The sequence below is a fragment of the Trachurus japonicus genome, chromosome 18 (genome assembly GCF_045865225.1).
Source record: "Trachurus japonicus isolate A0001 chromosome 18, Traja_1.0".
Taxonomy (NCBI): Eukaryota; Metazoa; Chordata; class Actinopteri; order Carangiformes; family Carangidae; genus Trachurus; species Trachurus japonicus.
This window is the reverse complement of record NC_140924.1, coordinates 19642563-19714651: the sequence shown is the minus strand read 5'-3', so window position 1 is coordinate 19714651 and position 72089 is coordinate 19642563. Positions and strand designations below refer to the sequence as shown.

The window sequence follows — 72089 nt, the reverse complement described above, 5'->3', positions numbered from 1 at the left end:
GAGTCCAACGCAGCAGTTTTGGTTGAAATCGGGCCGGTGGTTTTGGAGAAAATGACCAAAAACCACACAGGCCATTTTTGAAAAAAACGTCCACCTTTTGGCCATTTTGGCCAAAAATGAAAAGTTTCTTCAAATTTCTCCAAACTCGGATATATCATCTGGTGGTCCGAGGGGAGTCCAACGCAGCAGGTTCGTTAGCACCTTTTGTCTCTGTTTTCTTCTGATATCCATAGATAGTCTGTCACATTACCATAGTTGGTAACTTTTTTTTTTTTGTAACCGAGAACTACCATCGTTGGTATTACATCTGCCACTGTTGCCACTTTTATGTTTTATTTATTACCACTTTATTTATTACTATCAAAACTGTGAATAATAATGCTGCTATGAGCACTTTTGCGCTTTGTCCACCACACATAGTGTATGACGGTCAACATCGCTGCTATAAGCACTTTGCACTTTGCCTACCTCATACATGTTGTTGTCTAAATGTTGTCCATTGTCAATCCGTATCTGTTTATGCCTCATCTTTGTATAATAGCTTGTATTCTGTGTATTTTATTACTTTTATGTTGTATGTAGGGACTACAGATGGAAATTAGCTGGAAGCTAAATCTGGTGCAACCATCTTTTCATTTTTTTCTTTAAATGATTAATGTAATTGCACATTGTCCCTTAATAAACTAATAAACTAAACTAATAAACTAAGGTCTGGTTGAAATCAGGCCGGTGGTTTTGGAGAAAATGACCAAAAACCACACAGGCCATTTTTGAGAAAAACGTCCACCTTTTGGCCAATTGTGGTAGTGGTGGACCGTTGATGCTGGATGCCAACCCGCTCTATAATAACACTAGGCTATATATGTTAATTGATAAACAGAGCGGATTGTGGATTTTGCTTTTTTGATTAGGCTATGTGTGACGTCCGACAAGGATCAAACCATCCAAGTTTAAAATCACACCGGCAGCAGCGCACACTGATCTGGCAGCCTAGACTGTTATTATTCTGTCACCTGAGTTAACGAGGTGCACGTGAGTTTGGAGCTGACGAGAGAATAAAGAGCGAGACAACGTGGCCCTGAGGAGGAACTGTGAAGGACTCAGCTGTAATGGAAAATGACCTAAACCGAGTCCAGTAGAGCTGTAACTGTGTAGTGGAAAGGCGTGCAAAGCAATGGTAACTATCGTCCTGCTTCCTACATTGTTTTAACAACACGTAAAAAAAAAAAAAAAAAAGATTTTCTGGGATAAAGCGGCAGATTACATAAGATTCTTCTTCTTTCTGCTCCCTTTTGTTGAGATTTGGGAGGTTTTTGTTTTTATTGTAGCTTATTAAAATGCAAGATCATTTTTCTGACTGATTTATTGCCCGATATCGCCGTGTATCTGCTTTCGGAGAAGCGGAGAAGTCCCGCTCTTTCCCCCGTCCTCCGCCGTTGTCTCCGTTGTCACTTTGTTGTCACTTTGTAGCCGCTCCACAGAGCGCACATGGCTAATTAAATATGCACGTGCTGACCATATATAGTTGTATATAGGCGTTCCGGGGGCGGAGTAAGAGGTGTGTTCACGTGTGCACCATTCTTGGGTCCGGTGTGATTTATTGCGGAGAGTTGTGCGTACGCACAGTTTGATTGATCTGAAAAAGGTGTAAATATTTTGGGTGTACGCCATTTTCGTCTTTTCGGCGTATGCAAAAATTTAGTAGCAGTTTTACACCCTCTTTGATAAATGAGGCCCCAGGTTTGGTTGAAATCGGGCCGGTGGTTTTGGAGAAAATGACCAAAAACCACACCCACAAATGACGTCAGGATTGAAACTGTGTGTGTTCGCCCCAAGAGTGTGTTCGCCACCTACCAAGCAGTAACAATATAAGGCAGTAGATTTAAAGATATGGGCTGTTTTAACCAGGAATGCTGCCTGTCCTAATAATGCGACTTTGGCGCAAGTACCATAACCTTCTAGGTTGAGGTATTTGAAGATGTATTTGTATGGATTTGGTACCTTCCTGATCATACCCCAGCCCCCCTCCCACCGCACGTGCCTTTATTAGCTATATGCCGCTGCTGCTGCCTAAGGGGGGCCTTATGCAGGACTGAAACATAATCCACACCCTAACAAAAAAGCTTTTCAGCTGCAACCAAGCTCTCTCATGTCCTGGTTTTTTCACCCACCTTCACCTTTACACATTTTCAAGCAATGATTTTCTTTGAATGCTCAGTTGTACTGTGGGAATTCACAGAGTAACAAAAATGGGCTGTATGTACAAATCAGTCCTGAATGGCAATTAAGTCTGTCTTACTGACATTTCAAAGGTGTCATCAGAGGTAAATGCACATTACATAAAATGATTGCCTGTTTGAAAGGAAATCCAGTGACCTTTCCTCCTCCTCCCTCTCCTCCTCCTTCTCATCATCAGCGAACTTTTAAAGCAGCATTCGTTATACAAAGCAAAAAAAAAAAAGAAGAGCATTTCAGTAAGTGTGACCACAGTGATGAATCACAATGTATGTGGGTGTGACTGACAGGACGTGAAGGCAGCCCTCCTCTCAAAAGTGTTCTTGATTTGTTGGATAAGTCTAATGTAGCAGAGGTTTCTCTAGGAGCAATTAAAGAGCAAATGGGCTGTGACATATTCTGATTATCTCTGACAATATCTTACTGATAGCTAACTCCAAACACTGACAATTTCACGGTTCTATTCATTAGCCTGCTCCCAAGTAGCAAAAAGTACAACTTTGACTGATTCCACAATCATCTGTTGAGGCTTTGATTATATCCTTACAAATGATGTTGTCAGCAGTTAAAGTAATAATCACTGGGTTTGACTTCTATAGCCTCTTTATGCCTCTGTGACGGTGACAGGCGTGGTTTGACACATTGTGTTTTCAGGTTTTTCCATGTGTCTCTCCCATTGTCCTGAATGTGATATCTCTGTAATGCCTGGTAGGAAGTTTTCCAACTTTGATTCAAAGATTCACTCTGACTCATGAAGGTCAAAAGGCCAAGACCACTTCTTTATTGTTCATACATTGTGCTAAATTTTTCTAAAAGAAGACATCAAGTCTTTATTTATTGTGTGTGTGTGTGTGTGTGTGTGTGTGTGTGTGTGTGTGTGTGTGTGTGTGTGTGTGTGTGTGTGTGTGTGTGTGTGTGTGTGTGTGGACAATGCTTGTGAACTAGAACAAACTAGAATAAACAATCTGATTCTATTTTTATCAGTGTGCTAAAGGTAATCTCAGTTAACCTTGTAATACTAAATTTTGCAGCTGTGATGTGATACAAATTATTTCACTGATTCTTAGCAGGGTTTAGGTTTCTTCATTAATTAACATAAAATTAGTATTCTGTATCTTCATTAAAATACAAGCATTTCAGAAACCTTTTGAACGTTGCCAATTAGCCTATATATTTCTGCTTTAACAAAGGCTTTCTGATTACTTTGGTTTGTCTTGTACAGTGCTTCTGACCTATTTTTTAAAGAACAGGTAGAAACTCTGTAAATTGCTTTCAAATCTTTTCTTGTGATCTTTGAACCAGGGGAAATTGAAAATCGTTTGGCAAGCGGAAACATACACACAGTATACACAGCATAAGATCACCTTTCTAATATTGACTTACAGGCCACTTTTCTTTTTCTTTTCATTTTTCACAGTTACAGTAGCTCACAGCTTCAACATCCCTCCTTTTTAAGATTTATTTCTGAGGTCCTTTAATCTTCTTCTCTTCATCTGCATCTGTTATTAAGGAGATAAGGAGATTTGATAGGAAATAAATTGCGGATCACAGTGTTGCTGGAAAAGTAATGTGTACTCTCCACTAAATCCAAACCTTGTTTTTCCATTTTGGCTCTCTGGTTGCACTAAACAACATCACAACCTAATACAGACTCCCCCACAGATCAAAGCAATGTACCTAATATACCGCAGGATCACACTTAACACTGTAAGCACTGAAAAAGAGTTCATTTCGTCGACTGACATTTCCAAACTCTCCTTTAAAGAGGGCCAATTTTCACAGCGATAAGTAGACAACTATAACCCAACATGTGGGCCCAGACTTCCTGAGCTGTAATGAGTTTAAGTCCCTTTCTGGCCCAATGTGCTGTCTTGTTGTTTGATAGCAGTGTTACCCACACTCACTTACCCTTTCTCTTAGGCACTGCTGGGCCTCAGGGACTCGGTTCATTCTGTGTGTGTTTACCAATTCCCACAATCCACCGGGACTCTTGGGGCGTCCATGGGAAATTACACCGTATAAGGTCCCCAAGACTGTTTAGTTGCCCGGGTGGTAATAATTGCAGGGCAGGAAAAATCAGAAGTCCAACTTTCCAGACACAGAATCTGTAATGTTGTTGGATGGGAGTAGCCTACATGGTATTAGACTGGACTCCCAGTTGTGTAAGAAATTGAATATTGAAATAAAACAAACATGCCTGTGTGGTCATTTGGGTTAACTGTGGGGCGGTGTGGGCAGGGCAAGACACAAAACAAAATCCAGCTAGAACCAGCTCCAAACAACTTGCTCAGGTTTAACTGGTGATCAGCTGGTTGACCAGTATTGTGTAGCAATTTGATAGGTGAGCAGCCTGGTTCGCTATGCTGGTGTAACTGGTCAGCCAACAGAAGTTGGTATCTGGAAACCAGCTAACCAGTTTAAAATGGTAGCTTGTTACCAGTTAACAATCTTAAAATGGTTGCTTGTTACCAGTTAACCAGCTTGACATGGGAATTCCTTCAAACTAATGACATTCTCGGCTGTAGCTAATTTGTGTTTATTGCTGACTAGCAATTGTAGTAAATATTACACCATATTTGCTGAACTACAGCATTGTCTGATGTTAGCAAGTAGCCAGGGCTGCTGGCAAGGCTGCTTGTTCGACTCTTAAAGTTTTAGCCCTGCTAAAACAACTAGAAACACTGGAAGTTTCTTGCTTTTTCTGCTTTTTCTTCTTTTGCAGAGCGCCTGCCTCCACAGAAACAACCTGATTCCATCACATTTGTGGGTGGCCCAGTTTAGCCTCAATCATTGCTCTTTGCCATTGGTAACTCTGAGAATTAGTGACACTGATGAGCCATAATCTGCACCAGAGGACGGCCTGCACTTCCCCCACCTCTAAACTCAGTAACTAATCTCTGGGATTCAGTACAGATGACACAAGTTTTTCACGGCCATTACTCTTGAAAGGCACTTTTCAAAAGAAGGACGAGGGTGCAATAGATCATTTTGTGTCCTGCTCAGTGTAATTTGTCTTGACCTGTCTTGTAACATTAGACGGCTACTGAGCCCTGGGCTCTTTGTGTTTTGTCATTTTCTCTGCCTCGTCTTGTTTGTGTTCTTGTACAATTACTTTATGATTACCAACATAACATTAATAACAAAGCTGCTGTACCGCAAAACAAAAATCAAAATTAAATGAACTGATAACATTTTGATTTTTCACAGCTGATTTTCCAGGGAATTTGCATCAGCATTTATAAAACCACTCTTGTAAAATATCCATTAAATAACCATGTAGCTATGAACTAAATAAGTGCAGTGAAATTATGGAAATGTTGATAGCAGGTCTGAGGTCTTAACAAGGACAAGATTATAAACTCAAATGTGCAGTGTTTATCCTTTCTTTCTCGATGTGCCCTGTCCTGTTCAATCTCAGGTTAATCTTATTGTTCTGTTTAGATGTCACGAAGTCACTTTGCACTTTAATTGTCCTGATCGTCATACAGTACTTAATGTCATTCCCAATTTCCTGCAATTTCAAAGAATTTTAGAATATTAATCCATAATAGTAATGTAAAGACTCTTACTTTGTGATTTCATTTATGTTAGTTTTGAATCTGTGTATATGCATTAATAATCCTTTTGCATTTTATGTCAAGTCACAGCTCTGAAAAAAGAGACCACTCTTTTCTTAAATCAGCATCTCTAGCCAGTGTCTGTTGAATTTCAACAGAAGCACACATCATTCTACTTAATGAGGCACTGATTAGGTGATCATTGATTACTGAACTCTTCCAAAGCTAAAAAAGCTAAAAAAGAAGAAGAAAAAAGTGTTGTGTAATGAATATGAATTTGAATTTATAGTATAAACTACTACTATACTACTGTATAGTAGTAGTTTATAGAATGAAACAAAAGTGTTCATTTTACTCAAACACATACCTTTAAATAGTGAATCAGAAAAACTGATAATTTTAAAGTGGTCTCGTAATTTTTTAGAGAGCTGCATAATCAGTTAATCAGTATGTATACTTAACAACCACTCCCGTTGCCATCTGGTATAAACATTGTTTGATAAATTTCCTTTCTATTAAAGGACAGAGACTCAGGATAACCATACCACCTTTCATTACTCGTCCTTTATAATGCTGTTTTTTTATATTTTGTGCAACTGTTTATTTTGTCCTTTGTTTAGTAGATTAATTATTTTGAAACTCTGTGAACAGGAGCCTTTTCTGAACAAAGCTTGAATAAAAACCACAAACAAAGCAGAGAGGAATGCGTGACTGGTCGGTCACAGGTTTCAGTGCTTGAAAATGATGAATAATTGTCTGTATTTAAACAAAAACTTGATATCAAATTGTATCCCTTTGTTCTTAGTCTGTTTTTCATGATTAAAATTATATCAGAAGCTGAAAAGTGTGGCAGTTTACACCTCTACAATTGTTGGTTGACTCTGCAACGGCTTCTCAAAAAAGTCAAGTCTGTTTATTTGCAAAAATCTGCCGAACTGGCAGCAGGGTCGAGTACCAGTGTTGAATATTTAATGGAGAGCAACATTTTCCTCTGCATTTTATCACAGTCCACAGTTCAGCCATTTTTGTCTGAGCCACAATACACTGCTGAGGAGATTTTGAAAAGGAGACTAGTGCTGTGAGTGGAGCAGATGCCACCAGAGAGGATGTTTTTCGTGGATAGGAGGGTTGCAGAAGCCCAGGCGGCTAACAGGGAAGAGCTGGTTTATCCCAAAGCCTCTGCAACACAATGTTTGAACTCAAGGTCGTCACTGGTGATTATCAAAGCATCAGGACAGAAATTAGATGGCATTTATAAATGCAATGTCTGCAGAACAAACTGAATAAAAGAGAGAAAGATGTGCTGTGCGACCTCTTAATAGTTGTCAGGTTTTAAATGCTGTTTGACAGTCCAGTGGTCCAAGTTATGAATTTGCCGTCTTCATGATGTGACGTGATGGCATTACATTACTTGTCTTTCATCAAACCAGCGACATGCACACACACCCCGACTCACATTTCACTGCACAGACAGAGGCGGAAAAGCAGAACTGAGTGAAATAGTCACTTCATCCGCGTAGGATGGAACAACATCATGTAGAAATGAAACCATCCACTCGACTATAGAGTTAGAGGTGTTTCACCACTTATTTAAAGGGCTCCATCTGTTCTGTAGCATTTGCAGCTGCTTCTCTGCAAATATTTTACCTGTCTGACTATCAAACCCTTTCCATGTCTTAGTGCTGGGTAAGCTGTGACAGAAAAACATTACATTTTCCATCATATATTTTATATTTTTTTCTCTGAATGTAGATATGTGAAGAAACATTAAACAGATTATGCAGGACCCCGGCAAAGTGTCTATTGCTGATCAGATCAGTTCGCCGACGTGAAGCACAGGAAGAAGTGGGATGTAAAAAATCCTCGGAGAGTCGATACATGAGCCCCTAAATTACCTCAACGGTTCTCACTTTTGAAATTGAATAGGCTTGCTGAATGATTTAAAGGCCGGCTTTATGGGAATAATGGAGAGCAAGTGCGGTAACACAGTGTTCACAGTGCAGCAAGCTCAAAACAATAAACAGACGCAGAGAAACATAATAGCAGAACTTATAAATGGATACCCATGCATAAGACATGTGAATAGACACATTAACAGGGCAATGCATTGTTCAGGCTCCCAGCAAAGCATGTGTACTAAATCTTACGAATCGATGTTCCTGCCCATATAACCTGTGTTACACATTTGTAATTTGCATTCATTTAAGGCGTATTGGTATCATGCTATGCTATCGGCCTTACAGCTGAGATTGATAGCTTCCGCTCTCTCCTCTATTGTGTCAGTGTATCCAAATCATTTCAGGTGAGCTACATTCATAATTCAAATTAAAATCACAAAAATTATCTATTTAATTTGGATTATCACCACCGAGGCATCAGCGGCCAGCACAGTGTCCAAAATCCAAAGACAGTGTTGAGAAGTTCAGAAACAAGTCAAAAGACAAAATGCCAAACACACAGGCAGTACAACTTACAGACTTATGGACAGGAAGCAGAAGCAAAAACATGAAAAGAGAGAATTGTTAGCACATGGGTCCTATCAAGCCTGGATTCTATTGTGACTTGGTATCAGAAAACAACAGGATTTACCAGGGCTAGCTGGTTAGCATGCTAATTTCGGCAGATTAGAAGAAGTGGTACAAACAGAAGCAAAATGAGAGATACTTCCCACCGCTGGATGAAGCACGATGCATAGTTCACAACAGTTCCTCTAAACTAGTGAGAAAACACATGCTAACGCTGACATTTGCTACATGGCAAAGGCAAAAAAGTACAAGTAGCTCCTTTAAGAAAAAATCTGCTGGATAAAGCAGCTGTGAGTACAAAACAGCTTTTTTGAAAGCGCTGAAAAACACCCAATTCTGTTGCCAGTGTAGCAGTAGAGTTTTGTGTTGGTTGTGTTGAAAAACTCAACATAATGGAAAATTGGAGGGATAAGACGCTGCAGCTTTTTATTTTCACAACTTTTCATTCGAAGTGAAAGGAAAAATGCAGTTCATGTTCCTGAAAGTGTTATTTCATTACAACAGCACGCCATGGCCTTTTTGGAAAAATTTCCCTCTCTGATTTTTAAGGATATTTTGGTGTTGATCTTAGGTGGTTGCTTTCACTACAAAGAAAGATGATCCGGATGTTTGGCAATTCTTGAAGCAGTACAAAGCAACTCTATACTCTCTTGACCTCTCTGTACATCGTTCCCTGTTATTAACCTGCCATTAATATAAAGACACTCAGATCCTGGACCTCTTCTTCCTTTCTATTCACCTTGTACAATTCACACTCAGCTTAAATTTTCAAATAGGCTCTTGACTCCAAAAAGGCAATTTGACATTTACAATGGTTTTCATTCATGTCTTTCTTTTCCAAAAGACCATTCTTCATCTCGTTCCTCATCATTCATTCACACCCTCTTTCCCGGCTTCACTCTTATACACCAAAACTCATAGTCTTTTTTTTTTTGTCTTTTCTTCCTTTGCACATTACTTATACTTTTCAGAAATATCACTGCTCAACCACATCAGCCCTTTAATTTTTTTCTCCTCTTGCACTTTTACTTTTTGTCTCTCCACTCGAACCTCTTTCCTCGTCTCTTTCTCTGTCTCCACTGAAGGGTACATGAATGGACCGTGTAGCAGCTGTATATTTGACAGGACTAATAACGCTGATATTTTTTACCTTGTACGAGGGCCACGGCTGCATTATGCCTACATTGATTTATAGTTGCTGTGCGAGTCAAGACACCGACACCAAACTGTGAAAGTCTTTATGTATTACTTCTGTTTCAGTGAAGATTAGAATTCACTACACATACCATTTCGTGGCTGCTTTTATCTCCTCTCGTTGCCATGTGTGCATGAAGTTTTGTCACGCTTGGCCACAGAGGGAATCAAACCACTAACCCTGCGAGTGTTACTGTCATGCTTTACCAACTGAGCCATACAGAGGGCTTTCTACTAGCATTGGATTATTCAAAAATATTCTGCAGCGTTGGGCCCAATGCTAACATGAATTCCTCAACTTCCTTACTAGTTCATGAGCTCATGAAAAGTAGAGCACTTTTCCCATTTTTCACACATCCTTCAAGAGGGCTGCAGTCTTTTTTTTCTCTTTTTTTTTTTTGGTGCAACTGGTACCCAATCACAGCAGAGTGAAAGGGAAATGCTAAACACAATGATTGGTCAGGAGTGGTGTGTGTTTGCAGTAGGAAATTTTTCACTTCACAGGCTGCAATAAAAAGTTCTGATTTGGGTTGGAGGGTGGTCATTTTCAGGTGTGCACCGTGAAAAATTCAGGTGTGCGATTGCAGACACAAAAAAAGCATACACACACACACAAAACAGGCAGCGTGAACAAAATGTAAGCTTGAATGGTAAACACTTGGTATTTGGCACAAGCTGGGATCAGAATTAGAGGGTGTCGTCTGTTCACACAACCAGAGGTATAACATATAATCACTGCTATTCAAGTGCTCAACCAAGCATTTTAAATGGGAACTTCACAAATCTTACACTTCAAGTTAAGTTTATCAGTCACAGCATCATCCGGCTTTGGCATTACAAAGTTTTACCAACAGGGATCCTGGGAGTTGGAGTGTATTATCTTTGCAGAGTAAAGCCAGGAGAAGTTTGAGTGGAAGTAACATGCTTAATTTTCATCTAAAAATATCAAGCTGCAGACATAAAGCTCATAACTTTTGAAATCTGTTCACTTAATGTGATAATTTGCACATTGAAATAAATACACAACACTCACATACTTGTAATATGTATGTATGTTGTATGGTGACAGCAGCAGAAAAAAGAAATCAAAGTATTTAAATCAAAATGCAAAACAATTAGTCAGTCAATGAAAGCTGTGTAACTTCCTTAAGCAACAGGAATCATTGCTAATACACAGGTTAACAGGTTAACAAAGCACTGGCTTTGGGACGCACAAATCAGAGACAATCCCCAGAGCCTCCAAGCGGTCTCATTCGCATACTTCAGCACAGAGTCTCGTATCCATGTTTGTACGGGTTTGTAGCATTGAGTGGTCTCAGTGTGGAGAACATGTACGGCTAAGCCCTGAAGGGAGAACACGTGTCAGTCAGACCTAATCCACTGCTGGAGAAGCTAAACATTGTCACACAGCATTCGGCTGAGCTTTCCACACTGTTTGAGATTGTGCTGCTTTTCATGTTTGACCACATATTAAAGCCTAGTAGGTGTGAGATGGTGTGAGGCTTTCATTCCTGGAGGCAGTGTAAACTAAATGTGTATCAAACTTTCAAAAACAAGTTCATTTTTTGGGTTATCAGCTTTATGTACCACATAATATCACATGAAATCTTTTTTCTTTTTTTTTGTAATGCTGAGATTACTCCTGAAAGAAAAAATGAAATGGGAATACAGAATGTGAAATGCACTTGTGGGACCTTCAACTCCTCCCATGTTGCAACTCTATGAAAGCAGCTCTTCAGTAGCATTATGGAAAATTTAGGATCCAGTGTTTTTGTAGCTTCGCCCATACCAGGGACTGAAACAGAATAATTCAACCTCTGTTGCTTCATTTCTGACCATTCTTCTACTTCTTCTTCTTCTTCTTGTGGGTAGGCCTTAAACTCTGTTTGTAGACACACTAAATGTAGATTTGATATAGCAACAACTGAATTGAGCAGTGAGCACTGAGCAGACAAGTCTTTAATTCACCATTTGTGTTGTAGCCTATCTGTCTCGAAGAATCAGTTGAAGCTTGTTTGTTTACTCCCTGTAGCACCCCTGGCACTTACGGTCAGCTAATCACTGGGATGATTTGATTTGTGCCAAATGTCTTTTTTTTTCCTTCTTTTTTTTAACACTTGATTTGATGCTGTTGTCTTAATCAGGAAGTCTGAGCAGCAAAGTTGCTCAGATGTCTACTCAAACAGCGGCTGGCAGGTATTATAAATGCTGATTATCCAGACTGTGTACCACTGCGTAGGCTATTAGTGCTCCTTTATCCTGTTGATTCAAAGGCAGCCAAGTCAAGTAAAGCAATTGCACTGTCCAAATGTAAGGTCTGATCATTTTAAAGGACGAACGAAACAGTCACAGTTTAAATATTTGACAATTGACAAACTTAGGCTGTTAATAGTCCCAATGGGAGAAATTTGGACAACGAGGACAATTTCTGAACCACATACGTTTCATGAATCTGACACAATTTCCTGGTTTGCCTGACCTTACATATAAACACAACACATCGGGAAAATATGCTTACTTCTTTCTCTGTCCAGCCCTCCTTTACCCTCTCATTCATATTCTCTCACTTTCTGACACACAAATACACATATACACTGACACACACACAGGTGGTGTGGTTATGGTAGTCAGATATGCCAGCTGTGTTGATAATGCAGTGACGGTTCAGTGTAATATGAGCCTGGAAGTCTGCATAGAGCAAGTCTGCCATCTACTGAGAAAAAGAGAGGAGGCTTGTTGTACATGTCTCCTTACAGTACAGCCTCTGTTATTTTGATGCAGATATTCATCTTCATCTTGCTTGCTGTGATTTTGAGTCATTATCTGGTGTATGTCGCCAAAGGTTAGCTAAACGGTTGCCAAGCTGTCAAATGGAGCTCAATGTTTTTGATCCCTAGCTTTGGTTGTTTAACACATTTTTTCAGTACGTCTTTAGAATTAGTTAGCATGACAAGAAGGCTGTCAGAGCTCTCCATGAACATAAAGAAGTTATTAATTTTCTGAACTCTGGATTTTTAAATGTAATTTCTTGTGAGACACATAGGATATTAGTTCATATTGATTGCATTATTCTAACATAAACCTTTACCAGCTCAGTGTTAGGGATGCTAGCTCAAAATGAGTTTGGACTGTTGATAGACTGAACAATTGTTTATTTATAGGATAATGAATGTTAACTAGAAAAGGGCATTTCCTGAAAAAAATGCATGTGAATGCTGAAGACGGCTGAACGCCTTTGCTGAAGCAATCCTAAATCAGCTGAACAACCTGCAGAAGCAATGCTGAAAAGGCTGATGCTATAGCTGAAATATGAGTTAAGCTAAAAGATAAATGGCTTTAAAAAGGCTAAAAGTAGAAAAAACGGAATAAAATGATACATGTTAAATCTAACAGTTGAAGAGTTTTTAAAGAGTCAAAGACAGCTGCAATAAAATGGAAACTAACGACTGAAGAAAATTGATTAAGCACTAACGTAGCTGAAGCAGTAGTTAAAATTCAGAGTGTGTGAGAAGGAGGTTGATTTACATTATATACTTAAAGCTTGGCTCTGTCCTTGGTGGATGAATGGTTGTTTTAGCAAAAATGAATTCAACAGATCACAGAAATGTGATTTGGTAAAAAAAAAAAAAAAAAAAAATCACTTGGGGTTGTCTGCAGTTTACTCCAAAACTACTGATGCGAATTGAACCAAACTTGGTGAAACAGCATCTAGTGGTGCATCTAAAAAATATTAAAATTTGGAGCAGATGTGAACCGGTCACTGAAAATGTTTTTTGAAAACCCTGGGGTCAAGAAATTTTTTGGCTCTATCCTCTCCCGGTTGTGGGGTTGTTGAAGCATGCTAATATGCTGAAGTTTTAGGAGGTACAATGATTCCCATGTGCACCATTTTCTTTCAGTGTACTGCTAGCATTTGCTAATTAGCAATAAGCACAGCTATACACTATTACAGTAGTTTCTCACGTGTTAACTAAACCAAAGTTGCAGGGCAAATTAAAATCTTGATCTGATTAAGATGCTAGATAAAATGTCACCACCAGAGTTTGAAATAATTAATCCTGAGAGAAATAATTCATGTGTGTAGCCTACAAAATGTCTTGGCAAATCCAATCAGAAGTTGCAGCAACATTTCACAAACACACACACAAAAACAAATCACAAATGTCAACCTCATGTTGGTGCCAGAAGAAAAGCCAGAGGATCACCAAAGTCATTGAGGTTCATCTTCTGAACCTATGAGCTATGAAATGTTTTGACAATCTACCAGCATGTTTGTTTGTTGTGGGGCCGCCAGGACAAGATCTGGAACAGGTCGGAGTCGCTGATCTTGCAAGGTTGGTTTTCGGCCATGAGACACTAGGTAGAAGGCAGAGAGCATCCATTGTCCCCATAACAAGTCATTTAACCATCACAATTACTCTGAAGCTGGTAGGTAAAAATCTTGCATAGTTCCTCTTTAACCCTGTAATGTCCAATGAAGAAAGTGAAACCAAAAAAACAACCATTTCAGAGGCCTCTGGGAGGACGAGAACATCCATGTTTTTCTTTAATGACTCCCCATCTTGTCAGGCCAGCTACAGCACCACAACACTGACAAGTGTAGAATGAAAAATCTGTTTAAATTATTCTACGTGGGTGTCCTTTTTAAATTTCTGGGCCTAAAGCTGTTAATTCCACTTCTGATTGATTACTTTAAGAAAAAAAAAAATTAATCCCATTTCAATTACTAATTTGACCCTGCAGCAGCTTCCCGCACACTTAAATATGTATGAATGTCACACATACAGTCACTAATCACAGTGAGCCTGCGAGTGAAACCCTGGATTAAAGAAGAATGTATACCTTGTGTTAACTCCCACGTGGTCGTCTTAATCCCTACATATTCAATTTTCACAATTGAAGGGATTTGCGCAAAGTTGTGTACAATGAAGAAGATGAAACTGAAGATAAACTTTTTCTTTTTATAGAAGAATCTGTCCCGATGCATCATTCATCCAAAAAAAAAAAAAAACTGATCAAAACTCCATCTACTTCATCATGTCCGTGTGTTGCACATACCTATATGTCTTCAACGTCTGTGCAGTTATCTCCTCGCAGCCCGAGCTGGAGATATACAGTAGAAACTTCATCTTTTCTGTCTCATCCTGCACAGGGGTTCCTGCACTGTGTCACCACCGAGCTCAAAGGGGGGAATCTGTGACTTGATAAGTCCGGGGTAACATCAAGGAGAAAGCGATGTTTTATTCATCGGCACAAAGCTCCTGAATTCACTCAAATCAAATTCGCCCGCCTTTGTTTGAGAGATCAAGCTTGAGGTTTGACACATATAGAAATGATTGGATTTTTTATACTTATAAAGAGAAAGAGAGAGAGAGAGAGAATAAAGCAGGATGGAGAAAGTTATGAGTGCAGGAGAAGATAGGGTGATGTTTTTTTTAGGAGTTTAATTAGGACAATTAGCTCAATAGATGGACATGTTTAATTCCTGTTCCATATATTTATCACATTTATGACAAATTTTAACTACAAATCAGTGCACAATGACTTTTACTTAGGTTTCACTTTCAGTTCTTCACACAATCTGCTCCAACTGTTTTTTTTTTCTTCTCTCTCACCACATAAGTCAGTCGCTCGCACATTCGGGTGACCTTGGCACCCTGCTGATTCACTTGTTTTGTTGCGATTCTTTCATCCTGTGTTCCTCTCTCATGCCTCTCTCCTTTCAGATTCCATTTTTCCATCCCCTCCTCTCTCTCACACACACTCTGATCTCCTGCTGTCAAATAAATTCAAATACTTTTTTTTTGTTTCTGGAGAAGCTGCACACTGAGGTCAGATGTGATTTCCAAAATTTTTTTAGGGATTTGCTTTACTTTTTAGATTGGACAATGCTGTAATTGCCATAAAGGTCTCATCTCACGATAAGTGCTGAACAAACCGGAGTCGAGTCCCGCAGGGATTTAAAACGATTAGGAGTGAATTTTTATGAAGTAGCTACGTTTGGGTTTTTATCTCATCTGTTCAAACTTTCTTTTTTTTTGTAATTTCTTTTGTTCTCGTTTTATCTTCCGTCTTGTTTCACCGTGTTTCATCAACTTAAGTAAATTAAACTTAAACCCCTAGACTCACTGCACATATCGCAGCAGTGACTTTGAGTGTCAGCTGCGTGATCCAGGTCACTGCAGCAGTGTCAGGGAGTTACAGTACTGTCTCTTTACCTAAACCCAGAGCCGTGCAACTGCTGCTCTTGCACAATACTGTACTCTGACTTCTGTCAAATTGAAGTTTTTAAAAGTTTACACTGCTGTACTTTTGGTTTCTGGTCAACATTTCTACCTCAAAAGAGATCATGTGTCATCATTTCATCATTTTAGTTTCATAACTTCAGTATTTAAGCCTCCAAATCTTAAAAAAAAGAAGAAAAGAAAAGTGAGCTGCTGATTGAGTGAAAAAAAGTTCTTCTGCAAAATATGAATTTCCTTGTTTTGTTCATAGAGTGTAAATAAATATTGATGTGGCCTCTGTGACGCCACCTACAGGTTTTTCTCAGTTTTGACATTTTGGAGCAGACTGTTCCAGTGTCGCCATCTGTCGCAGCACCTGACTCAAAACAACAAACAAAACAGAGGGGCATGTGTGGAGCCAAGACTTTAATGCATGTGCACTCACCCACCTTTCACTCAATGTGGCCTCGCCCTCAATTATGCAGAACTTTAAGAATAAGTTTTAAACAAATGAGATAGAGATACTGTACACTCATCACAAGGGAGGAAGTTAGCCTAAGAGAGAAATTGTACCAGGCTACAAACATATCTTTGCCTTCACATGTGAGTCTGGGGATGGACTCACTGTTGGAGCCAAACTCTAGTGGCTATTTGAAGTGGCCATGCAAGTCTGGTCGCTTTTTCACTGTTTTGCTTTTGGGTTGCTACTTGGTTTTAGGCTGTAGCAAGAAAATTACACATGTACATATTATTATTATTATTATTATTATTATTATTATTATTATTTTATTTTCATTTTATTTTATTTTAAAGTTAACCTTGCATACTCATATAAAAACCTGTCATACTGTCTAAATTAATAAAGGTGGGAGTTCATTCATCTACACACTGATTTGCTGCAAATATAGCTGGAGATTGAGTGACTTTTCATCTTAGAAACTGTTCATGAGCATCATGTGAAGTACATTTCTAAGCCATTCATTACACAATGTTTAACATAAGTTGCAGACCACCTACTCAGCCTGTTGGTAAGAATGAAAAGCCAAGGCATCCACTAGCATTTTCCTAAACCCACGACACAAGGCGTTTAGAGGTCTAATAGGAGCAGCAGTCTGTCAGTTGGTGGTGTGTCACATCTGTTAGACCTCAGCATGGCTCGGCACTAACTCCGTTTGGACTTCATCACGTCCTCTGACACAGCGTTGCCGATAACAACAAAGTAATTGCCTCAGAAAAGCAGCTGACACCTATTAGCAGGAAGCTCCTGCTCCCCAGTTAGTAGCTTCTTGATACTGCGTCTGTGACGTCGGTGTCAGTCATCGAGCTTGACGGCCGGGAACTATCACAGATAATTTTAGGTGCCAGACAAAAACACTACAATTAGGAACAAGCTTTCGGTGAATCATCAGTCGTGCAGTTGGTCGTGCGGGTGTGTGTGGAAGCAGGATGAGAGCAAAAAAAACATAAAAGAAGCTTCTTCCCAACCACAAAGGTTTTCAAGCCTGGTACATTTTCAAAACAGGCAACATTTAGTGATAAAAAAACCCAAAAAACATAAAACAACACGAGTCATTAACTATTATAAAAATTTCAAATCAAAGTGTGCCTTCTGTGCTCAGAATATCGCAATGCCGCCAGCTACGAGGCTGCAGAGAGAGGGAATTATTAAAATTGAAAAATACAGAATACACAAAATGAATTTGGGGGGGAAAAAATTGTGAAAGGCAATTCAATTATACCAAAAAATAAAAAATGCCACAAATCAGCTAGTAAACCAGTAATTGCTGATTTTTCTAGCTGAGGCTACAGGTGTTTTCTCTTTTGACTGGATCTTCTCCTTGCTTTCAAAACACAGAGGTTGTAAAAGAAAGATTCCTGTTTTAATACAATGAGCCTATGTGCTATATGAAAAAATATTTCTTGCTTGGTAATAATGAGAATTGTCTTGATAGAGAACAATACATCTCTTTTTGAAACAAAAAATATGATGACTCCATGAAGAACAGTTTGTTGCATGCCCCACTTAAGTAAACTAAAAGATTCATTAATAAGCAGTGATATTTTGCTTTAATTCCTCATTCGAATTAAGTTAAAACATGAAAATCAGTGTTAAGAGATGAATTTTTCTGCCCTGATCTTAATATTTTATCCTCTCGCAGGCACACTCGGGGATTCACCACTCCCAGTCAATTAAAGTGGAATTCCCCAGCATCTCAATGCTTGGTTATATTTTGCACTCATGTTCAGCTCAACAGGCAAAACATGGGTGGTGGTGGTGTGTGGTTGGAAAATTGAATCCAAGAGGAACTATGCATGTCTGGTCGCTTTTCCGCTGTTTTGCTAACCCTCCTCTCGGCCATGTGCATTTGTTTACGGAAGCCGGCGAAAAATCTATACATGGAGCGGTAGAAAACGTTGTATGATGTTACGACATGTATCTGTGTAGTCTTGTCATAAACAAAAGATTAGGGGTTATGGAGCGTGTTTGTGTCACGGTGCACAGAGAGGAGAGCTGGAAGAGCTGGGACACTGGGGCGGCGGCCAGGGCGTTGCAAGGTTGGTTTAGAGCCATGAGACGCCAGGTGGAAGGCAGAGAGCCTCCATTCTCACTCGTAACAAGTCACAATTCATGTGGTTGTAGTTGTGTTTTGTATTGTTTTGTTTTGTTTTGTTTTTATCCTCTGTGAGGCACTTTGTGTTACTGCAATGTATGAAAAGTGCCATATAAATAAAGCTGATTTGATTAGTTAACTATCACAATTACGTCAGAGCTTTTTAATTAAGTTAAAAATGTAGCATAGCCACGGGAGTAATCCTTCTTAGTTCCTCCTTAAATATGGACACACTTGTGATCCTAAAAGGTGCTTTGGAGGAAAAGTGCCCCACCTTTGTCCTGGCAGGTCCTGCAGCAGCTTCAATGCTGCATAAATCAGGCCACTTCAGAGCTGGAGCGAAGTCACACGCAGGTGGTAAATGAAAAATAACACAAAGTGGAGGTGGAGGAGGGGGGCGAGCAGCCAATGGGTGTGGTCCGACGCTCTGCTGTGATCACCTGTGCAAATCTGATTAAGCTCCGTCTAATCGTGTCGAATCAATCAATCAGAGCGGCGGTGGCGTTCGAAGCCACAAACATTGTTATGATTTGTTCATTTTTTTGTGTGTGAATAATTTGATATTAATACATTAGGCCTTTGATCAATGCTGGCTGCTTTGGGGCAGACAAATTAAACTCACAATTGCTTATTAAAAAAGATTCATGCAGCTCTTAAATGTAATAATCTTTTTTTCGAAACAGTTTTAATCAAGTCTACCTTCGCCAAGAAATTGAAGATGAAACTCAAGCTGAATATTTTTTTCATGAGGCCCCCAACTGCTGCATATTGAACGGCCTGATAAAGTGTCTTATTTGTCACTGGGACGAGGAGAAATTGTTGTATTATCTTGTAAAGCTATGAGTTTTTTTTTTTTTGTCTGTGTGTGTGGAAGCAAAGCAGTCTCCAGCTCTCAGTGCACCGAGCACAGTTGGTGCCAAAGCTGACTTTGTCTGTCCCAGTCTGGGTAAACATGGCAGCCGGCGGCGGCCTCGCCCAGCCACAGCCAGACAGTGTAGGACATCTCTGTGCTGCAAATGTGCACATCTGCACATGTTCCAGCTCCTGTCGAAAACTGGCATGGATATCATTTCCTCTTCTCCGTTGGTTAAAGATTTAGTTTCTAAAATGGTCTTTCTCTCTTTTTTTATTGCTGCCCTTTCATATCTCATTCCTGTACTGCTTCCCTTTTAAAAACATTCCACCTTTCCTTTTTATTCCTTTCTTTTGGTTTTTTCTTTCTTTCTTTTTTTTTTGGCGCATGAAAAAGGTAGACAGCAAGCCCCAGTAGGTCACAGTGCATTAACCACACTAATAAACCCATTACACTGCAATGGAATGGGATCCAAACGAGAGAGGGAGAGGGTGTTGAGTGATGGGGATAAAGAAAGGAGAGAGGCTGATTTTGGCAGAGTGGAGTGGTAGACTGAGGAGGGGGAGATGAAGCACAGTGGCAGGTTGGGTAAAAGCCTCACTGATACACACTCACGATGTGTGTGTGTGTGTGTGTGTGTATGTGTGTGCGCCTTAAGCTCTCTGTCTATTCATTATGTTTTTTGAGCAGCATTCATTAAGGAGAGGATCTGCCATCTTCTGCCGGGGCATTGCATCACTTTCTGCTCCTCTTTCGGAGCATTAGCCTCATTGTGGGGCCAATTACAACAACCGAGGAAGCCGTTCGGGGGCCATAAATATCCACAATGTGTCCCCCCAACCTGTAAAGCTCCTGCGAGGGTAAAGACAGGAAAGCAGGGGAAGTGGAAAGTAGGAAGGAAATATGGGACGAAGGAGCAGCTGAATGCAGTTTTTAAATGTACTGCTGCAGAACCAGATCACAGGGAGAGAGAGCTGGTTACAGAGTTAACGGCTGTCACTGAGATTTATAACACTGAGGTGAAGCTGGTTTAGAAAGTAAGGAACATAGAGTCTATCTATCTATCTATCTATCTATCTATCTATCTATCTATCTATCTATCTATCTATCTATCTATCTATCTATCTATCTATCTATCTATCTATCTATCTATCTATCTATCTATCTATCTATCTATCTATCTATCTAAAATACATATATACACAAATACACATACACAAGGCTACAATAGAGACACAAGGAAAAAAATGAGAAACCTTAACATGTGATTTTTAAATAGATAGATCTATCTATATAGATCATATGTTTATGATGGTTTGGTTCCAATGTATATGATCTATACATATAGATCATATCTATATCCTACTCTACTATTTATAGATCTGCGATGTCGTTACCTTTAATTAACCGTGATCTCCTGGTTTGATTGGTACTTGTTGCCTGGCAGCTACTAAAGGATGTGTGCTTCTGTATTGTGAGCGAATGTAGGAAATAGTACAGATGTAAGACTTACTGTCAATGTGAAGATTTTGAATGGCTTCATACGAACTAACAAAATGAATGCATGTTGGCACCATTTGATCATTTGCTGATTGGAGCCTTATCATGGTGCAGTAATGACGATCATTACTGCACCACATGTGTTTTTTATACGGAAGTGATATGATGTCCTGGAAAGCCGTGGACGTACGAACACACTGTGCTTGACAGTGAGAGCGAGTGTGATGTGATTGCGGTGTGTCAGTGCTGACCAAACATCTACTCACAGACTGTGTGGGTCTCTGAGTCAGGGAGTGGCTGCTGTGGTCGGTTTCCTCCGATGCTCTGCTGACACCATGTGGCCGTCACTGTAACTGCACCTGTGGGAGCGAGGAGGAGGAGGAGGGTGGTGGTGGTGGTGGGGGGCAATAAGTATGGCTGGTGTGAGAGGCAGGGATTTGTTGCTGTGTACAGTAGTGCCCAAACAGCACATTCATCACCGGCAGACGTCCCCCCCTCCTCTCCTACTGTGCCGAATTGATGAACCATCAACACAAGTTTCATCACGTTCACTTTATATTGATAAAGCAATCATGCATGCTTTTCTTCTGTGTATCACGGTTTCCCCCACTCTCAAGACAAATGGGGTGTCAGAGTGATATTTTTCCCCACACTTCTGCACTCTGCTGCGAGGAGGAGGATGTGGGCTCCAAGACGCAGGGTCGCAACTGTTCTCCACTGGAAATGAGAAGTTTTTGAGCTCAGCTGAGAAACTAATGAGTTAGATACTTAAGAAACATGCTAATCACTTTATGAGGGAAGAAATTTGTCTGTAGAAAATCATAGTTTATGTTTTAAGGCGCAGGTGAAGGACTGGACCGGCCTGAATTTAAACTATATTCTAGGTTTAGATAATTAAGCAAAAACACTAAAAATGACCACTTCTTTTCTGAGGATTGCTATTGTTTGAAATATAATAATGATGATAAAATAAATTAAGATCATCTATATTGTTTCAGCTTTTTATCAGAGGTCTGACTTTTAAGCTCTATGATGGGTCAAACCGAAAAAACACAGGCAGGTTCCTACACTTCCCATGATGCATCTTTTGTCCTTGGTCTAATTCTTTTAATGAAAAGGACAGGAGCTTCACAATGTGTGTTTTTTTTTTTTTTTTTTTTACAAAAGTAAAAGATAAAACACCTGTAAAGGAGCAGCTCTAAAATACAAAAATCTTTGTCTAGCTAGATTCTGTCTTCATCATCTTCACCCATCCTCTTGACCTTTCCCATCAAGGTCAAGCTTTAGGGTTCATTTTGAGAAATGGCTGCAAGGTCCCTCCAAAGCTGCAGAACATCCTATAAATGGAGATGTGCAAAACTCTTCACATTTAAAATGAGATGTAAAATTAGAGCAGTGTTTCTATCTCCACCTGCTCTGGATCTATTGCACTGAGCTGTCAGATATTAAATTATGAACAGAAATACTGAGCAGAACGAGCTTGCGAACCAAGATGAATATGAAGCATGACTCAGAAAACATCTCCGATGCCTCAATTTTTTTATTAATTCGTCTACAGTATACAAATATTCACACACAAAATGTTCTCAAAAAAAGCCCCTGTCTCGTAAACATTCATTTTCTCCTCGTCTCGCACTTCTGTCTTCTATTTCCTTCATTGTGTGCTGTAATGTCCACGACCTTCCAAATATATATATATATTTTATTCTCTTTTCTAAAAACTGAGGCCACTGGATCCTCACGTCATCGTGTCACCCTGTCACCCACACACACCCCGTGCATGGTGTCACCCTGACCCCTCCCCCCCTACCTAACGTTTTCGCCGCATCTCTGCCGACACAGCCGTCATGTAGTCACACGACCCGTCGTGTTGAGCAGCAGCGGTGACAGCAGCCGGGTCCAAGGATGAAGGGAAGTAAAGGCAGAAATCACAGTGTGAAGCAGGAGCTCTTGACATCAGTGCGCTCGGTTGCTGGCCCAGAGGTGAGGAACGGGACCGTATTGCATGGGTCGGCTTCGAGCTTAGTGTGGAGGAGGAGGAAGTGGTGATGGTGGTGGTGGTGATGGTGGGGGCGAGTCTTGGTGTATCAATCAGATCTGGATCAAAAAGTTCCTCATTTGAACAGAAAGTCTGTAGTGTTCACCTTCATAAAGCCTCCGACTCTTTACGTCCAACCACATTCAGAATTAATTGCAATCAATTTGACCGAAATCTGGTAGTGACACCAAGGTTTAAAAAATGGTGGACAAAGGGGTTTAAGACAAAAAAAAAAGATAACATGGAAATGGTTTGTTGTATGGCTACAGAACGCAGTTAATCAAGTAATGAGGGAGAGCTAGATTACAGGGAAAATGACTGGTGTGGGTTAAATCTGCATATTCAATAAACTCTCTTCAATAAAGATCAGTTTATAGGGACCCCCACCAATCTAAAATGTATTTTAAAAAACATCTATAAGAACAATATAATGTGAAAACAAAGTATATATAATATATATATTTATATATTTCGAGATGTGCATAAACAGTGGCATTGAAGACGCATCAGATAATTTTTGGCTCTGGCATTACGTGCTGCCTTTTCACTGCCGCTGCCCATGCGTCACTCTCATCTCTAGACCTCTGTTCAATATGTACTCGCCGCACACAGGCGGCTCTTTCCCTTAAAAAAAACAGGAAAGCAGTAGTGCAACAAACTTGTAGCAGGATTTTTTTTTTTTCTCAAAACAAAATAAAATTAAGTCAAGTACATGAGATTAGGACTCCAACACTTCACAAGATGCAATTCAGAATTTGAACTGAAGGGGGAGAGAGGGAGTAGTTCGGTAGTTCGGTAGTTCAGACACGTTGGACGAAGAAACTGTCAAAAACGCGTGTTATCAGAAATCGTGACCTTTATTTTTCTGGGGTTTTTTTGTTTGTTTTGTTTTTGTTTTTTTTCGTGTGTGTTGCTGTTGCTACTGAAAGTGAGTTTCAAATATTTTCAGTAGGAACAGCAGACGTCGATCTGAGCGAGACAACAACAGTGAAACACTAGACATTGTGTGTGTGCTTAGAAATAAACTCATGGACTGCACCTTTAAGCCCTTTTAAAACATAGTGGCTTTTTTGGTTTTTCAACGCAAAGTAACATTAATAGAAGACAGCGGACGGGTCACACGCCATCAGCCAACTATCGTGACCTCTGATTGACCTTTTCCTTTGACCTTTGCAGGTTTTCCTGTGAGGCTATGAGTGAACTAAATAAAAAGGCATTATTGAAAAATAAGGCTACCAGCCGGGAGCGTTTTTAAAGGCACCCAGACTGAGCTACATTCCATCTTTGACGACAAAAAGAGGAAAATAAGAGAGAAAATGAAATGTTTTAGCTTACAGTGATGTCCTTTCTTTTTTTTCTTTTTTTGTAGTATTACGGCTAAAACAACTCCTTTTTATTTTATTTCTCTTTCTCTCTCACTATCTCACTCTGCAAGTTTTATTTCTTCTTCTTAAATAGGCTTTTTAATTTGGAGGAGGAGCGCTTGATTTTCTCTCCATTGTCGTTGGAGTCCTGGGAGGAGGTGCTCTGGAGCTTGTACTCCCTTCCCACACTCCGGCCCTCCGAGTCCAGGGAGGTCAGAGACGGGTAACGCCCCACGTTGGGCAGCATGCTCGCCGGCAGCTGCCCGAAGCTGTAGGACTTCTCCAGGATGCCGTTGTACATGCCCTTTCCCGTCGGAGAGGTGACACCCCCCTGCGAGAAGGTCGCGCTCTGGGACTCCGGGATGATGCGAGTGAGGTCGGGCGAGCCCCTGTGTCCAAACGGGTGGTGCTCCAGAGCCGGGGAGGGCGAGGTGGAGGGCGGGCCCGAGGGGGTGGTGGCCGGGGTGGGAGGGAGAGGCGGGGGCGTGGAGTCCCTGAGACTGCCGCTGCTGCTGCTGCTGTGGGTGGCGGCAGAGGAGGCGGACGCGGGGAGCTCCGAACTTTGGCTGAACAGCAGCAGCTCCTCGCGGGAGATCTTGCGGTAGGGGGTCTCCGAGCCCGGGTTGTGCATCTGCTTGCGCCCCATGGAGGAGTTGAGAGAGTCTGTGTCGGAGCTGCCGTCCTGAGCCGGTTCCCTGAGAGGGAGAGGAGAGAGCAGACACTCGGTCACGACTCACAGACGCTGACAATGAGAGCAGAAGTTTTGCAAAAGGGAAGAAAAGGAAAGAAATTGTCTGTCTGCTGTTTGGACGTCTGGGAGGTGGAGTGAATGTGAAGCAATTCTTTGTCAAACAGTGACATCTAGTGGCCGTGTGAGAGATGGGCAGCCTTCAGTGAAAATACCAGCCACTTTATTTACTTTACCACATTTCTACTTTTTTATAAGTTAACAATGACAACAAGGATCATCATACCTTCATTATTTGGATGGATTATTTGTCGCAGTACTTTTTCTGATTCACTTAAACTCTGTTTCCCATTTATTTTCATTGTTCTATCTTCAAATCAAATTGCAGGCTTATTTTGGTGGCTTGACTGTATTTGTTTCCATGTAACTGTGGCCTGACACAACAGGTGACATGTATCATTGTTACTTCTCCCATTTAAATGCAATCAAATGTAAGGCGCAGAATGTAAGATTTCACAGCACCAATGTGCTGTTGTAAGTATTACTGCAAACACGATGTATTAAGATGTCTATTTGACTGATATGATATTGAAAATGTGATATGTTTTTTACATCTCTTTTCGATGTATGGTACTTCGGACCCCAGGAAGACTAGCTTGTGCCATTGGCATCAGCTAATGGGGATCCTTTTAAATAAATAAACAATACACCCATATTTATTTGACATGGACCTCCATTACAAAAGGAAATGTTGGCCCCAAATAATCAGAACTGGAGAACTAACAGCTGTTAGGGCCACAAAAATGTCAATAATTTTAATAATTTACACATTTAAACCTGGGGTAAGTTATTAGTCTTCTATCAAAGGAGCACTGTTAGGTTTCATATTCATATTAGCTGCACTACAACGTACACACCTACAGGTAAATCTGGTCATAGGTTACTGAGGATCGAGGATTAGTTGCTATGTTTCAAAATAAACACAGGCTTCTCATCTCTTCAAAAAAACAGAACGAAAATGTATCCTGCCAGTCTTCAAGATTACAGGTGTGGAAACATGAAATGTTTTGGCAGTTTGTTTGTTTTGCGTCACTCTGACTGAAGTCACTCTCTGAGTTTCCTCTGGGTTCAGTCTGTACTGACGTATTAGTGAAGACGAGTGGGAATAAAGAGCAGGAGAGCACATGAAATCCTGCTTGTTATATTAATGAATCATGTTAGACATGAACTAATGATGGTGGATCATCATGCTTCATCCACATGACACCCAGAGAGAGAGAGAGAAGGTTACCAGATTGAACCCCCAAGCGTAAAGCGTCAGTGTGTATATGTCTGTATAAAACACCTGTGAGTCCAAACTGTAAAACCATTCCGCGGCGTTCCGGCCACCGCTACATACCCCCTCCTATCCGAGCTGAACATGATATGTTCGTCGTCTGCCTCGGGGTGATAGGAGAGGGACGAGCTGGCCATGGACAGCAGGTCGGGGTCCGGAGACATCAGCGAGGACTGTGGGGAGCTCAGCAGGCTCCGGCGGGAACGACACAGGCTGCTGCTGCGCGTCAGCGAGGGCCGGATCATCGTAGCCGCTGGAGGGAAGACGAAAAGGGTGAATGATAAAGAAACCATTGGGAAATTTGTGTCAAGATGCATTCAGGGTTCCCACTCTTTTTCCAGGACTTTTCCAGGACATTTTCAGCTGCTACAGTCTGACAGACATGTTATCACGCCATACACTAACTCATACCTTGGAGAAGTGTTCTTTTCCACAGTTGTTCCCTATTTTGTACATTTAACCCAGTTGTGGAAACAGGCAGCTAATTACGTGATAATGTCAAGAAATAGCCAAGAAATAACTGTCAATTTCATAGTAATGTCATGTTTTTCATAAAGGCAAAAGATTACACATGTTTTTCATGCTTAGAATTTTTTGGGAAAGGCCAGAATTTTTCTCCACCAAGTCGTTGCAATTGACTGTTGTTTCTTGGCTATTTCTTGACAATATCATGTAATTAGCGGCCTGTAAATTAAAGGGTTATGACAAATTTATCATATAACAATGCAAACATGTTGTTTTTGTTTTTAAACCACACCCACTACACCTCGCTGCTGCTCATCTATCTGTCACTCAGTAGAGGAGACTGCGGGAGAGAAAACCCTCATGCTCGCGGTCCAATACTGGAAACACTCATCAACTCAAAGGGCTCGCTAGGCACTTCTTTGGAAAATAAATCCTTGGTGGGAGCTTACACACTTATTCAATTATTACATACAAGTATAAATATGTTTATATTTTAATTGTGATAAGGATGTGATGTGATGTAAATATAACACTGGTTTCTGTTGTAATGTGCCCTACCTCCTAATAAAAATATCAATAAAAGAAATCCTTGGTGGGGTCGGTAGCTGATGTGACGATATATAATTTCCCAGGACATTTGACTTTTTTTCTCATAGTCCATGTGTTGCCATCACTGGAAAATTGATCAGCCATTTTCCAGGATGCGTGGGAACCCTTGCTGGCTTTACTTACATGTGAACTGTGGAATGATGGGAGGCGTGTCCTCGTCCAGGTCATCCACTCCTCCCGCGATGGGGTAGGGAGGCACCGACACTCGCGGCATGACCACCCAGCTGTGGTCGGAGTAGAGGCTGGCCGTCAGGCTCGGCAGGCCCGAGTTGTTGACGACTGGGAAGCCGCAGAGCTTCTCGATCTGCTGCCAGCGGTGGAGCCGCTCCCTCAGGCAGGCCGTCACCTCCGACAGGGCTTTTCTGGAAAAAACGCAGGACAGGAGGGTGTCACACTTTTCATCGCAGGAGATCACAAAGCTGATTCTGATCCATTTTGGCTCATGAGGTTTGACGCTGCTGTCGTGAAGGGAGGTTTGAATTTACTCATTTATCATTTTCTTTCTGTTTTTACTTTTAAACACAAAGGTATTCAGCAGGATCAGGATGTAACAGGAGGTCTGAGTCTATTTGAAATTAAAGAGATAGTTCAACATTTTGGCAAATTGGCCCATTGCCATAATCTCTATAGTCATAGCAGTAGGTTCATTACCTTTAATTGTCGGTGTAAGCTATTTTTAGAACGGTGGAGCAGAGCCGCTGCTCAGAGCTACGCTACGGAGGCTAATGGGATTTCTTGGTTTCCCTCATCAAACTCATCAAATACACAATCCAACAACTCCAAAACGCTCTTGTGGACCTGCAGATTCACCATGCTATGAGATAATAACGGAACGTTACGAGACAGAGTTGTTTTCAAGGTAAATTCATGCAAAAACGCTGATGCGCGTTCCCGTCGGGGGAAGTTTTTCAGCAATCAGTCTCTGCATTTGCCTCGAAAACAACTCCACGGCTCTGCTCAAATTGATGCTGAAAATGATGCTAAAATGATGAAAAATGCTAGCCTAGAAATCTAGACGCACCCTAGCGGCAGCAAAAATATTTGCTCCGTAGGTGGGTCTAGAAACGAGCCATAGGAACTTTTTGAGTCTCGAACACCGATTGTGTTCACCAATCACAGCGCTCTATCTGTTTAGAGAGTCGTTGGGCGGGCTTAACGCGATGGCGACATACATTTTAATTGGCTTGTCAGGCTAACGTCATCCTGCTCTTTGCTCTGATTGGTCGTAGCCCTAGCTAGCGCTACCCTATTGCGTGCAGAGGCAGTTTGAAAGACAGCCTTCATCCCGCCCCCTGGATTGAGCCGAGGTCTACCGGTCGTTTCCAGACTATACATTTTAGTGATATAGTCTGGCTTGTCAGGCTAGAAAAATGCTTTTTTTGTTGTTGTTGTAAACGACACCAGAAGCTTCACTCACTCTTACGCAGATGCTGTAGAATAGTCTATATACGTATGTACAGTATATACACAATCTGAAGTCACACATATTGACCACTACCATCATAATGATAACATGATTCATGCAAATCAATAGGTGCAGCTAGAACAGATGCTGCTGACAAATGCGGTCAAGGACAATGAATTACTCTGGACTAGATTTTCTTGCTGCCTTTCGTTTAACGTGTACATTAGTTATAAGTGTGTGTGTGAGAGAGAGTGTGTGGTCTCACTTTGCTTCTAGTATCTTGTGGTCCACCTCATCCAGCGATGAACTGTGGGCTACGTGAAGAGTACCGAACACAGAACTTCTCTTCTTTTTTATTTTCTCTGCCTGAAATGAAAAGAAAGAGAGAAAACACATCTTTACATGTCGTTCATCGTTTCTAACAAGAATTCCCTGTGAAGCCGAGTGAATAGTTTGCAAAAGGACGGGATGGGACTGGACTGGACGGCTGCCACATCCTGCCGACAGTGAATCCACCTTGCTCATCAGTTCACCAGCCAAAAGATTACAGTCGTGATTATGCGTGTGATATTTTACATCAGTACCAACACTGCCTGCCTGCCAGGCCGCACCACGCTGCTGCTTTTAAACAATGCTGGCTGTTCACAGAGAGAGAGAGCAGACTGATGCACCGAGCTTCATCTGCAGCCTGGCACCAGCAGCGTAGTGGCAGCAGGAAACACAAAACACTACAAGTTACAACTACATGTACTGTTGCTCAAAGTGGCGAGGCGAAAAAAAACGTGGAGGTCTGATTTAAGCAGCTTTGGTTGTTTCCTGCCAGTCAACACTCAGGGCATAATTTGAAGGATGCTGCAGTGGCAGTGTGTCTTTGCGGGTTAAAACAGAACTGGGGACGACTTCAGTATGTGTTTCATTATTTTAAAATACATTAAAATGCATTGATAAATCAAAATCAGGGTTCAATATTATCGATGAAGGACTTCACGCCTTTATAGGGCGCTCATTTAAATACTTGTAAATTCAAAATTTTCAATCTTGGACCATGTTTAGAGTATTAAGATGAATTCACTGTATTACATTAAAGACGCAGAGCAGAAGAAAAATGCAAGAATGACTCTAAAAAAACAAATAAATATATAACATGCCTATTTGTATCTATAAAATAAACGATAAAAAAGATAAAGTTATTGCACAATATTTTACAGACAAGGAATAAAGCCAGGGAAGGTTATTGCAGAGTTGAACCTGATTTGAGGCCTGTTACTCACACATAACCATTTTTGTTTCTTTTTTTTTTGTGTGTCAATGATGGTAATAATTTAAAAAATATTTTAAAACACATGGATAAAGTTGTTTTTTAAAAAAAAGCAAAATTACGTATTCTGAAGTTAAGTACTCAGCTTAAACTCCAATGACTTGTTTTATCAGAAATAAGTTACCAAAAAAAATCCATCGTACTGTATGTAAAACTGATAACATTACGCTGATGCAGAAGGCTCTAAATCAGTCCCCGTGTCCTCTCCGTGACTGGTAGCTGCTCATTTAAAGCTCTGCAAGTCTGTGTTTTCAGAAGAAGAGGAAGTTACCTCGTCTTTGGCGACGCACAGCTGAAACTCTGCGCTCTGTTTCTTGATGTTGTAGTACTGAACCTCCACCTCGTGCGTGAGCTGGAGCCACTTCTGAAGAGCTTCAGGCACCGAGCGCTCTGACTGCATCTCCTTCTCCGCTCGCTTCAGAGCCTTCCGCACCTGCAACAGGGAGGAAGGCAAAACATCGGGGGTTGACTTTAGTTCAGTCGAATACACTGCGTTGTTTATTGTTGTGTTTCAGTGGAGGAGGCCGTACCTGCACCAGCTCCTCCTCGGCGTATTTGAGGCGGCTCAGCTCACACTCGGCTCCTTCCCGCAGCTCTCGGAGCCTGTGAGCTTCCTTTTTGGCCCCAGTGATCTCATCCCTCATTTTCTGCTCCAGGTTTTGCTTTTCCACCGCCACCGTCCGGTTCTCCTCCTGAGCTTTCTCCAGCCTGGAGAGGAAAAAACAGGAAACAAGTTGATGCATTTTTCACATTTGAATCCAATTCTGTTTTTGTTTTTTTCTTCTTTTCTCCGTCTTACCGGCTCTGCAGGTCTAAGAGGCTTTGCTCAGCCGTCTGCAGGCTCTCCAGGTCCTTCATCATCTGAGAGATGTGCACCTTGCTGGACTTGTTTTGCACATAAGCAAACCAGCAGCCCCCAACACCGATCACTATGGAAACCATCAGGACGAAGTCTTTCATCCAGTTGTGCTGTGGACCTGCAGAGGGAGAAAAGTTGCTTGCTTTTAAAAATACTCAACATCTTAACAACATTTCAGGCCTCCAACATATTTGACTTTAATGACTAGTGATGGTGCTGTTGATACTTACGGAGAGGAGGACCGAACAGCACTGCATCCAGCGCCTTTAGGTTTAGTTTTTGTTTATGCCGCTGGTCTAATATCTTCAGCTGCATCGACATAAACGACGGTTCATTTGCCGCTATTCTAAAACATGAAGGGAGAGAAACAACATTTAGAGTGCATCCGATTTAGGTTATTTCAGTTTCAGTGGGCATTATCATAATTATCAACATGTGCGCAACTTAATCCTCCTTAAATGACTGTAAAGTAACTGAAGTGGAAGGTAAAGTTTGAGGTCATCGTTAGGCCTTATGTGACCTCAGTACTGGTTGAGACGAGTCACTAACCACAAAACCTAATGCACTATAAATACGTCACTATACGTACAATATAAACAGTACAATATACAATATAAAAAGTCACTTTAAAATGCACTGTTGCCCATAAAGTTGGAATCATTTTGCTTTCAGACCCATTCCTCTTTTTATTCCTATTTATACACATCAATTATCACCTCTGACATACTGAGTCCCAGTTACCAGTTTTGAGCAGATACACACTTCATCAATCAAGAATAAATCACATTGTCACAATAATTTCATGAGAAGAGGTAAAAAAAAAAATCCAACTTTATGGGCAACAGTGTCATGGTAGTTAAAAAGCATGGATGGAGGTGAATGGAGAATTGTTAGTATTTTCCTGGTTGTTTCACTTTTTGAATTATTATAATTTGTGGACAATTTGACAAATTTATAGTAAATGTCCCCCGTAACCATTTCAAACTGCTCCAGAGGTGTCAAACCTGACAGAAAATAAATCCTGAGAGAAACCTGATGGATGATTGAATCTCGCCTTCCTCCGGTCTCGGTCTAAAAATATCTGTATTGATCTCAAAAGCCTCACATCACTCAAATCCTACTAAGAACTACAGGTTTGATTGAGCGCCTGTGGGTAGGATGTACACGCACAGGAACATGTATGGATCTGGCTCTGACACTGAATAATCCTCATGCCTGGCTTGACCCTACGAGTCCACCGTGTCCTCATTTTCTTTTTTTTCTTTTTTTTGATCAGGATGCCATTGCCATTTCCTGGGGGCGTGGGGGCAACATGCAGCAGCCTGTTGAAACTGTGCCCCCTTCGCTCTGACATCATTAATGAGTCAACGTCCATCAGTCGTGTGGCGTAACGTGAAACCTCTCAATAACCCCCCCTCCGGTCGACTCATGCCGTACATGCAGTCTGCAGCGGGTCACATTCCACAAGTGTCCCCCACTAACGTCTGACTTTCTCTGCTAATGTCACTTCTCACATTATGTCATTAACCATTTGATCCCGGGGCTTCTGCGCAAAGGCATTCTGGGAAGAGACTTAAATTGTCCCAAAGTCGACAACTTCACTGTGCATTCAAAAAGCACTTACGGGTTGTGATGTTGGCTGCTTTTGAGATCAAGTAACACAAAAAAATGGCCTTCAAAATGAAAACAGGCTTCAGAAATCTTTTCAAATGCAACAAGGTGAAGGATCCACCTGGTTGAGATGAGTCAGTTTTCCCCTGCGCTGCCTTTTACAACCAGCAGTGGGCAGCATTAAACAGAGCAATGAACTCTGAAGGTGCCTTTGGATGATGATCATAATATTACTGCTGCTGTTAATCACCAGCAGTAACAGGAACATCTTCATTAGAGGCAAAGATCTGACATTCAGCACCTGTACCATTTGTCATGAGGGTGGAGGACAACAACAAATCACTGCTTAAGTCCTGTAATCGATCGTAGCGAGCAGCAGCAGCATCCACTAACCGAGGTAACGTGTTCCCCGTGACCCGGAAGTCCCGGAAGTTCTTCTCGTACTGCGGCAGCTCCACCGACTCCTTCAGCCACTGCACCGTGTCGTCCATCGTCCAGTTGTGGACTGAGGGATGGAGAGAAGAGGTGGAGACATTACGTTATGTTTCAAACATTTAGATGTTGCTTCTACAAAGTTCATAAATAAACAATTGGGAGACATGTTACGATCCTTCATTTATGACTCCTTGAATGACATAAGGGTTGGACCCCCAATAATGGGTCAAGGAATAGAGAAATACTTTTGTTTTTGTATTTATACAACTTTGAACCTTAAACTTTCTATTTACACGAAACCACCTGAGAAACATCTTGAAGCGACTTTGGTGTCTCACATTCAACATTTCATTTCAACTGGTTGAACATGTAAAATATACTGTTTGTCATTTGTGTTATCTATAGCTGTTGTCCTGCAGGTAACAGAGAAATCCTGCAGGCTGCATGATAATTTTCTGCTGTGTGAGTTTATTTCAAACACTGAGGGAGCATGAGTGCATGTTTAAAAAAAAAAAAAACTTGTTCCAAAACCACTTAGCTCCACACATATTTCCAAAGTGATAAACAAACACTGATGCAAACAGGCTGAGAGAGACAGATTTGGGTGGTGATGATGGGAGTGGGGGGGGTCTGTGTTTGAAGACAAACCTCAGATTTTGTCCCTATCTGAAATTCAAATGAGGCTGAAAAATTCATCCACAGGAAAAGTTTGTGTGATCAAAATAAAAAAGTAACATCAATTGCCCTTGAGCAGCTTAATCATTAAAATAATAGCAGTAAATCACGATTAAAAACTGCTCTGAATTGCAAATGGGCTCCTTGACTAAATAAGCCGGTGAACATTAACGAGTGTCTCGTTTCCTCAGACTTTTAGATCCCATCCTTCGTTCTGGGTAAACACACCCTGAAGTGGACGTCATTGTTCAGTCTCTCCTCCAGAGCAGAGCTTTCAGAAGTCCACTTGAGTTTTTTTAGAGACTTTGGAAAAGTCACTCAAGGTGGTGAGGAGGGTTTTCCCCAGGGGACCCTCCACAAGCGGTTTTTTGTTTAACTGCTACATGAGCTCAGCACAAGTCTGTTAAGAGGATTTGGAATATTTATATAGTTAGGAGGACTGTGCCACTGCTCTCAATAAAGGAAGTCTGAGGGTGAAAGGTTGGAAAATAAAATAATCCTCCTCTCTGCCTTTTTCCTCAGTGAGCTTTTCTTCTGTGTGTTTGTGTGACTGGTGTCCTTGTTGTAGTGTAGAGACAGTTTTACCTTCGGAGGTCTTCCAGCCCTTCCACAGCTCCTCCACGGTGATGTGCTGGTCTTCACGGTGCAGGTTGCTGTGTTTGTTGGTTTGCTGCTGCTTCATGTCTTCTATTATAAACTAGAAAAAAAAAGAGGACAACAACAAATTAGAGAGTTTTTTTTTCAGATGTCACAAGTTACATTTATGGGTTTTGTTTTAAAATGACTGAATTTCTGTTTGTCTGTGTATGTCCATGTGTGGCTTTGACAGAGGGTGCTGCTGCAGAAAAGTTGGCTTTGCATAAAAGTCTGGCTTTGGATCACACACACACACACACACACACACACATACACACACACTTTCTTTTCACTCTCCTTTCTTCCTTTTAGGGACTTTGAAAAGAGAAAGGCACCATGCACTTCCACCTGTGTGTGCATTTCTGTGTGTGTCTGTGTGTGTGTATGTGTGTGTTCAGTTTCCGGCTCTCCTCTTCTGGCAGCTTTAAAGAACTAAATGCCCCCGCAGGAGAAAAAAAAAACCCATAGCAAACAGGCCGAACCAACAAAGAATTGCCAGAACACCAGTCGCATAAACAAGAAGCATGGCTGACAACCGGACACCTCAAGGCATTCATCTCAGAGCTGTGTGTGTGTGTGTGTGGCATCAACACACACTGTGTATCTCGTGTAGGCAGCTCCTGCATCCTTCCTGTTTTTGATAACTCATTAGTCTTTGATATTAACTGCAGTGAAGTGCAATACTTGTCATAAACACACACTGACATTCAAATTTTAAAGCAGCAGCTAACGTTAAATTAAACATTTGCATTATTTCTACACTTTGAGGAGAAACTTTATCTACAAAATGTCCTAACAAGTGCAAAAATACTGTCATTACAAACTGACATCAAAAGTTAGCATTACTTTCATTTTTAAATTGGGTGTGAACTAAGCTAACGGTTTCCCCTGTTATCTGTCTTCATGCTATCTAAAGCTAAGCTAACCTTCTTCTGGCTACAGCCAATTAACACAACGATAATTTGTTATATTTAGTGGGAGCTGAGCTAACTTATTCCCCTGCTATCTGGCTTAATGCTAAAACTAGGCCACAATCCTCTTGGCTAACACCTAGCAACAAAGTGTACAGGCCTGAACCAGTTTCCCAGCATGCAAAACTATTCTTTAAATGTGTTTAAATCAAGTAAATATAGGCTACCTGAGACGTTACAGTTCAATTCATGAACAATTTGTGACTATGTAACAAAAGGTAACGATTTACTATTAATTATCAAAACATTGTAAGGTAGCAGGAAGTATGCAGATCTGTTGTTGCTGTTTAAGGACACACACACCAAGTGAGGCGTGAGCTGGTTGGACCATTAGCAAAAATGCTCGAACCAAAGTGTAAATTCACAGAGGAAATGAAAGTTCCTGAGTTTTGTTCTGTTTGTAGCGCCGGTGCATAATGTCTGTGCAATGTCAGCGGCAAATAAAAGGTGCCACGAAGTCGGGGAGTACAAAGAAAAGTACAAGTTGAAGGAGAAAACTCATCAGCGGGAGTATTTTTAAATCATGTTTAAAACTGAACGCTCGTGTCTGTTTTGACATTTCACACCGCTGTGAATCATAGATACAGATCAATGACTTTCACGTCTGACTTGATGAGAATGAAACAGCAGCACGCCCAGATTCCCTCACAGCTTGAAATATGTCATGTGCCTGCAGTAAGACACAAGTTATCATCGACGCTCCGCTGCACCAAATCCCCCCTTCAAACAGCCCTCAAAGCGTTTAAAGATACACGACGAGCAACTTGCACTTATGCCGACATGGAAATGCACAAAATGTGCAGACGTGGCAGTCTTCTTTTTTTCTCAAAAGAACCACCGGCACTTTCACACATGTCCACTGTGTCAACGCAGTCTGACAGTGAATACACAACGGTAGTCAGGTGTTGAGAGGCCGCCTGTTAGAAATGTTTCCAGCTCTGTGCACATTTTATTTCCTGTCACAGGAAGAAAAAGAAAATCTCTGAGATCATAATTAATTGTCCTCTGTGAGAATCACTCCTGGCACATGCTCTCATTTAAATATATTCTAATCACTTATCACCCATTTAAGAGATAGAGAAAAAGAGCACAGTGTTGGATGTTGCACAAAGGGTCAAAGAGAGAGGACAACACCCATGTGACGTGCTGAGGACGAATCTGAGTCTCCACCTGATATCAAACAGGGTGCGCCTAATGGTGACGGCTGATGAGTGCTTTTATCAGCCGTGTTAAGTCCGCCTTCACACACACACACAAGCCTGGTTGGCGTGTGTGTGTGTCTGTGTGTGTGTGTGACATAAGATTTTGAACAAACATCCAACATGCATGTGACCAAGCCGTGGGAAAGATATAGGTGGCAGAGCTATGCGTGCAATGTGGTTCTACAGTAAATATCTGAGGCCGGGAAGTTGTGTGTTTGTCAGGAAATTACTTTACACCGGACATTTACCATGATTTGTCAGTGTGGTTGGGTTTTGAACTTGAATGCAGCATGACATTAGTTTATTAAATCTAAAAACTAAACTTCAACTTCATATGCATTGTCCCTTTACACAGGGGTCCAATTCCTATTTTTGGCATTTTATTAGTGAACATGATAAAAAGGTTTGATTAAAAGGGGATTCAGGGAGTTACTAGTATATAACATGTCTGATATCTAGTGTCAATCCATATCAAGTGTTGCCGAGATGGAGAAAACTTTGCTGTCTGCGCTGCTCGCACGGCTCACAAGGTAGTGAGTGGAGATAAAGAAATTCATTACACCCCCACCTTAATGGATTGATCCAATCTAACCTTATTATTACGCCTCATTATATATGGATCATGCAACGCTTACTGAACAGAGGCATTTGTGTACTCAACACTGATAAATACAGTGACAGAGATAAAACTACAGGTTCATGCTGAATCCTCATAATCCCAGTGTAACTCTCGATTTGTTGTGTAGCTTGTGTCTGTCCATGTCAGAGGATTTTCTAAGGGAGTCCATTTGGAGTCTGAAAGGCTCTTTGACCAGCAACATTAGTGGACAAAATACTCAAGAGAGGTCTTAAAACTTTTTTCCTCCTCTCTCTCTCTTTCCTTTCACATTCTTCTTTCACAATACGAATGCAAATGAGTTCTCTCTCTCTCTGACGTCAAGCCAGTAATCGGCTGAAGGAACCAACTGTCTGCTGAGTCACCGGAGGGACCACAATGTGTGCACGACGAGTCCAAACAAATGTCTTGCAAAGCCCTTAATGCTCGCTGTACTGTACTTCTTGTGGAATGATGAGAGGCAGACGGAAACCAGAGTAGGAAAAGTCTGCATTTAGACTTCAATGTGAAATTCATTTTTTTGTAAAGAAGCATTTTTAAGATCCGTTCTGGGTCGATTGGTGCCTTTGCCACCTGTCTTAGTGCTTGAAATGCAACATCTGGCCACTTTGTTGTGTAACAGACCACTGATAAAGGCTCTAAGTAAAATATTTAATCCGGAAAAGAAAGATAACTTGACTCAAGAAAATAGAAAAAGACAACAACAAAAAAAGACGCTGAATGATTAGAGCGTTAAAAATGGCAGTAATTGTTTTGAAGTGCTTGGTTGCGGGCAGCCCGGCGGAGCAGTTTTGCATCTGGTCAAAGGCAGCTTTGTGATGTTTTATGGAGTCATATAAAATATGTGGTGAGCCTTTGTGCGGTCGCCTCGCGGCCTCTGTGGTCGAGCGTTTAGATTCGAGTGTGAAAGCTGTGATAATTACAGCCACGACACGGAGCCTGTTGAAATGTCAAAAGAGGCAAAATTAATGCAAGAAAAAACTGATGAAGACATTAATATCTACACACACACACACACACACACACATACAGGGCCAGCATAGACAGAGTATGACACATAGTCACACACACACAGACACGGTGGCAAACAAAGACATATTTGTTCGCATCGGATTCCAGACTGGGGGTAGTTGGCCGAGTTTGAGACTCTTCCCATGAGCCTCTGCTCTCGCCAGCAGTCGACTGTGACTCCTTTCACCCCCTGATATCGACGGTATCAGCCCATCTGTCCACATCTACTCAACTAATTTACTGCAGGTTATTACATCCATCACCCGCCATCTATCATCATAAGGCCAAAATGAATTTACTCCACGATATACCTCCACATTAATCAAATCCATTAGATACGTGAAATTGCAGATTAACTGCAGATTTGATTAATTGTTATTAATGTGCCCTAAATTTGGGACTGGGGGAAAAAAAAGAAAGAAAAAAAAAGTTTGCTGTGCTTGGATTTGATTTATGCAACACTCAAACTACTTGGAGCACAACTGATTCATCACACATGACAGCTGGGCAGCTTCAGTTGTGAAACCATCACTTTCATTATCTTCCTCGTGCTTTTTTACATTTTTTTATTTTGCAAAGCCCCCATTATTTAACCCGAGATCAAAGAGGGTGTCTTTGCATAACTCCTTGTCAGAAGTTAAATTAAATTGTTTTATCATGATGTTCTTAGAGCACCAGAAGTCAGTTCTGTCTTTTTTTTTTTCTTTTGAGGGATCCAAAATTATGAAACTCAAAGTTTTACTAAAAGTTTATATGTATCATATGGATTCAGGTGTTTACGGATAAAAGTATCAGATGATACACATGTCTATTTCTAGCTTGAGGTGCCAAACAAATGAGCTACTAAAAAAAAATCCAATGTTCTATAAATAGAGCTGATAGTGTATGCATCATCACACTGACCTACACTGACAAAAAGGGGAAGTGAGTGGGCTTTCTTTTGTGTTACTCACTCATCATTTAAAAAAAAAAAGACATATAACAGCAGCATCTTCTAAAAATAAGAATCCACTAATAAATACGCTGCCAGCCTTTTATTTACAGTTTGCTTTGGTAAGAGAGCGTTTCCAGTAATAAAAAATAAAAAAAAACTCCAGTGACAGAGATGTCTGCGGATTATCCAGAGTGTTCTTCAAAGTGTTTTTTTTTTTTTTGTTCAGGAAGAAATAGCTCAACGTTTTGTCTCGGTTCACAGCAGGAGGCTGCGAGGGGAACGTTCCCTCTCCGCAGAACATTCCCAGACGAGTCAACAAACACCTTCGAGAACCTTCTGCGATCCCTCCTGTCTAAAGATACCGCCGAGACCCCCCCACCCACCCAATGTCGTCTGATCACACTGACCTAAAACATATATACACGGAGCGCTTGTACAGATGTAGGACTTCAACGATTCCACCCAGGTCTGTCAGGAACTATTAGAGCCCAGCACATATAACAGAACCCCCCTTCCCCACTCCCCACTTTCATGTCGGCTGAGGCTTTCGCAGTTTCAAAGTGATGCAACACGATCCAGCTGAACGTCTCCTTGGCAGACGGGGCATCGCGTAGCCCGAAGCAACCGCCACCAACCCCACAAGGAGGGGACGTGCACCTGCCGTCCCCAAAGACTGGGCAGAGGAGCAGACCCCCTTGAACGTCACTCAAACCCCACCACCACCCCCCCACCCTCCATGATCGTGCCCAGACTCATACAGTAACCAGAGACAGGATTGTGCCTATCAGGATTACAGCTGGATTCGACTCCTAATCAAATTCTTCCACGGTGGTCCAATTACAGATGCTTTTAGAAGACCGTAAAAAAATATTACTATTGGTTTTGAGGCTATTAATACACACGGGGAGTGAATTCCTGTTTGCATTTATTCAGCATGATGTTTTTTGATCTGACACCAGCTTCAGGGATGACAAAATCTATGATAAAGCTACTAAAAGTAGCTACTAAAACTGCCAAAGTCTACCTTTTTACCCCCATCACGCCGATTGATTCTGACAAAGATCCACCTGCTTCGCTTCCCCTAAGGGCTGTGTCTGTGCGCTGCTGTGACTCTGCTGCTCCAAATATCAACTTCAAACAGCAGTCAAAGCCTTTCTTGTTCACCGGGCCGACTGATAACTCTGTGCCCGTGACATGTCGGTGGATACTGTAGCCGTAAAGGGAACTGAGAGACGCGTTGGCCCTGCACCGCTTCCTTGTTTGCTCTCACTCTGCAGCCAAAGTTTAAACAGGTTTAAGCACACACAAGCTGGAGGGGACTTACTACTTAACTTACTGCAACCTGGACCCAATAGTAAAGCTTTTAAAGTGCATCAAATGAATGAAATTTAAAAAAAAAAAAGAAAAAAAGTCATGGTTACATTAGCATGTGCTAGCTTGCAGAAGCTAATCCGAAGAAAGACATGACATTAAATACAGTACTGTAGGCTATATACACAGTTTGTCATGCAGTTAATCACACAAGAAGTCGATGACTCAGCAACCATCCACTGATACGAACTGTGAAACATGAGTAGATGTTAATATTTCTGTGGGGGTTAATTTCCCTGTAGCTTGGCAACGCCGACTGCTGTTAAGATACGGAAGGATTTTAAAGATTAAAGCAAATGTTACATTTCAGCGCTGCCAGGTAACTCACATGTGACTGATAATTTCCTTTCAATCACAAAACTGATCCTGTCAGCTACAATACAACACCTTACTTCATTATGGCGCATAAATGAGCATCAAAAATACCATTAAGAAGTTTGAAGCTAATTAATTCATAGCTGAAATCCCTGGTAAAATCAAGGAGAATGGTTTACACCATTTACTAGACTCCAGGAAACCAGAATACTGTCTTAATCTAACTAATCTTAATCTCTCTTGTTTTTTGTTTTTTGACAATGCTGCTGCAAATGTACGGAAAGTTCGAGCACCAAGCCACTATAGCCACAAGACTGCTTTGAACCCATGTGTCACACGTGGTCAGGTGCTGAGAGACCAACAACTTTTCCGGCTGCAGAGTTTGATCATTTTCATCATCACTTAATCTGCCATCATTTATTGTCTCGATTATTCTGCAAAGAATAGCAAATAGCAAAAATGAGAAATGGCAAAAATTCACATTTGAGAAGATAGAAAAGCCTAAAAAAACAACACACGTTTTTTTTAACTTAGCACCAAAAAATTTATTGGATTGGAAAGTGAAACACACGAAAAGAAGCCAGACCTCTTTATCCTCCATCAAATTCCTCATAAATTATCTCCATTACTGCTTTACATGCTCTACAAACCCAAACAGGTAAACATAAGCCAAATGCCAAATTCCCCCATATATCTCCACCAGCACAAGAATCTCTGAAATGCGTGTCATGAAAAACTGGATATCCTGACCACGGCTTTAACATTACAAATATGGCCTTCCACTCATCTGAGTCATCCTCTTAAATTTTAAGTAACGCAAGAAGAAGACGCCGACAACGACGATGAGGAGGACGAAAAAGCAGTGCCACAGGGTGGTGGGTTTTTGTTGTTGTTGTTGTTAGCCGAGTGTAAGGTTTCAGCAATGAGGGTCTCGGCCCCTGAGAGCCACATGAAGCCCGACCCAGACGCCTCGCCCTCTTCAGGACCAGGACCCTTCATTCCCCAGAAGTGTGTCACTCCTTTCAACTCGTCAGTGCCAGGAAGAAATGCTTTTGGGTGAAATTCGATTCAAAGTTACATCAAGACCCTCAATTAGACTCTTTTTTTTCTTCCTTGAGTCAATCTGAAGAAGTTTATTTAATCACAAGTTTTCAAACGGCTGCACATTTTATTAGCTTTCGGTCTTTTTTCTCGATATAAGACAACCTGGCTCTGGAAGTCCGCTTGTTTCAGGTTCGCACAACGTTGTCCGTCTTCTCCCAATAAAAGTAACTGATAGACAGCCACTAATTTGGTGAAAGGTGCATCCATCATGTTATGAAACCATTGCTCTGGCTGCCAGCGGAGCTCAAGAGAAGGAGCTTGGAAATCCTCGGTAATGAGCGGCGGCCAAAAACAACTTTGTGTTTTTTTTTTCTGCTGGGAAGAAGAAACGCACACGTCTCATTTGCCTTATAAAGACAAAGGGTGAAAGCGGGTTCAGGAGGGGCCGTACGTACGTGGCCCGCCGCTTCGTCCGAACAGAATCGGGGGGTGAGTTACACACGCACAGACACACACACACACACATCTGACTCATTGTGGGCCGGGGGCCAGTTCCAACACTGCAGCCCTCGGGGGTCTTTAGACAGGACTCATATAGGATCCAGCTCTTTACTGAGGCGTCACCGCAGGGCTGCAGGGTATAACTGTTTCTCACACCAGCACTTCTCAGCCAGTTAAAAATGACTCCTGCCAACACACACACACTCTCACACACACAGAAAATGCAACCAGGGTCCCGAGTGGTTTCTTTTTGAACGTAAGAGGTCGACGATTACCCAGAGACACGCAGGGCACGGCGGGTCAGAGTGGTCTCAGATGTCAGGCCGAGCCCTCTGGATACTCACACAAACCTGCCTCTTCTCTTTCTACACACACACACTCACACACACATGATGCACCATTGTCACTGCTGTCGTCTTTCACCTGCACAAACCACACTTATACATTTACCAAGTCTCAAATTAAGGCCTGTCTTATGCTAATAGTTACACAGTGGTGTTTGTGCATGCATCGATCAAATAAAACGATATTAAAAATCAATATTTTGTCTGTAAAAACACATTAAGTACGTGCGTGTGAGTGTGTTCCAGAGGTCACGACCGCGACGGCACGGCTCTCTCCGTCGATGTCCAAAATTATTTGACTTCTGGGACGGCTACAGAGCCCGGCGCGCTGCTTACAGGCTGTTAGTCAGTGTTTGCTCTGTAAACTAAATATTTACTTGTATGTGGTGATCCACTTTCAGAGGTGACAGCAGAAGTATTCCCATGTCAACACTTAAGGTTTAACAAGCGGTTGGGGTTTGCTGGGCTAACGATATAAGAGACAGTGGATTTATTCTTATTATTTTGTTTTGTAGAGATGGTAACAAGGGAAAGTGGTCATATGGACAGTATGGGAGCTGCAGCGTGGAAAGCAACACCAGCAGCGTAGATGTTAAAGTTAAAATCATTCTTATTCACGAGGCCATGACTTCAGGTTGGAAACTGTCACTTTAACCCTTGTGTGTGTTGTTTAAAGCCAACATCGCCCTCGGGGGCCTATACACTCCTGATGAAGCTCACCTCCACACTCTCGTTGACCTCTATTCCCCCGTCGTTGTCGTCGTCCAGCTGTTTGTGGATGTGCCGCAGCGCCTCCAGGCTGAAGCGGTCGGCCTCGCCTATGCACGGCGGCATCACGGTGAGACAGGGGTCTGCAGAGAGAGAAACAAAAAAATAAATAAAATATTCACGTCAGTCAGATGTGAAGGGTCAGGAGAGGGTTAAACTGCACCTGGGGGGAAGTTTACACAGTGAGCACACGTGTCAGCAGTGGACACAACGGCAATTAACATAATTGGCTTTGGGTCAATTGCTTTCAACAGTGTGTGTGAGGTGTTAGCAAACAGTGGGTGATAAACTAAAGACAGGGCTGATTTTTAAAATGTGAAGCCGTGATGATGCTGAATCAAGAATGAAGATGCTCGTCTGCCGCGCATAATGTTTTGAGGATAGAGACGGACTCAGACAAAGATGTCTCCACCCTCAACGTGAGGCGTCACCACACCCGTCCTCCTGGCATTTAGTGAAAAAAATGCGCTCCCACTTCCTTGTGTGATTTGGAGGGAGGACAAGTTGTGAAATGAGTTTCTGAGCCTTTTTTTTTTTTAGCTGCAGGGACTCCTCAGTCATTACATTACTCCAACAAGTAAAACAAGTTCAAGCCTCAGTCTCACAGATGTCACCAATGTCACTAGAAAACAAAAAACTTGGATCTCCCACAAGGGCCCTGAAGCTAAATATGAAATTTGCTGATTTGAATTTAGAGACTGAAACTATTTACCAAATGATTAATTAGAAATATGAATAATCTTGTTGGGAAGCAGCTCAGCAGCAGACAGTCATTGCTCCTGCTGCACGCCGTCGTGTGCTGTTGTCATCTCTGCAGCGTCCCCACGGTACCACACCACCACCCGCCCTCCTCCTTGTTTTTATTCAGTCCCAGTGGGGAAGTGAGCCCATTACTTCAAGCCTTCCAAGCAATGGACAGTTTGAGCTGGCCAGGAGCCAAACTGTCTCAGTGGAGCCACAAACACACACACACACACACACACACAGATCTGAACAACTACAGAAACAGTAAATTATACACAAACACACACATATAAAATCAAAACCACATTTTAATAAGATTTAAGTCACAGTCCTCAGGATCTCTCCATAAACTTGGTGCACGAGGACGGAGCACTTTTCAGAACTTATAGCAGGTTGTTAAACAAGTCGTGCAAGGCCTAACGCATAATGACGCTGTCTGTCTGGCAGCGAAAGCCGCGCAGCACTCGAGGCAGAAACATCAAAACCCCAGACAATGAATAGACGTCTGCAACATGAACCCAAGCAAATGCGTCGGTCATTTCATGGCTGTCTGAGGAGCTATATCGGTACAATGGAAAACTTAAAGAATGCGAAAAAGTGACGATCAGTAAATCAACTTTACAGCGTTGAAAGCGTTCACTCTTTGTGAATTTCACAGCTTTTATGTGAATCAAATACAACTCCACAACTCAAAACTATTTGTTCTTCGATGTATGGATTTCTAAAGTACAAATTATCACATGCTGTTACAACATAAGTTCATTTCTAAAAATACATTTCTTCACTTTCTTGATGAGACACAATGAAAGAAATGACACCACTCATGGCTGTAGGCGTACAAACAAAGCTACAGCTAGCAGCTAGTTAGCTTAGCAGCATAAACACTTTTTATTTGTTAATTAGCTTATTGAGAGTATCAGTTATCATGTTATGTCATCACAAGTATAAAACATGAAGTGCAAAAACAACACTTTTGTAATCTTTAAACAGTAGGGTTAGGGTTAAAGGGATAGTTCAACATTTTGGCAAATTGGCCCATTGCCATAATCCCTATAGTTTTAGGAGTAGGTTCGTTACCTTTAATTGTCGGTGCACATTTACCACGCTATGAGATAATAACGCAACGTTACGAGACAGAGTTGTTTTCGAGGCAAATGCAGAGACTGCTTGCCGAAAGACTGCCCGCGACAGGAACACGCATCAGCGGTTTTGCATGAATTACCTCTAAAACAACTCTGTCCCATTAGCCTCCGTAGCGTAGCTCTGAGCAGCTCATGGCTCTGCTCCACCGTTCTAAAAATAGCTTGCACCGACTATTAAAGGTAACAAACTCCTAAAACTATAGGGATTATGGCAATGGGCCAATTTCCCATAATGTTGAACTATCCCTTTAAGATAGTTAGTCCCTGTTTTCATGCTAGGCTAAACTAGCTGCTAGTGTGGTATCCATCTACTCGTCTAACTCTTGGCAAGAAAACAAACATGTTTTTCCTAAATTCCTATTATTCCCTTCATTGCTTTCTTAATAGCCCTATTTGAAAACAATATTCACACTCAACAGAGCCAAATATAAACAAAAAAAGGCAAAAAGAAGCTGCAACTATTTTAAATACATGAACTTGTGCAGCCTATAGGCCGCCGTGTGGCATTTTCTGTGGCTTTTTGAAGTGGGATCTGTTTACTGTAGACTTGACACATTAGTTATAGAGCTGCCACTTGGCAATCCACAGGAGTAGCAAAAGGAGCCATTTGATTGGACGAATGCCCGGTCTAAGTTTGGATGAGCGGGACACTGGGGAGGATGTCCGACGTGTCAAATGAAGAGACCAGTATTGGCAGCAGCAGGGGCCCGCGACTGGACTTGAACCTCACGACAAATTGAGCGATCATTTGTTCTTGCGTAAACAGACACAGTCGGTTGGAGCGAGCGTAAAAAACGCCGCGGCTTTAAATCCTCCACCTGTTGACATGACGCTGACCAAATGACTCCACTGGTGTTTCGAACGAGCTGCAGCGAGTAGAAAAACGACCAGCTCGCTGGCTCCTGGCATGACAACCCCACTGGCCTCCACCAAGCTGTCCAGAGTACCATATACAGTACATGCACATATCATAATTCCTCACTTATGCACTGCAAAAATAGACATAAAAAAAACACTTCAGTGTGCAGCCTTGCTACGAGACCCTAGATGGAAAAGTGCAGCTATTAAGAACAGGAAGTATTATCAACATAATAAAGCTCTTCCAGATTAGCTTCAGTTTAGCTGTGTCCATCTGTGTCCTGTCAAAAAGCATCTGATGCTTGAGAACAAGTTACATAATGAATTTGCTTAGCTTGCCAGGCCAGTTTACATAGCTTACTTAGCCTGCTGTTTGCATAGCATGCATATCTATTCGGCTGTTTGGTTATTTAAACAGGGACAAAACCCAAATACTTTACTGGCGTTTGACACACACACACACACACACACACACACACACACACAGATGGTTGTGCGTCCTTTTATGAGTCTCAGTTTCACTTTTATTCTCTGTTTTGCAGAGACGTCAGAATCAATTACAACTTTCAATGACGTTGATGTTCTTTTTTTCTTTTTTTTTTTTACTCTTCACTTCTTTGTATACTAGTGGCCTAATTCTGTTCTACATGTGAGCAGAGATCCCTCCGTGAACTGATTTGTCTTGTGAAGTGCACAGACGAGAAGATAATTGTGAGATAAAACAAAAGAAAAAGTGCTGTCATTCACTGACAGGATTTAGGCTGGCCCTCCTAGGGTGAAAAACAGAAATGTGACAGCACCATCGTTTCCTTCCCAGGTGTCCTATTTTTATTTTTTATTTTTTTTCTTTCCTCTTATGTCTGAGGATGTTACGGGACACTTGCAATGCACCACCGCAAAGAAACCATGTGACAGGAAGCGGCTGCCGGTGGTGACCCCCAGCGTTCCAGGGGGACGCACGCTAAAATCAAAACAGCCGGGAGAAGCGGTCCCAAAAGATGACAAAATTGGAAAGCACTGGGTTATTTTTAACCCGTCAGGCTCCCAGTTGTCAGGATGTAAGAGCTCAACAATGGCAGAGGTCTCCCTCACTCAAACACGCATGCAGATGTTAAGCACACACACTCACAGTGGGCAAACACAAACAGGAAAGCGGTCGTACAGTAACTCAGTTTGCTGTAACTCATAAAATGCGTGCAAGCTGTCACAGAGTGCGGCGGCGGGTCTGGTTCAAAAGAATCTGATAACAAAAGCATTTAGCTGTCAGCTACTTCCTTCAAAGTGAATTCCAGCACTTCTGGATGTATTTTTTATTTTCTTTTTTAACTCTATATGCATGTCATTAAGACAGCTCAGTCTTTTTTTCTTTTAGCTTTTTAAGTAGGTGACAAAAGAAGCAATAAAAAAGAGGAGTGTGTGGTTGTCTAATGTGTTTACTGTGACTTTTTTGGGGACTTCCTTGAACCAGCTCCCTTGTGACATGCAGACATCATGTTTATGCCACAGACGAAGCTAACTCGCCTCAATTCTGGGCGTGCGTGCGGTCTGTTCTGTACGTCTTCAAAAACCCGTCAGCCGTGGTAAACATCTTCTCAAAGGTTTGATGTGTAAATGTGACAGAAATGACCACAGAAGGAGACACGAGTTTCTCTGCACTCTGTTTCACCTCAAACTGACAGAACTGTAACTTCTATTAATAAAACTGCTCCAAAAAAGACAAGAAAACTTCCACTAAGAAAAAAGAAAATGACATCAAAGATCCTGCAGTAAATCTGAAAGATGATTCTGCTGATAGTTTATATTATATGTAGTGAGGGAGTTGGAAATTACTGAGAGATTTCTTGATAATGACAAGAAATAACAGAAAATGCTACAAAAAAGACGACACAATGTGCAATAATTATAACTAATGGACATGTTTCAATGACCATTTGATCAGATTTTTTGAAAAATTCAAATCCAGTGAATGAGATTTCACTTTTTTGTTTTAATAGAAGAATTAAACTCTAAGATGCTGCACAGGTGTCACAGCATTGAAACTTATTTAAACTCAAACACTGCCATGTTCATTACTTTCACACCCAAAAAATACCTGAGCAATCGTGTACACAGAGCATGAGTTAGTCAGTGCAAAGAGGAAATAGATTGTCTTCTGTGCAGTTGATTTCCCTCACACATAAGACTTTCCCAGGACTAAAATGAAGCCAAGCGTTTCCAAAAATCTCAATTTTCTCAACTCAAAAGCTCCAAATTAGTGCTGATCTGATGGCTGGAGGACATGTCAGAAAAGAGATGTGTCTTTTTGTGGATGTAGCCTTGGAGGAATATCAGTCTCTCATATTTCACAGCAGGGACGCATGGGTGTTTGGTCACAGTAACAAAAAAGAAGGTTAGACTTTCATCAGCAGGGACTGAATGGACTTGGGGGCATCGAGACATCTTGTCAGCCGCTGGCAGCCACCAGACTAAAGCTCTCTGCCCAGGAGGAGGAGGGGGAGGAGTACATCTCATTTCAAGCCGCATCTTGGACGAGGAGCCACATTCAGTGTAAGAGTATCCAGGCTTTTGGGGAGGGGGAGCGGGTGTGAGCAGAGCCGACGTGAAATTAAGATAGCAGGATGTGATGGGTTTGACATGCGACTCTGGGGAGCCAAGAGGACTGAAGCCGTCTCTTCTTACCATGCAAACCGCTCAAGATTTTTCCCAGTGTCCTCGGCTATTTCCTGCTCTCAGACATTCTTGCACAGACATTGTGTCTGTCTCGTGTTTTCTCGACATAGCGCACGCGTCTCTCTTAGACAGACAACAGAGACGCGACGTGTACACGGCCACGACCTTTCCAGCGATGGGGGGGCCGGGTGGCGTTACAGTGGCGGCAAGCAGACTCGACCAGCGACCGGCAGAGCAGGACGATAGCGATGAGGAAGCAGATGACAGAACGTGTCAGCGAACGCGCCACATTTTAAGACTGATGAGAGTCAGATCGGGGAGTTTGACCCTTTTTGCATGTTCAGCCCTCAGAGTGCGACCATGTCTCAGAAAGGCTGCCTGGATCAAACTGTATCAGGTTAAAAAACCGTAATTGCCTTGAAAATCAAATAAACATTGGGAAAGCACCTAAAATCCACAGCAGATACTTCTGTTGAGTAGTAAACTGTTAAAAACACGCATCATGCGTTCATGAAGAATTTCCCTTTGCACCTCACATCCCATGCAAACACTGCTGCGAGCAGCTGGTCTGGTAGGTACAGCATGTGTGTACACTGAGGGCTTCAAGCTTCATCCATCGTTACTCAATGCTGCAGCCGCTGTCCAACAGGGAATCACTTTACTGTATATGTATTATACACTCTACCTGCTCATGGCCTGTGAAGGGCTTCCTGTTAATGTTAAGGATCTATACATCAAAGCTACTGTTTCATTTTATTGCAGACTGAACAGTAAAACTATTGATGAGAAAGAAAAAATGACCAGAAATCGCAATAAAAGACGTGTCATCATCAACATATTAAAACACATGCAAAAATCCTATTTGTTTCATTTAGGTGTGTGTGTGCAGTTGAAAGATGAACTCGGAACAAAGTGATGGATGAAACTTTCCTGTCTGCGCTGCTAGCATGGCTAACAAGATAGTGGAGATAAAGAAATTCATTAGACTCACATTAATGGATTGATCCAATCTAACCTTATTATTACGCCTCATTATATAAGGATCATGCAACTCTTACTGAACAGAGGAATTTAGGCCTGCAACAACACATAGCTCTACTCTGACAGTGATCCCAGTTGGTTTACCAAACAGGGAATCTACTGCAGGTTAAGAAAGTGAGCTATCCCTTTAATGGTGCTGAGACCATGTTCCTCTACATCAATGTCAATTATAGGTATAAACACAGAAGCAAGAGGTTAAATAAATAAATAAAGATGAAATTCACAGCAGGTACGTCATTGTTTAATGTTCCCTGTGGACATTTTGTTTTGGTCACTTGACACTTTCTTTTCAGGAGTGGTTGGGACGCTCAGGTTTCACCTTTAAACTTCCTGGAAAAAGCTATTTTTACTCTATTATATTGTCAAACACAAAGTTTGGGTTAAAACTATAGAACAATGAACAAATAGTCAAGTTGACTCTGAAAAAATGTGTTATTTCCAGACACATCTTTTGACTTTCCGGGCCGATCAGCCTTCTCCAAAAAGCTTGGACGCTTCCAATGAACCTGCCACATGAGTCCCGTCGCTGTGATGTAACAACAGCAGCTACGAGCCGAGTTCAGGAGACGTGGCGCTTGAATGTCACTCGGCTTCTCCAGCCGTTCTGCACCTTTCTCTGTCCAGTACATTACCACAGGGTGTCAGCCATGTCAGCAGATCATTAGACCCCCTGGCTCTGAGCCAGACCCTCATCAGCTTTCACACGTCCACAATGTATGTATGTATTTACCACGCGGATGATAAACGAGATGTTCTGATACGTGACTGTGTTTTATCGATGGCCCGAGTTGCCGTAGACAACCTCTGCTCCTCACATGACTGAACATTATCCTGTGATGATCACTGGGAGCTGTAGAAAATAAAATAATAATAACCATGCTGCCCAGACAAGATGCTCCAAATCCTGTCAAAGTGAGGGAGACGGGGAGGAATGTGACATCGGTGTGTACCAGACTGGGTCCCCTGTATCCAGCGCCCATATGGCAGTGTCATAAGTCAAAGTGACGGGTCAAGTCTTAAAGGCAAGTAAATAAAGCTTCTGGAGAGTCTACCATTTCAGCTCATCAGCAGCCATTAATAAGACACAAATATCATTAGACGGCTACAAATGCCACCAGCTTGTGCAGAGAGAGAGAGAGAGAGAGAGAGAGAGAGAGAGAGGGGGTTAGTTGGTGGTAGCGGAGGAAACAAGATACACAAAGTGTTTGTATTTTTTTCTCAGTTTGCACAAGCTGTTAAAAATGGAGCCCTTTGGTTTTCTTATCCGACACAGTGACACGAGGAAACTTTTTTTTAAAAAGAAGAAAACGCTCACGGTGGCTTTAATGAGGTTGACCAGCAGGAGGGAGAGAACCTGACAGACGGCAGAAAATATCTCTGTCTGAAAAATCTGATAAGTGCTTTTTTTTTTGCAAAGCCTCAATCACCCCCCTGCAAAATAAAAGCACTCGCTTATTTCACCCTTTGCTTTTTTTTCTTTTTTTTTTGAGGCTTTTGTTCGGCTTGAGCTGCAGCTATGCTGACAGGTGAGCTTTCCAACAACTCCCCAGGGTGCACCAGGGCATGGCAGAAGAATGTGTGACTGCAAAATCATCAATAGGCAAAAACAACAATGTAGTGCTACACACACACACACACACACACACGGGTGCACTACTACCACGTTTCCAAGAGGGCAGGAGAAACTTTTTGTACAATTCAGAGCCACCTACACAGAGGCAGAGACCCTTTACCAGCCAGAACACACACACTAGGCTACAGGTTACACACACACATTAACACGTCTGAACAAAACCCGATCCACCCTTTGTGGCAATTTGAATCATGTAATAAAGCACAAGGAAAACAGATTAGGTGTGCAATACAAACTGAGGTGGAGCTGGCATGAATCATCTAAACTTTTGTCTGTTTGCTAAAAAAAACTTGTTAAAGCTCGCACCACGGCAACAGCACAGAGCCTCTAATAAAGATCAGATCAGATAGAAGCCGCCCGTCGCCTCTCTTATCTTTAATTAAATATGTGGACAGGGAGCTGTTTGTCTCCGACCTGTTGAACCCTGATGTAGCTCATCCATCTAAACCACCTTAATGGGCATCAGTAATCCTCTGCTTAGGCCACAGCTTTTTTTCTTTCTTTTTTTCTTCTTCCTCTTTTTTTTTGGGTAAAAAAAAAAGTGGGGAAATAAAGGGGGAGAAGACAACTAGAGCAAAACGTGTGGAGGCCCACCAAGTCTGATCTAAAAACTTCCAGAAAAGGAGACGCTCCTTGCGCCCAGGCGTCCCAGGAATGTTTCAATAACAGCCCCAAACACGAGATGTGTGATGAGCGCAACCCTGAGAGAGACAGAGAGAGAGACGGAGAGAGAGAGAGAGAGAGAGAGATTTAAAAAAGGAAAGCAGGAGGGGAGAATGAAAAGACAAGAAGAAAACCGGAGCGCTCATTTAATTAGCCGGCGTGGCCTCCAACATGCTCTGTGGATATAAGGTTAATGGATTATATGTCTGCAGACAGCTGAACCGAGGAACACGTCACATGCCCGGCTGTACAAGTTAACAATGAACAATGAGCAGCAGCGTGATGGGAGCAGCTCACCATGCATTGGCCCGCATCGCGTAACGGGATCTGATGTACGTGCACAACCAACCAAGCGGACGTTTTTGACCGGCGGCGATTTTACAAAAGAAAAGGCCCAAAAAATAAATAGTTTTCAATCCTCTTAAGTGTCTGTAAGTAAACAGAGAGATCCATACTGGACAAGTCTGACTGGGATTAAGTGTCCCTGTGTGTGACATGGCCTCAGGGAAGGAAAGCTGAGGGTTAAGACTTTCCCACTGGAGAAGTTCTGTGTTTGGGTACAGTACCCCACGTTCTCTGACCCTGTCGGCTAAAAAAAATAAAAGTAAGAAAACAGTAACATATAAACAGAAACCAGATGTGTACAGAAGCAACAAACCCACTGTCACAACTTGAATCATATAGTCTGAACACTGCTAATTTAAAAACCATTCCCTACTAATTAGGACACTTAAAGTTGAAATTTTAATGCCACTTTACTCATATCAGTTTCCTGGAAATACATAATTTGAATTATACAGTTCCACATCCTTTTTTACCCGTGACTTTAAGTTTTAAGAGGCAATTTTGCATTACATACAGTTATATGTTGTGATATTACAACACTTTCTAAGTGAAATTACTTATAATTCTGACTTAAAACTTCAAGTGACGTGTGAAAAATGTCAGGTTGTTTGAACTGGATTGGGTAAATTCAGACAAGAATATAAAAAAAATGTCACAAATACTTCTACTATTCCATTTTAACTAGGTGGATTTGAGCAATTTTAACCTGTTTTTCTTTTAACATTCGACTAGTTATTGTAATGAGTGGTGGAATTCAAGCCATATACATTCAAACAGAATGTAAAAAATGTCGCTACTATAAATTTTGTGGTATTTACATTGAGTGTCACTATTAGCGCTCAGTCATGCTTTAACTGCTTTTAAGATTCAAAGTCTTCTTGTTATTTCTTGTTTCCATAAACGTGTTTGACTGATAATTCCATGTCTGTCCTTTATATATGAAGCATCATGTTAGTCATAAAACACGCCTGAGCTCATTATAACATTCAAAGAACAAAAATATCTGCACCTTTAAAATAAGCCGGCGTGGAACAGTTAAACAAACAAAATCCTGCACGCCGCTCTTCGCTCGGTTTGTGATTTATTGCCACTCGTGTTTACATCCTCTTGGGTCGTACATTTGCTTGAAGATGTGTGCAAATTATAAATATCTGAACTGTCAAAATCCTCGGCTCAGACCTCTGCGTGGCCTTGGAAGAGACAGATTTAAAATGACGTTTATGTGAAAGGAAGGAACATCGAGTACATCGTGTGCAAACCTTTACTGCTCCTTTTTAAACCCAGGAAGGTTTGTCAAAACAAACTGCTCTGAGAGGTTTTTAGTCTTATTTAAAAAAATGTTTTTAAAAAAGAAGCACCAGAAGAAATATATGTAATGTTTCTGGACACTTCTGTCACAGCGTTGAACATGTGAAGATGTCAGGCAGGTGAACAGCAGACAGCAGGTTTGACTCTGCCAGATTTTTGCCTTCCTGTTTGACAGGATTTTTTTTTTTTTTTTTTAAACACATACGTCAGCTTGGAAGCTAAGAATACGTGACACACTTTTGACAACAGGAAAGTCATTAAAGACACCTTATTTACTCTTTTTTGAAACATGGAAACAGGCTCAGATACAATAACTGCGCTGAAGGTAAACAGAGGCAACACAATGACAGAAATGTCAGCGTGCTTGTGACACGTCCGTCACTGAAGGAAACAAAACATAACAGACACGAAACTGACCAAACAGACCGGCGCTGACCTATTTTTTCCAGAGGCCAGACAGCGAAAGGAAGTCGGTCTGTTATCAGCCGCTTTGAAGTGTAACACAAACTGGATCCGTTTTGGATCGGATCAAGGTCAAGTGGCTCCTGAGGGCCCACACCTGTTGGTGCCCAGGACGTGCTACTGTTAGCAGCGCTAAAAAGGATTAACAGTCCACTCAGTGTCCCATGGAGGCCTGTCACTTTGAACCACCTCTTTGACATTATCTATCTATCTATCTATCTATCTATCTATCTATCTATCTACACTGCAGAATATTTATCTCATTTCCAAACAAAACAAATCTCATTATACTTAAAATAAGACTCATCACATAAAAAGTAGCTTGTTTTTAGATATGTTTTACTTCTTTCAAGCATATTTTCATTTAAAATAATCTGATAGTGGGGCAAGTTTTTTTTTTTTTTTTTACAAGCACAAAAAAACTTGCTTTCACTGGCAGATTTTTCTACTTATTTCAAGTGAAAATTTGTTAGAAACAAGTAAAAATTATCTAAAAACATGTTAAGTTTTAGGTGATGCATCTTATTTTAAATGGAAAGAGATTAGTTTTGACTATAAATGAGACATTTTGACAAGAAATAAGACAAATATTCTTGGAAAGATTTTGAGTTTTTGCAGTGTATCTATCTATCTATCTATCTATCTATCTATCTATCTATCTATCTATCTATCTATCTATGCTGGAAATGACTTTCTAGATTATGGGATTTGTTGTGAGCGCAGGTTGGAGCATCGGTGGAGACAGACTTGAGAGGGGACGACATACCAGAGAAATCCACACCGGTCTTTGCCCCTCTTGGCCCTCTCACCCCGGCCACCACGTCACGTGCCGTCTGCCATGGGAAAGTCCCTGAAATCAGAGGGGACTGCAGCTCCTGACACCCAATGTCTAACTTTAAAATCCCTCTCAAAACACATAGAGAATCTATTTTTCCTTACATTTTCTCAGTGGAGAATCAGGTGCAGACATTGCTGCAAATATAAAAAATCTCTTTCAACCCACGACAAGTACAATTTGAGGTTTCACTTTCAGCACTCAGAAAACGGGTGCTTTATTTAGTCAGGAAATTACACGCAAAGCGAGAAAAGGCATTGTGACGGTTTTAGGCTTCTATGAAGGGCATGGCATTGGCTCCTTCCTGTGTTAAGGTGACGAGTATTATCACAGCAGGATCCCGCCCTCGTAACAGGACGAAGCTGTGACCCCTCTCAGCCTTTCACTCTGAAAGCACGCGGGGTTGAAACAGAGGATTTCTTTTTATGTTTTCGGGGATAAACCATCAGCGATTTCTTTCTTTCTCAAAGTCTCCCCACTGGCACAAAACCAAAAACTTCTCATGATATGGATCAGACGGAATCAGACTTTTGAGAAGCTAAAAAAGCTGCAAAAAATTTCCAATCTTCAACGATAATCAACAGATCAAATAGTTGCCGATTGATTGTTCTTGGTCAGGCGACTTTAGCTCAGTGTTTGTACCTGTCTGTATTAAACTGAGAACAGAGCAGATAGAGGAAGTGAGAAAGAAGAAGGAAAGAAGGAACTATGTATGTATGTTTTTGTGTTTGACGCAAAGATGACATGAAAAGCAGCCGGTGTTTGTGTGTGTGTGTGTGTGTGTCGGGGGGGGGGGGGGGTCAACACCTTGAACTGCCAGAGTGGGGACAACAAAAGCCCACTCCCCCGCCGCCTGGCCACCCGCCTTCCCTCCCTCGCTCCCTCCCTCCCCTTGGGCCATGTGAGGGCAGCCAGTTGTGCTACTGTAGGCCACTCGCAGCAGGAAATGCTCCACAGCTGAGTACAGTGACCTACATCTCTTTACTGAGGTGCTCTCTGCATGAGTGAATCAGCTGTATGGCCTCCAGTGTTTTCTGCTTATTCATGACCTTACAACACACGGGTGTGTATTTTGCCATGGATGCAGGATCTAATTTGAGGACAAATATAGAAAATGTAAAAAAAAAAAATGTAAAAAAGAGACATAGAAAGTTCAACAAAATAGAATTCATATTGGATTCAACTTCAACATGTTCACATGCGAGTAAATCGGGTCATCGATCGTCTCAGAGACTGTCAGTGACTTCAAATCGGTGCCGCGGCTAAACCATTAAATAAAGCCCCATTATCACCCGGTGGAGCTGGACTGGCTCTGTGCCGTACTGATGGTTCTCAGTAATAATAAGAAGGAACACTCTGAACCCACCACCACCCCCCACCATGTCAATGTCAGTACTGGGTCAGCGGCGGCCGCAACAGGGAGCGTGATGGAAAACGCACGTGGAAAACTTCACCAGAGTCTTTTATAAATACACCGGAGGGGGACGGGGGGTCGGGCCGTTTGGTGACGGGCCTCATTAGATGGGATCACCGTCCTAAAGCCAGCCTGATTGAGGACGGGACGCAGCTGCCACTTTTTTGGGGGAAGCAGGCTGAGCAGCGGAGCGGGGCTACGGGCGGCCACGCAACAGCAGCTTTTCATTTGAGGTCATTAATAATGTAGAAACTGGACCAAGGATCAGGATTAAAGTATAAATCATTCATGTTTTTAGTTAATATTCAGCAATACAGACAGTCACCCATAGACTTAAAGCTGCAGGCGTGAGCTCATTAGCATAAGCGACAGTTTGACAATACACTTGACTGATCTATGAGAGTGAGAATATTGATAAGTGCAGCTTTAAACCTGCAATTACATGTTGTCCACAGCAAAAAAAAATCTATATACACAACAATAACAGTTCAAACGTTTTGGTAAACAGTCACTTCATTACAATTAAAGCAGATAGAGCAACATTATTGTTCAGGGTTTCCCCCAGAAAACTTGTTAAGCCCGGTGGTAGGGTGTTTTTTTGCGTGTTTTTTTGTGACAGGGACCTGACCCTGACCATTGACTGATGGCAGGGTCCTATAGGTAACAGATTCATTAATGGAGCAGTAGCATTTAGAAGGAGTAATTTCATAAGGCCTTAAGATCAATGTTAAAAGTTGACTAGAAATTTGAAAATATTATCATAAACATCTGTTATTATAAGACATTTATGTAACATATTTAAACACCAGCTATAGCAGAGTCTTACAGAAAGGCACTCTTGAAATGCTGTTCAATCAACCACAAAAAAAATAAATAAATAATAATAATAATAATAAATATAAAAAAAAAAATTTAATAAATAACATCAACTGTTTGCATTAAAAACTAAAAAACAACTGCCTGGTGTCTCCATTGTTAAAGTGTAACGTTATTTCCATGGATGTATTATAGATCCATGTTTTTTGTTTTTTTTTTCTGACGTACCACGCTCTTTTACCGGTCAGTCGTCATGGAATCGTGACACTCACGGATCTACTAGAAAACAAATGTGTGATCGCGAACTTTACGAGCTGAAGAATGAAACAATGGATCATTTTCACATCAGGTGAAAGCCCCGCGGCTCACAGGAGTCCGGAGCTCTGACGCTGCAGGGGACGACGTGCTAACAGCTACCAGCTAACAGCTAACAGCTAGCAGCCGTGCTACAGCAGCTGACAGAGCCTCTTGGAGCCGCGGTCTCGACTCACGTTAACGTCGTTCCTCTCGGTCAGCTGGTGAAGCAGCGGGCTGATCATTAGATGCGGTCTGATGAGCTTGATGTCTGTGACGTGTCGCGTTATGCGCGACGAAGTTGTGACGTTGTCAGGTGATGAAAAAGACATCCGATCACGTGTTCATGGAGTATAAAAACTGATTAAAAAAATTAATAAACGATGTTTAGCCTGGCGGTGGGGCAAGTAAGACCTGGCGGGCCGCCGGGCTTATAATACACTGTTTGTTTGCATTGCGGGTTGTGCTCCTGATCAGTCTCCTTTTACCTCTGCTTTGGTCTCCACCCACTCCTGAGGGAAATAACTGTCTCTCTAGTTGTTGAATGCTGAGCTGTGCACATTGGCTAATTGCTAACTTTGTCTGTTTGTGCACTGCAGAGTTTTTTTTGCTGCTTGTTTTTGTGAGAAAGTTAGAAGTTTTAGTCCATAAAACCAAAACACTGAGCTAAAGTTTGCTACACTCACTTCCTCCTGCAGAGTAGGGTGATATTTCTCTAGGGGTTTATCACTACAAACAAACCTCTTTCATACTGCATAAAATTGAATCCACTTTTAATTTTAAAAAATTTTTACCAGTGCAGCTTTAAATGATAAAATATGAAAAATAGCTTGAACGTGCTCAGTTTCCCTTCTAATGATTTAAGTGTTCCCAAAAGTTGCTGTTGAGTTCTGGCAAGGTTTGAAGGTCTGAAGCACAAAGACGTGATTTCATTTATCTATTTTATTTATTTGTTTTTCTGGCTCATGGCGAACCCTCCAGAACAGGCTGTTCCAGTCAAGAGAAAAGGAAATGGCTTTGCCTGTTGAGCTGCACACTGCAGAACCAACCCAGGACGTTACCACTCTCTCCACCACGTTCACGCTGACACTCAGTCACTGCGAGCACCCAGGGCCGATCCCCAAAATTAGCACCGCAGTAAATTAACAAAAAACAGAAATCCTGGTTTTCCTCAAGCATATGTGTGTTCATTTGATAGAGCAGGGGACCAGCCAGCAGCGTGGGAGTTATCACAAAATGCAAATTCCTGTGCTTCCCGCAAGCTCTCGTCAGATAGGCAAATGTTAAACCTCCTTTTCCAAACAAATCCATTCATTAATGCAGTCGCTCTGCTTTGAAAAAGACAATGTCACCTCTAATTTGGCAATATAAAGTATAATATTCAGCTAATTCTCTCCAAACTTAAAGAAGCTCTGACTTCAGTCTCAAGATCACGGTGGAGCAAAAGCAGAGACAGATCTCCTCCTCTGTGTCTGAGTCTGTGTAATTGAACCGATTGCAGACAATGTCATCTGTATGTTACATAAAGCTCATGCTAAATGTGGGCCCTGACTGTATCTGAGACAGCTATCATCCAGCAGGCAGAGCACTCGAGGACTAGATGTTCCTTGCAGCCTGAGGGAAGGGCTTTGTTTGTTGTAACGCCAAACAAGCTAAACACACAACACCATTAAAACAGGAGAAGACCACGTTCACACTGCCGCTAAACCAGCTCCCTCCACAAACACCTCATCCTCTCTCTTTAAAAAAAAAAAAGAAGTATTTATTCATTCTGCAGGTTGTGCTGATTGTGCTATTTCTTTACAAACTATTGTTTACTCCTACTCTGAAAAAGGCTCATGTTCGGCTTTATACACACACACACACACACACACACACACCGCAGTGAGACGAGACGAGTTACAATAAACCAGGAACTCTACACAGACGAGAAAGCCCACAATGAGGAACAAGGTTTTGTCGGTGAGGACAAAAACGTCATTTTATTTTCACTCAACGGGGGCTTTAAAATCATCTTCACATTGCCACTAAGACAACTCGATACGTCCAGTTTGACATCGTGGTGCAGCTTCTTCTGCAGGGTTTGATTATCTGTGTCTTAATCTTCAAAGATGGACGAAAAGATAAGAATAGATTGTATGTTATGTTTATGTTTAGACCTGGCTGTGGTTGCACAAATGAACAGCCATTTGTTGAGTATCTGAACAGTTCATACAGCATAGTGTTTATTGATATACATTTTCAAACATGCACCATCACCATCCCCTGTTTTAATGCAGACACCAAACTCTGGCGGCTTCTCTTCAGCTCCAACCAGGTCTTTGAAGTTCCTAAATCACAGAGGTGCAGCCTGACCCACCAAATGTTAAACCTCGCCCCCCTCCCGTCTCACCCCCTCTCCACTCACAGCATGTTAAATGGCAGCTTTGAACCCTAAACTGCTTCAGTGACAACGGCGTCGACTCAAACCTCAATTACCAGGGAACAAAATTCCTTCATTACCACCAAATGTGTGACGTAGGTGTCTGAGAGTGTGTGTCTGTGTGTCTGGGAGTGTGTCACTGCAATACTTGGTGATGTAACCTAATTTTCTGAATGTGTAAACATCCCAGAGTAAGTGTTACCAGTCACAAACACAGTGAATCACACCCTTAAAGGGATAGTTCAACATTTTGGCAAATTCGCCTATTGCCACAATCCCTATAGTCATATCAGTAGGTTCATTAGGGACCGTTCGTTATTTATGGAATGGGCCACCGGAGGAAAATGGGGGGGGGGTCATGTCATAATATTCTTTGTTGAGGGGTGGGTCCACTAAAAAAAAAAGGTCAGCGAGGGGGGGTCATTCAACATTTTGTCTGGAGGACACTGCAATGCTCGCAAAAAACAAAAATGGGACATTTCAAAGCTGCAAGCACTGATGGCAATGAGAGCAACGGCCCCTAAATCACAACGTTATTTTATGTTGCCCTGATCTGCCCTGAGTGGGGTTCGAACCCGGGTCTCCCGCACCGCAAGCGACGATGCTAACCGCTTCGCCAATAAGGGTTCTGCCCGCGGCTTAGCACGTCTTTTATGGGTGAGTGAGTTTAACTTCAGTACCATACAGAGGCTACGCTGCCTGCCTGCCTCATTGCGTAACTCTACATAGTCTGAGCAGCACGTACGTTCACGTTGCTTTCGTGAATTGTAAACAAACAGACGCCCCCTCGGTTTTCGCGTCCAGCAGTTTAGCGGCTAATTCAACAGCAGTGATGGATAACTGTACCGGAGAGGCTCAACTTCATGAACTACATTTGAGGAATAAACGGCAGCTTTTACCTGACGGGAGACCGACGCCTGAGCTACGGTAGCTAACAGTTAGCTGGTTTTATCTACTTCTCTCTCTCTCTCTCTTTCTTACAGGCGCAGGCGCAGGCGCAGACACACACACACACACACACACACACACACACACACACACACACACACACACACACACACACACACACACACACACACACACACACACACACACACACACACACACACACACACACACACACACACACACAGTTGTCTGTCATATCTGTCGTAAACCTTGCAATAATACGTTGTTGAGTGCAGTTCACATTATTGTTGCTTCGGTTTGAGTGTGGATTAATTGTTAATGTCTTGTTGTGTAATGTGAGCTGGTCCAAAATCGCGATTCTGTTATTGATGAGTTGGGTTTTAATAACAGCTGATAAATGGCATTGTGATGAGAAGGTGTTGCACACATGGTTGTCAAAATGAAATAATGTAGTGTCACGCGCTACGTGATGCGATGTAACGTGTCGATGGCTGGGGGGGGGGGGGGGGGTCATGTATCTTTTGATAAGGCTTAATGCAGGGTCATGTTAAAATTTACTGACTCCGACAGGGGGGTCATGTAAAAAAAAAAAAAAGTCCCGTGAATCCCTCCGGTGGCACTGATGATAAATAACGAACAGTCCCTTACCTTTAATTATCAGTGCATGTCGCTTTGAGATCAGCGGGGCAGAGACGTGAGCTGCTCAGCGAACACAATGGAGGTGAATGGTACAGGTCCCCTATCCCTCATCAAACTCATCAAATACACAATCCAACAACTCCAAAACGCTCTGGTGGAGAAGTTGTGACCTGCACATTCACCACGCTATGAAATAACCATGTAACATTACGAGACAGAGTTGTTTTAGAGGCAAATGCAGCCGGAACTACTTTCCAGACACGGCTGCTGGGCAGAGTGACTTCAAAAGCGTAAGTAGTTAGTAGTATTTGCCTCATGTGTCATAATGTTACATAATTATACATGATTATTTCATAGCGTGGTGAATGTGCAGGTCACAACTTCTCCACCAGAGCGTTTTGGTATATCCTTTTAAAGCTGCAGTGTCTGCATCTGTGGCCAAGTGACAATGCTACATACGAAACACTTTAGCATTTAGCTAAAATATTAAGCTAGAGAAGCACAAGAGAAGAGTTAAACTGACTTAGGGAGTATCGTAAAATTAGCTGCCATAAGCCACTGGCTACAATTTGTAATGCACAAAGTTGAACCTCCAAACGTCTTTAGCATTAGCATGTAACAAGCCCAGGGTCCCATCCTCCTCCAGATGTGCAGACCACACACTGGGGTGCAGAATATCTGGACCCTCAAAGGCACAGGCGGTTGCTGGGTCGACGTAGACGGCCCGTGTATTTATTTCCACCAGCAGCATCAGAAAGCTGATGGTACTGTGGTCCCCTCTCCTCCCTTATCACTACATCCCTCTTCTACTGTACCAGAGCAACAGACTTCCCTGTCTGTGCCGGTCGCCATGCCAGCCGGCTTCAGCGCAAACAATGCCACTGTGGAGTTGCTGCGTAACTGAATGATAGCATTGATAAAGGAAGCTGAATGGAAGAAGTAACTTCACAGAGAAAGACAGACCACGACTCTTTCTCTTTCTCTCTCTCTACCAGTGGAAAGTGAAAAAATGAGGAAAGCAAGAGAAGCGTGCATGTTGGTGAAAAAACGACTGTGTGAGTTCAGGTTCCCATTGTTAGGAGGAATAAAGTGTTATTTAAGAGTCTTGCTTTAAAGCTGAGCTGCATTCAAGCGGATTTGTGAAAATGATATGTTAAGTCGAGGATGACGACATTTAGGAGCATCATAGCAACACAAATATAAATCCTATGATTCACGAAGGTTGTGCTTAATCTGTAAAGAAAACACTGCACATACAGGAGCCACACACACAAACACACACTCACACAGTGATTGTGTGCTCCTTGCCAGTGAGAAGACAGCTGACCTTTCCAGGGAGCTGGCTGGGAAACGGGTAACGCTGCGGTCATGTTTACCGACACTGTATTAAGTCACCACTATCCCTCCGTCCACTACAGTTCATTGTTTGCGAGGAGCGAGGTCTGACATCGTCCCCCGGTCCCCCGTTTACACCTTTGTGCTGCTGCTGCTGCTGCTGCTGCTGTTGTGGAAAAGGGCAAGTGTGCTTTTGCCTTATTAATCAATATCCCAGCTCATGCCCAGTTTATTTTCAGGGGCTGCTTAACACTTGTAAACAGACAGTCGTGAATACTTAACAGCTGTCTGGGTTGAGGTTTATTACTTTCTCCGGCGGGGGTGGATGTGTTAAATGAACATAAATATATAGATGAGACTACAAGCTAACATTTACAAGGCCCGTGTTTGTTTGTTTGTTTGTTTGTTTGTGTGCGTTTGTGTCGTCAGTTGCAACACCTTGTTGTGAAAACAGGTTTGTCTGTGTTTGTGCCAGAAGAGATTTAATGGGATTTAATGGGATTTCACCTGAAATGGGTGTTAGCATTTGCATCAGAGACGCCCTGTTTGACTTGTCCTTGATCATTTGCCTGCAAGTGTATGGGAGGCAGAGTGTGTGTGTCTGTGTGTGTGCTGGGAGGTAAGTGTTTCTCTGACTGACACACCTGCAGATGTGACAGGAGGATGTGGTCTGAATTTTTAAGAGCTGGAGAAAAAAAAATATGTGGCCTTCATCAGTGGATGGGAGTTTGCTCAGTTGCCATGGAGATGTGTTGCTATCACAAGACTTAAGAGTATTTTTGATCATGCGGTAACAGATGATCATACTCTGTCGGGCAGGGATCACGGCGTCCCGGATCACCTCGGGTCAACTCCGCAAAGTAAACTTCATCCTCCATGATGAAGGCCATGAGATACGACTGAAAGCTCTGGAAATATTTAGTTAGCTCAAAGCTAAGCCCAAAAGTAAAGCTCAATAACAACAAAAAAAAACAAAGTGTAAACAGGAAAGTAAAGAAAGAAAACAGCCTCTTCCTCCTGAAAATGTTCAACTGTTCCTTTAAATCCTTGACTGTATTTGCAGCTCAGCTGACCAAGGGAACAGACTTATATACAAACTGTCAAGTGCTTGAGAAGGCGAAAAGAAAACCATAAACAATCCTGCTGCTAGCTTATGAAAACACATTAGTAAGAAATGTCATTTTGAAAATACTTGTTTGAACATCCTCTCTGCTCCACGTCCTACAGATGGGATGTGGGGTTTTTTTCAGCTCCTAACATACACTATCAGATATGATGTTACATTTCAAACACACAACTGGATCAAAACATAATATAGCCTATACGTATGTGTATATAAACACTGAGTAGGTTTTGAATGGATCCGCTGGCTTACACACACTGCTGCACCTGTAAGTCGATGTACAGTGTGTACAACCATGTATTTACACACACGTGTACGTATACATCCTGAATACGTTGTTTCTATTTGTCTATTTTGTTGGTTTAAGCCAAATTGGGGGGAAAACTGCTGCAGTTTAGTTCCAGCTAAAAAAAAAAAAAAAAACGTCTACTGTGCATAATATCATGTCTGTTTTCCACAGCGTCCTGTCTGCCCTGAGCCTTTATTTAACTTGGTCGACCGGGGGCACCTGTCATGTAAAACGCCTGTTAAATGAGCAACCGATCAATATTGACGGGTTAGAAACAGATGCAAATAGATGGAAATCCTCCTCTCATTAGATTATGTCAATAGTGCAGTTTTCACAAGGACAGGGTGAGGGTGAGGAGGGGAGGGAAGAGGGAGCAGGGGGAGTTGGGGGGGGTCACCTGTGGCCTTCTGGATGAGTCAAATCAGCCAGCGGTGTAAAACGCAGCAGCAGCAGCAGCAGCCAGGTGGGCTTCTGTAGCAGCAGGGATGTGCTGTCATGTAACGTGCAATGTGCAGAGTGTGTGCTATTATATGTGTGCATCATTTAAGGATAAGCAAACCGGTAAATCCAATGTGTGTGTGTGCGTGTGTGTTTTCATCAACATCCTTTGGTGACATTGAGCAACCATTACAGTAACCCTGGTCCTGCCCTCGGTGAGGATGCAGCCTGCATTCCTGTCATGTCATGCATTTCTCAGCAATGTAGCTACCAGAGGAGGAGGTGGAGGTGTAGAGGTGGAATAGAAAAAGGTGACTGCCGACATACAAATGCATCACTTCACATTAAACCCCCCCCCTCTCTCCCCTCTTCCCTCCCTCCCTCCCCCTGCGCATGGGCTTTCCTCGGCTTTCCCCGTGGAAGCCAACTGGGAGCAGGAGGAGGAAGAGGGGGGAGGGGAGGAAGAGGAGAGGGGGGGGGGGTAACACTGTACATGCGTAAATAAATTAGAGACAGTTTCGTGAGTGTGTGTCTACGCGTCTGTGTGTGTGTCTGTGTGTGTGTGTTGTTGTCACTTACCTGTGGTGGCCACATTTGCAGCATCAGACGAGTGGTCGGGTAGATCATTCGAGTGAGTAGTGCACTGAGAGCCCAGTACCGCATAGATGACGAGTCCACGTAGCAACACATTCACCACCTTGTGGATGTAACTCATGGTGGAAATGAGCTCGGAAGATCTAATATTTCGTATCCGTGGGACCGGAGAGTGGGAGCGTGGATGGAGGGTTTTTTTTTAAAAGCACAGGGGGGAGGAGGGGAGAGGGGGTAATCCCGGGGTTTAAAAAAATATACTGTATAGGCTATAGAAATAAATATCCTATATCAGGTGCTATAAACCAGACAATGGATATACATATATTAAAAAATAAATATTCTTCATATAGAAGTGACAGTAATGGTGGTGTCTCGAGGGGGGGGAAAAAGAGACACCTGGAAAATGCACCAACTTAAAAAAAAAAAAAAAAATCCCGCAGTAGACTTGTTTGCAAACCTACCGGCTAACAGCTAAAACAGAAGCGGTCATTGCTGACACTGAACCTCACGGGAGCGTGAAAAATGCCAACAAAATAATAGTCCATGGTGAAGTCAAGGGCGACGCAAACTACTCTGAAAGAAGAGAGAGTCCCTTTTATTTAAAAAAAAAAAAAAAAAAAAAAAAACTACCAGCCTCTAATGGGTTCACTGGCTGCTGCTCCTGAGGGGTGACTACCGCGAGCTACGGCAAGCGAGACCCCCATATTTAATATTAGACGTTTAAATTAAAACACACTAGGTTACAATAAAATAATAATAATAGTAATAGTGAATACGGAAAAGCTAAGGGAGCAAACGCACATGCAGCTTGTGTGGAGGAATCCCCTCCTCTGCTCGTCCTCCTGTCCAAAACAAAAACAGCCCACAAAATGGGAAAAAATAAAAATAAAAAATAAAGGTAGAAGCTTTTTCTACCGTGGCAGTGTCTGCGAGCTTCAGATAATGTCACGAGCGCGTGTAAAATCCTTACGTGGGCCTGGGAGTTGGAGGGAGACCGTCCCTGTACTTCCACGTACAGTACACAAACACCGGGGACAGCTTCAGCATATTGAACTCACAGCGTCTCCTTAGGTCCGCCTCTTCATACGAAAGTAGCAAATCCCATCGCATCAAATAAACACACACACATCCACTCTTCCACACTTCTTCCTTTCTTCCGTCTAAGCGGCTAATATGTAGCGCACGCGACATCCGCCCACTTTCTCCATGTAAAAGTTTTTTTCCCCCTCTCTCTGTCTCTGTCTCTCTCTCTGTCTCTGTGGCAGCGGCTCCTCCGTGGTACCGACTCGAGTCCTCCTGTCACATCAGCTGCTGGCCGCCGGCTGATGCAGACCAGCGGGGGGAAAGGGAAGCCGAGCTGGGGCGGAAGTCGGTATGCAAAAATGGTTTGACATCAGGAGGAGGAGGAGGAGGAAGCGGGTAGCCGATTTGTTTTTTCTTTTTTTTTTCTCTTTAAGTCATTCAACAGGGCTGTCTCCTCCCTCCTACCCCCGGGTTCCACGCGTGATAACCCACCACCTCCACCTCGCTGTCTTTTTTTGCTGGATGAGGTGGATTTTTTTTTTTTTTTAATCCTCCACAGAAACTTCTCCGGTCTTTCCTTCTTTTCTTTTTTTTCTTTTTTTTTTACCTCTGTCGTGAGGATGATACCCGCTTCATTGTTCTCTCCACTTCCCCACTCACTCTGGGCACATCCAAAGCTTTTCCTCCAGGCTGAGCGCTCTGATTGGCTGCACTGTCCCAACATGGCAGAGTCTGATTGGCTGCTTCAGACAGCACTTTTTTGGGGGGCTCTTTTTGAAGATGCTCAGCGCGGGAAATAACACGCCTCCAGACCATAGACTGTATGCTCCAGACAAGTGTCAAATACCAACACCATAACTAACAACTATAATAATGATAAATATAAACGTGTATAGCTTCCTTTTGTCTCATACTTCTTATATTATACTGTAAAAATGTTAAGAAAACAATATTACAAATACCAATACTACAACTATGACTTATAATAATAATAATAATAATAATAATAATAATAATAATAATAATAATAATAACAACAACAATAACAATAATAATAATAATAATAATAAACTATCTTATTGTCACTAAACTACTGGCAAAAAATTGTGTTTTAAGAGGACAGTGTCACTTGATGTGCAAGCAAATTAAGTTTTGTAAACTTTAATAACACATCCATTCATGTTTTGTTTTGGAAATCTTTGTAAGTTGAGAAGCAGCCATCTTCAAAACAAATTTAAGTTTGACATTATAATCATTAAATGTTTCCATAAACTACATATAAACATAGAATCTAAAAATAATGAACTAAACACTTGAATAATAGGCACAGGGAAACAGGAAATGTAAATGCTTTTTTTTGACAATAGCGATAAGAGAGAAGCAAATGGACTTTCTTGTCAATCCACTCTTTCCATCATGATTAAAAATAAACCTTCACCTTCACTGTTTCTTTTTAAAGACAGGGTTTCCCCACAGTCTGCGGGTTGGGACTGTCAGGGCCATCCCATGCAAAGTGAGCTCAGGCTCATTTCAATATTGGCCTGTTTACTTCCTTGTGTTGAACCAACATGACATTTTCATATCAAGGCCCCCGACAAATAAAAAAGATGACCACAGACGACCGGATGGGTGGATCTGTAGAAAATCCAGAGTTAAAGCAGAGGATTTATGGAGTTTATCTACTTTTACATTCAGGTTTTACTTTTACAAAGCTTTTTAGACTGAACTTTTTGTAAAACAGCACCAGTCTTTTTCACATCTGCCTTAAGAGATGGAGCAGGAATAAGCTCAGGTCTTTATTGCAGATTCCAGTTTTACATGTCTTTTACATGTCTCTTACTGCAGCTGCCCAGGGATCTCCACATGAAGTGACCTGCCCAGGATTCAGGCCTTTAAAGAGCCAAAACGCTCTCGTGGACAAGTTGTAACCTGCACATTCACCACGCTATGAAATAATACATTAACATCAGACAGAGTTGTTTTCAAGGCAAATGCAGCTGGAACTACTTTCCAGACACGGCTGCTGGGAAGAGTGATTTAAAAAGCACAAGTAGTTGTGAATATTTGCTTCATGTGTCGTAATGTTACATAATTATACATGATTATTTCATAGCGTGGTGAATGTGCAGGTCACAACTTGTCCACAAGAGCATTTTGGAGTTGTTGGATTGTGTATTTGATGAGTTTGATGAGGGACAGGGGACCTGTACCATTCACCTCCATTGTGTTCGCTGAGCAGCTAGCGCCTCTGCCCCGCCAATCTCAAAACAACATGCACTGATAATTAAAGGTAATGAACCTACTTCTATGACTATAGGGATTATGGCAATAGGCAAATCTGCCAAATGTTGAACTATCCTTTTAATACTTCACTGAGTAGTATAGGATCATTAAGTTGGTGGCTGATGTAACTGTGTAGATGAGACTACAGGCAAATGTAGGTTTTTGTTTTTCCTAATCCTATAAGTGCGACGTGGGTAAACCTAACTGTTACTTGGATGTGTCCCTATGCTTTTGGGAACACAGAACTGTCTCATTACTCTGTTTAATTTGATATGGTTCAAAAGCGTAACCTCATATCGTCAGTAATGAGAGCAACTACGCGAAACATCAAGGCCTCGCTGCTGTCCAAACACTTAATAAGCTCAGTGTACATGATACGGCATTCAGGGAGAACTCTTTCAGCGATGGCCAGCCTCACGGTGATGACGGACACAGGACACATCAGCCTGCAATGCAGCACAGCAGCCACCAGGAGGGACTGCCGTGTGAGCCAACCGGCCGGCCGGCCACAGGGCTACAGTAATCACTAAAGGGAGGAACAGGCTTCTGTGGGGCCAAAGGAGGCGCACGGCTGATAAAAAAGAGTCGTCGGCCGTGGGAGTGCTAGTAAACAGGTGGCAGATGTAGCAGGAACCCGGGAGACGGCGAGAGGCGAAAGAGAAGAGCAGCATAATTCGATACTAGCCCGCAGAGGGGGCAGCAGGGAGGAAGGCAGCCAACAAAACCAAGGAGGGATAGAGCAGATGCTACGTGTAGGAGGAGGAGGAGGAGGAGGAGGAGGAGGAGGAGAGGGCAGACGCTCAGGTCCCTGAATGCAACGCTGCTACCTGTCACTTACCCGTCCTCCTCACCTTCTCCACAAATGCCTATGGTTATCCTCGCAGAGCACAGCACGCCCTGTCCAAATATTTACCGTGTCACACAAACGGGAGAGAAACATTCAAATGTGGAGCAAGGAGGGGAGGGGGAAAAAAGCTGTCCAACATTTTAAGGTTTAATAGAATTAAAATCGAGGGAGTGATTCGATAAATTATGATTTTTTTTATTAAAAAGATGTCAGTATGAGGGCGTAATAAACATTAATATGAGTTGTGATGTGATGAAAGACATTGGCAAAGCATACTGTTATAAATTAAGAAAAAGAGATTTGATTGCATTTAAACCAAAGTGTCTTTTTTTTGTGGGATGAAATAGGTCAATACATTCAGGGTGTAAATTCATAATTCAAATTGAAAAATGTTCACAATGTAAAATTAATTAAATAAATAAACACTGGCACTGGAGGTGCTAAATATCCCTTAATAGTGCAGTAATATGCAGTTCCTTCATAAATACAATACGTTATGCTTAATACACAGCAGCTTCGGATCAGATGAGACACAGTTTTGATTCAGTTCACACACACGATTCCTTTCGACGCATCGGCGCTGACTGATGCCTCCTCCAATCTCCCCCCTCTCCCCCCCGGTTCATCAGCAACAGCTTTATCTAATAGTGTTAAAACACACGCAGGAGCCGCGGAGGAGAATAAATTGCAAGAGCTAATTAACACTTCATTAGCCAAGCTTGGAGACGTTGCTGTTGTTCTCTCTCTCTCTCTTCCAATACAATTAACTGCTGCATGCTACTCATCTCCTAATGAGCTTCTCAGCTGATCCAAGCGCTGCCGTGTGTATCGTCTTTCCTGCGGAGCATATGGCTTATGGAGGTTAGCTCAACCGTACCGGTCTGTAGGCTATACTTATATACCGCGTAAATATCTAATAACATGATACAGGGGGTTCGCTATCTATGGTGCATTCATGCTAAAGAGAGGGAGGTTTTGGCGTTTTGATTGGGTGAGGTGTTTGATGCTCGTGTGTGAGGGGGTTTTGCCTTTGTTGCTCCAGTGTTTCTTCCGATTGGATGATCATTGGATGATTGCTCTTATGGCGTAGCGAAGTGGCCTCTCGTAGCGCCTCCTGATCGTTGCGTGGCGTGGCGGGCCCCTCAGATGGCGGTGGCGAATAGAAAGATCTGGATGAGTGGCATGACCTTCAGAGTGGAAAGGTCGGCGAGGACAGCCTGCGGTGTGTACGTGAAACAAAACACAAATAAGGCCTGTCATTCAAATCCACTACTCAACTTTTATTCATCTTTTTTTTTTTCACCCCACCTTCCCCAAACCCAGGAGAGTGACTATACAGCACGCCGTCACCCCCTTCCTACAGACATCTTCAAGGATTTAAAAAAAGACACGACACGCATAATGATGATGCAGGATCCTCGGGAAGCGACAATCCAATGCTTAAAGAGTCCCACCGCTCCCCACCCTGTCCTTTTTGGATCGGTGGGAGATTAAATTTAGGGACCCTATCGTGTTTAGAAGGAGGGTTTAGTGTTTCAACGCAGGGCCCGAGGTTCTAAATATAAAGATAAGGAGCAGTGTGTTATGATACCTCCTCCCCTCCCCTCCCTCCTCCTGAGGGCAGGTGGCAAATGAGCAAGCAAATAGTGGCGGTGGCCGGGATCTTAGAGCAGCAGATCTGCCTGTCGCCCCATGCGTCACATTGTAGTTTAACCCCATCACCCTCGGGGAGAGGGAGGGGGGCGGCGAGAGAGGCGAGTCATCGTGTGGTTTACTTAGTTTCAGTCATATGATAGCCGCGCCACAGTATGGGAGCGGGTGTGGTGTGGTATACAGTGCAGGCGAATTGCACAAGAATTACATTACTGGTTACTGTAATCATGTAACGTGAGCGACAGTGCAGAGGCTGATTCAGGATCCACTCGTTCAGCTGCGTCGTTGCCAAATTTGAAAAGCAGGATGAAGTCTATTGACACGTCCCTGCGGCACAAGATGGCCGCCGGTCTTTATTGATGATGATGACTTTACAACATGACTGCTGCTTCATGAGTGAGGCTGGGGAGGTGGAGGGTCTATACCATCCAGTTTCTTTTTAGGACACTGGGTTACTGGTACTGGCTGGTCATCAACGGCTATTTACAGCCTATCAGGGGTATGTGGGCGACACGGTTTCACACACACACACACACACACACACACACACACACACACACAGTGATACTCTCTCTCTCACACACACACACACAGGTGTAACGTGAAGTGACCATACCTCAGCTGAAGCCAGTGATGTCACTTCCATCAGGTTCTCGGCTCGGAAGGCGAACACAGCAGCTGCTAGGACTGGAGGAGGTGAGAGTAAGGAAAGAAGAGAGGAGAAGAAGTGATATAGGAGAGGAGAGGAGAGGAGAGGAGGATGACACATGGGAAAAGAAAAAGGGAAAGAGGAGATGAGGAGTACGGTGGGAGATGGGAATGAAAAGGAGGGGAAAAAAAGAGATAATAAGGCAACAAGTGTCATAAGTTATGTTATAATAACTGTTAATTGAAAATGATTGTAATCAGTGTGGCTACCTGCAACTATCTCCAGTGAGTCGTAGCCCAGGATACGATCCCAGAGAAGGAGGAGCTGGTCAGTGGACAGGTAGCCAGAAAAGGCCCGGACCATCCACTTAAAGGCAATACGCAGCCTGACGACATAAACATCATCATCGTTATTTTGCCTGGTGGCCACAAGAGCTTGAGATCT

The 72089-nt window shown here is 42.2% G+C and overlaps 2 protein-coding genes across 4 annotated transcripts in view; both read right to left on the bottom strand.

Annotated features, from left to right (window-relative positions):
- Window positions 1-24083: 24083 nt before the first annotated feature.
- Window positions 24084-65816, bottom strand: stim2b (stromal interaction molecule 2b). Of its 2 annotated transcripts, none has more exons than XM_085758913.1 (12): window positions 65176-65816; window positions 43169-43299; window positions 34089-34200; window positions 32787-32898; window positions 31013-31128; window positions 30723-30900; window positions 30454-30631; window positions 30195-30356; window positions 28871-28971; window positions 27324-27562; window positions 26136-26379; window positions 24084-24797 (listed from the first exon to the last, which is right to left on the bottom strand). In XM_085758913.1, exons 1-12 carry the CDS (start codon window positions 65309-65311, stop codon window positions 24176-24178), a joined length of 2331 nt encoding a protein of 776 aa, XP_085615039.1. In that variant the 5' UTR covers window positions 65312-65816; the 3' UTR covers window positions 24084-24175. The 2 variants fall into 2 exon arrangements, with proteins under 2 accessions (XP_085615039.1, XP_085615042.1); XM_085758916.1 differs by having other exon boundaries at window positions 26190-26379; window positions 65176-65441.
- A 2843-nt stretch (window positions 65817-68659) lies between these two features.
- tbc1d19 (TBC1 domain family, member 19) overlaps window positions 68660-72089 on the bottom strand; it is a 21567-nt gene continuing 18137 nt past the window's right edge. The window contains exons 19-21 of one of the 2 annotated variants that reach the window (XM_085759951.1): window positions 71915-72030; window positions 71613-71683; window positions 68660-70560 (exon numbers count right to left, since the gene is read on the bottom strand). In XM_085759951.1, coding sequence (XP_085616077.1) covers window positions 70486-70560; window positions 71613-71683; window positions 71915-72030 — 262 coding nt within the window. In that variant the 3' untranslated portion in view covers window positions 68660-70485. The remainder of the gene's footprint in view (window positions 70561-71612; window positions 71684-71914; window positions 72031-72089) is intronic. The other variant, XM_085759952.1, reaches the window with a different exon arrangement.

Bases quoted from the DNA above. Each gene is read 5' to 3' on its own strand.
- stim2b (XM_085758913.1), bottom strand. From the start codon at position 65,311: ATGAGTTACATCCACAAGGTGGTGAATGTGTTGCTACGTGGACTCGTC. The intron at 43,300-65,175 runs GTAAGTGACAAC...CTCTCTCTGCAG, and splicing joins TGCAAATGTGGCCACCACAG to ACCCCTGTCTCACCGTGATG. The intron at 32,899-34,088 runs GTAAAACTGTCT...TCCATCCCTCAG, and splicing joins GGGCTGGAAGACCTCCGAAG to TCCACAACTGGACGATGGAC.